Source organism: Rhinopithecus bieti, unplaced genomic scaffold, assembly GCF_001698545.2.
Source record: "Rhinopithecus bieti isolate Rb0 unplaced genomic scaffold, ASM169854v2 scaffold_42392, whole genome shotgun sequence".
NCBI classification, from domain to species: domain Eukaryota; kingdom Metazoa; phylum Chordata; class Mammalia; order Primates; family Cercopithecidae; genus Rhinopithecus; species Rhinopithecus bieti.
In genome coordinates this window covers 723-72,811 of record NW_016817147.1, presented here as the reverse complement: position 1 = coordinate 72,811, position 72,089 = coordinate 723, and the positions used below count along the sequence as shown (strand labels likewise).

Below are 72,089 nucleotides of genomic sequence, written 5' to 3'. Positions count from 1 at the left end.
AGCAGAAGTGAGAGTATAATTAAATAAAAAATTCAGGCTTCCCAGAAACTATTTCCTTTGGAACACAGCTTCTCAGATCACTTTAAAGACTTGCTTTCTTCTTGACTTTGGACCTCTCATCCATGTTGTCTGTTGTATTCACTCTCACCTACCTGGGGACTCATCCACCATCTCATGTCGCTTCATATTCCAGGGCTCTTTTCCTTGCTCCAGACAGGTGATCAGGTCTGGCTTAGAGACAGCAATACCTGTTTTATTAAAAATAACTAACATGAATCTTGCTTATATTCTTCAATTGCCAAATTAGTAATGTGCTCAGTAAACAGGATATAATAGAATATTCGAATAAATTTATCCCAATACACTAATTTGTAACAGAAATGTTTACATATTTAGAAAGCATTTTGATTTTGTAGGTTCTTAATTTTACTGCTTGGTACTACTGAATCAAAAACTGGTGATGACAATTAGATTTTAAGGTGTAACAGTATTTTATGCCACAAAACTTCTGAAATTACCACTAATCTAAAGTGAAGGACATAGATCAGCTCAGGAATGTGGAAAGTTCAGGTCAAGATGAAACTTCTTGAAGAAATTCTTTTCTAAACAAACAAATCCCCAGGATTTTCTTGAAAACAGAAATCTGAAAGCAAAAATTTCCAGAAAACATTCTACAAAAAAGAAATGAAGCCTGTAATCCCAACATTTTGGGAGGCTGAGGCGGGCGGATCACGAAGTCAGGAGATTGAGACTACCTGGCTAACACAGTGAAACTCCGTCTCTACTAAAAAAAATACAAAACCTAGCCGGGCGAGGTGGCGGGCGCCTGTAGTCCCAGCTACTCGGGAGGCTGAGGCAGGAGAATGGCGTAAACCCAGGAGGCGGAGGTTGCAGTGAGCTAAGATCCAGCCACTGCACTCCAGCCTGGGCGGCAGAGCGAGACTCCGTCTCAAAAAAAATAAAAAATAAAAATAATAAAATAATAAAATAAAATAAAAATAATAAAAAAAAGTTAGCCAGATGTGGTGGTGAGCATCTGTAGTCCCAGCTACTCGGGAGGCTGAGTCAGGAGAATGGTGTGAATCCGGGAGGCAGAGCTTGCAATGAGCTGAGATCGCACCACTGCATCCAGTCTGGGCCATCTCAAAAAAAAAAAAAAAAAAAAAACCACCACCACCATTAGTCTGTATTAGAAATTTAGTAATAAAATTTTCCTTACCCAGGAAGACCAGGTTTCTGTAGTTCTCTAACATCACATTCCTATATAAATTCTGCTGTGCAGCGTCCAGACGTTGCCACTCCTCCAGAGAGAATTCTATGGCCACATCCCTAAATGTCAACAGTCCCTGGAAAACACACACAAACATACATATTTACAAAATGGCTATGGGCAGAATTTTTCATTTGACTCAAGGTAAAATGAGAAAGTGACTAGATCTGGTTTTGACTTATAAGAGTGGCTGAAATTATCCAATAAAATAATTGTCAACACACAAACATTTTGTAACATATTGTCTAACTCTGAGAAAAGACAGTGGCATAATATCCACAACATCAGTGTATATATGATACTTGTCTAGATGATAAAGTGTAAAATTGAGGGCATAAACACTAACAAGTACATTTTCGAGTGCTGTATTTACATAATATAGAATGAGTTGTATATATTTTTCAGATGAAAAAGGCATAGTTGTTTATATATTTCCGACAAAATAGACATGTTGAGTTAGAAGGTACCTCTCAAATTTTAATGTGTACGATAAACTAGACATCTTGTTAATGCAGACTATTTTTTCAGGAGATCTGAAATAAAGTCTGAGTTACTGAATTTCTAAAAAGCTCACTAGTAATGCCAATGTTTTGACCCCAAAAGACTATTTTGTCAAACATTCAGTAAGTGGAAGAGCCTGTGTTTTCTTCAGTTTTTCTGTTCTGTAAACAAAGATGAGAGCTTTCATTTACCAAAACAAACAATGCAAAGAAAACCTAAAACAAAAGAGCAGTTGCCAGAATAAATGTGATAGTTCATACACCTCACCTGCATAAAGATACTTAATGATGAAGAGAAAAATAACTCTATAGTGAAAAAATCTGTAAGAGAGCTTATTAAGCAAGTGAGTTATTAATATCAGTTGCACTAGAACAAGTTTCTGTAGTGTGCTCATGCATCCAGGACACAGCATCACTACTGAGATATTGCCCCCACGAAAGTAAATTATAGTCTGAATTTATCCATAAGAAAACATCAGTTGTATGCAAAGTTCAAGATACAGATATCTTCCATGTTCTACAATTTTTAATAATGATTTTAAGTACTTTCTTTAACACCCAATAAGTAAGTATCTCCAGATAATTTTTTCTCAACTTTCTGGGTAATAAATGCCATCCCTCTTTATAGGAGCATTTTCTTAATCCTGTAATGCATAGAGATAATAAACAAAATAGAACCTCAACATTGTATGTTCTCCATCTTTACTAAGAATCTCAGGTTTTCTCCATAGAAAGAGATTATCCATACCTTTCCATGTTCAACAGTCATAAAAGAACATTTTAATATTGCAGATCACAAATTCATGGTGAGAATTCTGCGTGGCATATAAGAAGCCATGATGCAGAGAAGGCTGTGGTAGATAGAAAAGAAATATTTTTGAAGGACCCTTGACTATCATAAGCATTTTTTTTAACCGAGTTTTGTTCTTGTTGTTGCCCAGGCTGGAGTGCAAATGGCACAATCTTGGCTCAACAAAACACAACCTCTGCCTCCTGGGTTCAAGCGATTATCCTGCCTCAGCCTCCTGAGTAGCTGGGATTACAGGCATGCACCACCACACCCAGCTAATTTTATATTTTTAGTAGAGACAGGGTTTCTCCACGTTGGTCAGGCTGGTCTCGAACTCCCGACCTCAGGTGATCCACCTGCCTCGGATTCCCAAAGTGCTGGGATTACAGACGTGAGCCACCGCGCCTGGCCTAGCATAAGCATTTTTAAAAGTACTTAAGACAAACTCAATAGGGAGAAAAAACGCAGGTATAGAAGTAAAAATTTGCAAGTACTAAACCTGTGGCATTCCATGAGGCAGAGAGGACATAGCTCTTGATCTGAGACATGTTTAGCGGAAAAAAAGCCATTTTTTCTCTTTCTCCTCCTCCTCTCGAATTCTTTCTCAGATGAGATTTTCTGAATTACATCTGCATCTTGAGAATTTGCCTTTAATAATTTGAGCACCACATGTTTACCTGTTACCACCACACCCAAAGGCAGAAGGCCCAAGACACAAAACCTCTACCCATTTCTGTCCTGTATAACAGAAAAGATTCAGGAACAATGAGCTGCTCCACAGAGATAAAAATATAAGTTTCTCTTTTTTGTTGTTGTTTTTTCTGTCCTCAGGTGCCCTCCCCTGCTACAGACAATGGCAATTTCTGCTACAGTAATATAAATATTGGCCACATTGTCCTGTCCTTACAAATCTAAATAGAACAGTTTCCTGGACCACCCTTTAGTGTAAAGGTAGAACTTAATGCTCATGAATGTATCTTGAATTTCTCATACTTGATTCTGGCACCTTAGAGTCACATGAGGCACTTAATAAAATAGATGTTTTCTTCAGAACATTAAACAGAAACTGTAAAAAGGGCACAAGTAAAGAGATTCCTATAAATTGGTCATGTGACTCTAAGAAGAAGCCTGAGCTTATAACCGCTTACCTAAGCATTGTCACTCAAGCTTTAATTAGCTTATAAATCACTAGGTAAACTTGGCCCCACTCTATGTAATGTGATTCTGCAGCTTTGGAAATGGTCCATAAACGGGTGTTCTAAACAAGTCCTCTGTCAGTGCTGATGTCACTCTCCCTGGGCTTATTATTAGCATTTGTTACAAAAATGAGGCACAGCACAAAGTCCCTTACACTCAGCACTCTTGTCACAACACAAATACTTCTGATACAAACGAAGACAACCATTCCCTATCTTAAAGTATATTATTTGCTGGCTCTTTCAAGTTCACAGAGAAAACAGAAAGCAGCAATTTCTGAGTAAGTCTGCATTTGGAAAACAACATGTGCACATGTACTAATGCAATGTTTATTAAGCAGGTATTATGTAATCAATAGGATGTTACAGAGCACTGTGATAACTCATTATTTGATTTAATTCTAATAACAGCCTGTCAGTTGATACTAAGTGTTCAATAATTCTAAGGATTTAGAATAAGGACCCAGCATTTTATTTCTTTTGTTTTCTGTCACTAATTGTTTTTTAAATGCAGAGAATAAAATCTAAATATAGACAGATGAGAGGGACATAAATAGACTGTAAGGTAATTTAGATGAATTATTATATTTTTATTTACTATTTTGTGACTTGTGAATCAACTACTGCATCTGTAGGAACAGAAAACAGGTTGCTAAATGGAATGTCTCTGCAAACACTGGTTTCAACAAAAAATTTAAAAACTTAGACCCTATAATACATATTTTATATTTTCCATTTATCTGCTTTTGGTTTTCAGAAAATTGTGAGAACCAACTCTAAAAAGGCAACAGGATTCATCACCAAAAACTTTGATCTCTTCTAATTAGTTCTGTAGGCAAGACTCCAGAGTATGGCCATACCTAAATAAGCCTTCAGAAAGGGTGAACCTGATCAGGGTGGGCAAGTGTAGAATAACGTTTAAAATTTCTGTTCTTTATGTCCACTGGGGAGTATTTTTAGTTCCGTTTCGTTTTTTAAGCGTAGCTTAAAAAAACAAAATCCTTAAATCTCAGAGTTTATGTAATTGTAATCTTTTTTAGCCCCACTGCCCTTTCAATTTTTTATCACATATTAATAAGCAATTTAAACAAATCCCTTAAGGTTTTCTAGAATAATTTTTTAAACGATAATTACGTATTCTTAGCAGGGCATAAAAAATACAATAATAACTCTTGTTTATTAATATATGTTCAGGTATAGACATCAGAAGTCACAAAAATATAAAGAAAATGGCCCAAATAAAGCCCATATTTTTGCACACATCTATTTATTGTACCCACCATATGATGCATAATTAAACCACTTATCCAGTTGCTAGTCTAGACTAAAATTTCTTGCATGGTAGGGACCATGACTGCTTCATTTATTTTTCTAACGACTATATGAATTGGAAGCAATTAGTTTATTTGTTTGAGTCTCCAGACCTCCTCATCATTCTTCACTCAAGTACCAGGGAACTAGAGAAACTCTCATCTGGGTACCAACCAAAGACATCTCTTGTATGAGGGGGGGAGCAAACAGAGGATGACTCATTTCTTTTACACTAAGACAGAAGCAAAATTAACCACTGTAGTCAGTCTGACACAATTCTGTTCTGGAGAAATTTTCAAATGTCTCAAAAACACTTTGGTGATTGTGAGAGCATTTCCAGTGACCCTGGACTGATGGTCGAATAATAAACCAGCAAGAGAGACTCAGGCTGATTCTAAATAGAAAATGAAACTACCAAATAGGCAGAGACATAATTCTGTATGCATATTTAGTTGACAGCATGCATTTTACAGCATAACTGTGAGCTGACTGGAAGCCTGAGAGGGAAAGTCCCCTCTAGAGTAAAGCTTGGTTGGCACCTTATGTGTTTATATTATGTCTGGTAATTCTATACAGTGTTTGGGAAATATAATTTTTATTAATTCTCTTCAGCACCAGAGAAACTGCAGTAATAGAAGAGAAAGAAAACTGTTTCATTACACAATTAAATCTGAATGTCACATGTATTACAATCCATCTGCTTAAGGATTGAAAAGAAATAAAGACGGTTACCATAATTAGTTCACAAGTAGAAGAATGTACAGCGCCATGTCATAGGTAGTTCATCCTAAATTCACCTGGTCACTGGGGAGGCCATCCCTGTATGCTAATTGGTTATATTCAATGACAAAATAAGCTTTTCACATATTCATGGCAGAAGGTAGTTTTGCAACTTGAAGCCAGCTGCCTGCTGAAGGTAGACTTTCACTCTTCTACAAAAGTGGTTGAATAGGGTGCTATCTTTTTGGCTACTTCTATTTTAAAGCAGTGGCTCTCTACTCCCTGAGGACTGGGCTAGCACACTCCTGCTTCCATTCTTCTGGTGGCCAGTGTCCTCTTTTGTTTCCTACTATCTGCCACTGTGGTACAGCCCACAGCACAGTGCTCACAGCTGGCAGCTCAACTCAGGTGAATGACAATTGCCGCAGGAGCACTTCAGTGTCACATCAAAGAGTGAAGCCTGGCTGGGTGTGGTGACTCATGGCTGTAATCCCAACACTTTGGGAGGCCGAGGTGGGCAGATCACGAGGTCAGGAGTTCAAGAGCAGCTGGTCAACATGGTGAAAAAAAAAATACATATAGTAGGTAGTATCTACATATATATACTATTATAATATATACGCTGGGCATGGTGGGTGGGCACCTGTAATCCAAGCTACTCGGGAGGCTGAGGCAGAAGACTCCCTTGAACCTGGAAGGGGGAGGTTGCAGTGAGCCGAGATTGCACCATTGCACTCCAGTCTGGGCAATGGAGAAGAATCCATTTCAAAAATAAAGTGAAGCCTGACCTGCAGAAGGAGAGCCTGCAGGCCTCCTGGGTAGAATTGCACCTTCACAATAATGGGATTACAAGCATTATTTAAGCCACAGTTTCTATTTACAATGGTGACATGGAAAATATACTGCTGGATTTCCAGCATGCATCCAGATAGAGATAGCTCTAAGAGTTCTCACTGTGACAGCCCACATCTTTCACAGACATTATGGGATACTAATAGAGCTTCTAAAACAGATACACAAAGCATTCAAAACAAAAACAGCTCTCATTCCAAGAAAGATGATATTGAGAGAAAAAAAAAAGAAGTTAAAAGCATCTTAAGAAAAAACTGAGATTACATGTAAGATTGATCAAGTCAGCTAGAAAATATTCCTCTAAAAAGAATCTCTAAGTACCCGAAGTGCATAGCTACTCATAGCATGAGAAACATGAGTGTTATGAAGAAAGGGGGCATATTATCAGCAGAATTTTAAAAGACTTTTTTTCCATCTCTGCTGCTCTCTAATCTGCTGCCCATTAAATGTGGCATCTAAATAGAAATATATCTGACAACTACCACCAGCACTTTTTGATTAAAAAATTAAAATCTGACTGTGTTAATATAATGGAATATACATGAGCCTACAACATAGCTAATTAAAGAGTTATTACAGTTTTTGGGTGGCCAAATCACCTGCCTTTATTTGTCCTGTAATAGCAGCATTCCATTTCTGAAATTAAACATACTAAAATTATACTTACCTATAACTATCCCTATTGGTTAAATTAATAATCATATCAGACTAACATCTACTGTAACAATTTGGTAGTAAATTTTATTTGGATATTAGATATAAATATATAATTATGAATAATTTTAATATATGACTCAAAATGTATGTAGGATTTTAAAATTTTCTGTAACTATAATTCAGTTGAAAACTACATTTCAAAAGTATGAATCACAATATTAGAACAACTATTTAAGGAATTCATTCAAAGTAAATACTGTGGCTTTATACTCTTGTAGAAAATACAGTTGAATGTGTATGAATGCAGGTTGTCTACAAACATTACACATAACTATGCTAATTGCACTGAAGTAATAAACAGAAACAAAGGTATGAAAATGCACTCCACTTTTCAGTTTAAAACCTGAACTCTTTTTTTTTTTTTTTGAGAGGGAGTTTTGCTCGTGTTGCCCAGGTTGGAGTGCAATGGCATGATCTCGGCTCACCTCAAACTCCACCTCCCGGGTTCAAGTGATTCTCCTGCCTCAGTCTCTCGAGTAGCTGGGATTACAGGCATACGCCACCATACCCAGCTAATTTTGTATTTTTAGTAGAGACGGGATTACTCCATGTTGGTCAGAATGGTCTATAACTTCAGGTGATCCGCCCATCTCGGCCTCCCAAGGTGCTAGGATTACCAGCGTGAGCCACCGCGCCCGGCCATAAACTGAACTCTTTTTGCTTTTGTAGTATAAATACTTTAGCCTGCAAATAATTATCATAGATAATCAGGTTTCTGTCAACTTACTCAGTATCTTTCCTATATTGCAAAATTTAATCCTATTTTTACACTCAACTTTTGTGTGCTGTTGAAATGAGTGTTACTCTGAACAGATCTGTGTCAACTTTAAAAGACTAAAAATCATAAGAACAATCTTTTGCCAAAGCAAAAATGAAGCAATTAATCTCAGGTCCCAGATAAAGACAATCCTGAGGAAAAAAAAAAAAAGACAAAAGGTTTATTCAGCTGTTAATATGATTTACATATATTTCAAAAAAAGGGAGATAAAAATCTACACATAATCTAAATGTTATAAGAAAAGAGATTTTAGTAAGATATTTTCTCTTACTTGTAGTCTCTTATTTCTAATTTATATTTACTTTTACAAAAGCCACGTCTCTAAACATGTTCTTGAACTCTTGGACATCTAAATTTTGCACACTGGGCGAGCAGAAAAGAATGTTTATGGAAGACAAAACAGAAGAGAGAAAGGTGTTACATAAAACTCATAGGTCCAGATGAATAAAGCATGTTCTTAGAGACCTATGAAGAGATTTAGATTCTGACACAATAATAGTGGGAGACTACAACATCCCACAGGCACTAATAGACAGATAACTGAAGAAGAAAAGTAACAAAATATTATAACCTAAACTCAACACTTGACCAAATAGTCCTAATTGGTATCTACAGAACTCTTCATCTAAAAATAACATAACATACATTCTTCTTATCACCACTCTAAAACTGACCACATACTCAGAAATAAAAAAATCCTCAGGAAATTTAAAAATCTCAAAATTATACAAACTAAATACACAGAGATATTAGCACTGACCCCACAAAAATATCTTGAAGTCTACCATGAACACCTCTGTGCACACAAACGAGAAAATCTAGAAAAAATGAAAAATTATTAAGGAATACATCCTTCCAAGAATGAACAAAAAAGAAATCAAAGCCCTAAATAGATGAATAAGAAGCTCAAAAATTGAATTAGTAATAAATAGCCTACCAACCAAATAAAGCCAAGGACCAGACAGATTCATAGCTGGATTCTACCAGATGTACAAAAAAGTGCTGGTATTATTTCTACTAAAACTATTTTAAATAATTAAGAAAAAGTAACTTCTCACCAGCTCATTATATAAGAACAGCATTACTATGATACCAAAACCTGGCAGAGATAAAACAAACCAAAAAAATTCAGGCCAATATCTTTGAACAATGATACAAAAATCTTCAACAACATACTGACAAAATCCAGCAGCATATCCAAAAGCAAACCCACTATGAGCAAGTAGAATTTATTTTGGGAATGCAAGGTTGCTTCAACATACACAAATCAGTAAATGTGATTCATCACATAAACAGAACTACTAAAGACAGAAACCACAAGATTACCTCAACAGATGCAGAAAAAGCTTTTGGGTAAACTTTAACATCTTTCATGTTAAAAATCCTCAATAACCTAGGCATTGAAGGTATATGCTTCAAAATAAGTTATCTATGACAAACCCTCAGCCCCAACATACTGAATGAACAAAACCTGGAAGCAGATGGGTACAGTGGTTCATTCCTGTAATTTCAGCAATTTGGGAGGCCAAGGTAGGTGGATCGCCTAAGGTCAAGAGTTTGAGATCAACCTGACTGACACAGCAAAACCCCGTCTCTACTAAAAATGTAAAAATTAGCCAGGTGTGGCGGCGGGTGTCTGTAATCCCAGCTATTTAAGAGGCTGAGGAAGGAGAATCGCTTGAACCCAGAAGGTGGAGGCTGCAGTGGGCCGAGACTGTGCGTGAGAGACAAAGGGAGACTCTATATCAAAACGAAAAAAAAAAAGAGCTTGAAGCATTCCTCATTGAAAACTGGCACAAGGCAAAGATGCCTTCTCTTAACACTACTATTCAACATAAAATTGAAAGTCCTGGTCAGGGCAATCAGGCAAAAGATAAAAATAAAAGGCATTTGGCTAGATGCAGCGGCTCGCGCTTGTAATCCCAGCACTTTGGGAGGCCAAGACGAGTGAATCACGAGGTGAGGAATTCCAGACCAGCCGGACCAACATGGTGAAACCCCGTCCGTATTAAAAATACAAAAATTAGCCGGGCGTGGTGTCACGTGCCTGTAATTTCAGCTACTCAGGAGGCTGAGGCAGGAGAATCGCTTGAACCTGGGAGGCAGAGGTTGCAGTTAGCCAAGATCGTGCCACTGCCCTCCAGCCTGGGCGACAAAGCAAAACTACACCTCAATAAAAATAAAAGGCATTTAAACAGGAAAAGAGGAAGTCAAACTATCCCTGTTTGCAGGCAACAGGATTCTACATCAGGAAAACCGTAGAGTCTTGGCAGAAAAGCTCTTTAAACTTACAAAAAACTTCAGTATAATTTCAGGACACAGCCCTCCACATCCAACCAATCCCGGGCTGCAAGGCACCTGGGGAGCTGCGGCCTGGCCAGGGCAGTGCACTCAGGTGGCCTCTCTTCCCTGCGGGTAACCGCTCAACACGCCTAGAGCCACTTCTGAAGCCACTTGAGAAAAATGATGTGACAGTTCCTATCGAAAAGGATTCTTCAGAAACATAACATCTGTGAAAAAAGTGGCCCTTTTTTCCGACTGCAAAACAGACATTCTCAAATTCCAAAATGCCAGCCAAGGCCCCAATTTACCTGAAAGCAGCCAATAACAAGAAAGGAAAGAAATTTAAACTGAGAGACATTCTGTCTCCCGATATCATCAGTCCCCCTCTTGGAGACTTTTGCCACACCATCCAAATCGGCAAAGAGGGCCAAGCAGGACATCTTTGGGGATACTTCCTTTCTTCAAGGGAACTATGAGCTTTTACCTGGAAACTAGGAGAAAGCACATGTGGATCAGTTCCCTGGGTATAATAAGTTCTTCCGGTAAAACAGCACCTCAGACTCTGTGTTCACAGAAATACCCTCCTCAGTGGTCAAAAATGCCATCTCCCTCACGATCACTGGAGGGTCCCAAGCTCTCACAATGCTCTTATTGTCACGGGTGAAATTTAATTCCAAACAGAAGTCCTTTGGACCAATAAAGCTGCCAAGGCTTAGCTGCAAGCCCGTCATGGAGGAAAAAGCTCACGTGAAAAGCAGTCTGTTAGAGAAAGGAAAAGTCCACCAGGGGGACACCTCATGGGGCTCCAGCAGTTCTCCATCTCAGTCCAGACAGGGCAGGGACAGCCACTCCTCCAGCCTGTCCGAATAATACCCTGACTGGCCAGTCGAAGACATGTTTCACCATCCCGCACCATGCGAGCTCATCAAGGGAAAGACTACGTCAGAGGAGTCCCTCTCTGACCTTACAGGTTCCCTCCTCTCCCTGCAGCTTGATATGGTGTCCTCACTTTTGGATGAGGTGCTGAATGTCATGGAAAAAAGAAAGTAGCAGGATGCCAACTTATTTCCTTTGGAGTGGAAGGTACAAAAACAAACTAAACTAACCATAGTTGAACAGAAGGGCTTCCGAAGCTGTATTTGCAGTTTTGTGATGGGTTTTCTAAAATAATATTCTTATGAAGTATTTTTTTAACCTGTTATGCGTTATTTGCAAAAACAATTTAGAAAAAAAAAAAAATCTGTCTTGGCAAAATGAGGAAATCATCAGTCAGAACCCATTTTCAGCAGGCACTGGTGCTGTTTGGCTCACATATTGTTTGCAGACACACAAGAAATCTGGCTTGGCCAGGATTGGCACTAGCTACAAAGGGCTGGGCGAGTCACCTTAAGGAACTTTACAGAACTTTACAGCTCTCCAACATTTTCTGAGCAAGAGGAAGTAAAAATGTATTTAACACCTCAGCCTTTTTTCTAGACTCTTTTCTATATATTGCTTGGGCTCACCGTAGCGAATTCTCTAGTGTTAAAACTTTTCTGTTTTCACATTTGAACTTTAATGGGTTTTGGAGATTTTCCTGTAGTTCTTATATATCCCTATTTATTATATCTATACTGCAAAATTTTAACTGTCAGCTACATGTTGGTAAGATATGGGCAAAATATTACTATAATAAGTTATTTTTTAAAGTAAAAATATATTTTTACATGCCTTTGGCAAAAAAAAATTTTAGGATGCAAAATAAGTGGAAAAAAATTAGTTGCATCCCTGCGAATCAACAACATTCAAGCCAAATATGAATCATAAACATAATCCCATTCACAACTGCTGCAAAAAGAATAAAATATCTAAGAATACAGCTAACCAGGAAGGTGAAAGATCTCTATAAGAATTACAAAACAATGCTTAAAGAAGTCAGAAATGGCATAAATGGAAAACTTTTTGCTCATAAATAGAAAAAATCAATATCCTAAAAGTGATCAGACTGTCTCCAAAATTTACAGATTTAATGCTATTTATTATCAAATGACCAAAATATTTTTAACAGAACTAAAAAAAAAAACTACTGTAAAATTCATATAAAACCAAAAAAGAGTCTGAATAGCCAAACAACAAAGCTGAAGGCATTACATTACCTGTTTTCAAATTATACTACAGAGCTACTGCACACAAAGAAACATGGAACTGGTACAGAAACAAACTCATAGATGAATGTAACAGAACAGGGAGCCCAGAAATAATGCCACACACCTACAACCACCTGATCTTCAACAAAAGTAACAATAGAACTGTGGAAAGAATTTCCTATTTAATAAATGGTTGTGGAATAACCAGCTAGCACCATGGAGAAGACTAAAACTAGACCCTTTTATTACACCATATGCAAAAATCAACTCAAGATTAATTAAAGACTGAAACGCTAATTTTAAAATTATAAAAAACCCGGCAGATAACTGAAGAAATACCATTCTAGACATAGAAACTGGCAGCGATTTCAGGATGAAAATACCAAAAGAATTACAACAAAAGCAAAAATTGACAAATTGGACCTAAACTAAAAAGCTCCTTCACAGAAAAGGAAACTATCAACACAGTAAACAGACAACCTACAGAATAATAGAAAATATTTGCAAACTATGCTTCTGACAAAGGTCTAATATCCAGAATCCATTAGAAACTTAAACAGCTTACAAGAAAAAAATACCTAATTAAAAAGTAAACAAAAGACATGAAAAAGATGCTTTTCGAAAGAAGACAAACATTTGGCTAACAAGCATGTAATAAAATGCTCATCAATAATCATTAGAGAAATGCAAAGAAAAACCATGAGATACCATTCACACCAGTGAGAACGGCTATTAAAATGTCAAAAATTAGATGCTGTCAAGGTTTCAGAGAAAAGGGAATACTTTATACACTGTAAACAGTTTACATTAATTCAACCATTGTAAGAAGCACTGTGGCAATTTCTCACAGAACTAAAACCAGAATTACCATTTCACCAAGCAACCTCATAATTGGGTATATACCCAAAAAAATATAAATTATTCTGTCATAAAGACACATGCACAAGCGTGTTCACTGCAGCACTATTCACAATAGCAAAGACACGGAATCCACTTGAATGCCTATCAATGGTAGACTGAATAAAGAAAATATGGTATGATCAGGCACAATGGCCCATTGCCTGTATCCAGCACTTGAGAGGCCACAAGCAGGTGGATTGCCTGAAGCTCAGGAGTTTGAGACCAGCTGAGCAATATGGAAAATCCATCTACAAATGCATCTCTAAAAAATACAATAAGAAAAATTATGTTAGGCTATGGTAGCACATCCCATGGTCCCAGTCTACTTGAAGGCTGAGGAATGAGCAGTATTGCTTGCCCCCACGATGGCTATGCTGTATGATCCCAAACTTTGGGGGCCAAGTGGTGAGATCAGCCTGAGGTGGGAGTTTCAAGACCAGCCGCGGCCAACATGGTGAAACCCCATCTTTACTAAAAATACAAAAATAGCGGCTGCGGTAGAGTGGTAGGCATCTGTACTCCCAGCTACTCGGGAGTCTGAGACAGGATATTTGCTTAAACCTGGGAGGCGGAGGTTGCAGTGAGCTGAGATGGCACTATTGCACTTCAGTCTGGGCAACAAGAGTGAGACTGTCTCAAAAAAAAAAAAGGGCCGGGCACAATGGCTTACTCCTGTAACCCCAGCACCTTGGGAGGTGGAGGTGGGTAGATCACTTAAGGTCAGGAGTTCAAGACCAGCCTGACCAACATGGTGAAACCCCGTCTCTACTAAAACTACAAAAATCAGCCAGACGTGGTGGCAGGCACCTGTAATCCCAGCAACTCAGGAGGCCGTGGCAGGAGAATTGCTTGAACCCAAGAGGCGGAGGTTGCAGTGAGCCACGATCATGCCATTGCATTTCAGCCTGGGCAACAGTGAGACCCTGTCTCTAAAATTAAAATGAAATAATAAAAAAATACGATACATAAACATCATGGAATACTGTGTGGTCATAAAAAACAAACAAACAGAAAACAATAACCAAAAACAAGATTATGCCCTTTACAGCAACATGAAACTGGAGACCATTATTCTTGGAAAACGAATGCAGAGGCCAGACGTAATGGCTCACGCCTGTAATCCTAACACTTTAGGAGGCCGAGGCAGGCAAATCACCTGAGGTCAGGAGTTGGAGACCAGTCTGGCTATTATGGTGAAACCCCATCTCTACTAAAAAATATAAAAAATAGCCAGGCATGGTGGCAGGCACCTGTAATCCCAGCTACTTGGCAGGCTGAGGCTGGAGAATTGCTTGCTTGAATCCAGGAGGCAGAGGTTGCAGTAACCAAACATCATGCCATTGCACTCCAGCCTGGGTGACAAGAGTGAAACTGTCTAAAAAAAAAAAAAAAAAAAAAAACCAGAAAGAAAGAAAGAATACTAATGCGGAAATGGAAAACCAAATGCAGGTTATTTATAAGTAAGAGCTAAATAATAAAAACATGAACACAGAGACGAACAACAGACACTGAGGCCTAGTTGAGGGTGAAGGGTGGCAGGAGAAACAGGGTCAGAAAAAATACCTCTTTGGTGCTATACTTAGTACCTTAGTTACAAAATAATCTATACATAAAACCCCCATGACACAATTTTAGCTGTAGAGCAAACCTGCATGTGTACCCCTAAACCAAAAGTAGAAGTTAAAAAAAAACTCCCTGGGTGGGGAAGAGTACACTCCAGGTAGAAGGACCGGTTTGTGCTAGATAGTGGCCCAGGTGGGGCCGTACTCATTTATTTCTGGGTCCATGCAGGCAGATGAGTTTATGAACAGGTGGTCCGGACCCCTAGGTTGGTTGACAAAACAGATTGCTGCTGCAGATTCAGTGTCTGGAGGTGGGAATACACCAGGAGACTTGGAGACACTTCTGTATAAGTTTTTGGCAAAAAAACACTAAGATCAAAAATGCTGTAGTAAAATTCCTGAGTGTGGTTCCCTGTCCTGTGAGAGGTGTGGACACATTAATGTCTAGTGAGTATGTTAGTTAGAGGGTAAAAATCTTGTGGTGGCGGCTGTGGCAAAAGGGGATCTGCCATCACAGCTCCTTTCCTCTAAGTTTTCGGTTCTCTGTCACTATGGAAGGGGAGCTGGAATCACTGAACAAGGGACAGTGTGACAGCCTGTGTAGAGGAGAGCACAGCCTCTCATTCCTGGACATTCAAAGGTTTATTCTAATCCAGGAGTCTGTGATATCTTTCTTCTAGCACCCAATCTGTAGAGTTTGTGAACACCAAGCAATTCTCCAACACCAACTTATTGTCTAACACTTGAATTCTGACACCACCAAGACTCAGCACAGACCTTGATTCAGGGCTCACTGTCACAACACTGTCCTCACTGCAGATGCCAGTCACAAACTCTATAAGCTCATCTATGCTTCTGAGATACTGTTTAAAAACTGGGGACTCCCATAATGTTACTGAAACGTACTGATTTGATAGAGCTACTCACAGAACTCAGCAGAACACTGTAGTTATATTTACCATTTTCACATAAAAGATACAACCCAGGACAGGTGTGGCAGCTCACTTCTCTAATTCCACCACTTTGGGAGGCTGAGATAGGTGAATCACCTGAGGTCAGGAGTTCAAGACCAGCCTGACCAACACGGAGAAACCCTGTCTCTATTAAAAATACAAAATTAGCCGGGCGTGGTGGAACATGCCTGTAATCCCAGCTACTCGGGAGATGGAGGCAGGAGAATCGCTTGAACCTGGGAGACGGAGGTTGCGGTGAGCTGTGATTGTGCCATTACACTCCAGCCTGGGCAACAAGAGTAAAACTCCATCTCAAAAAAAAAAAAAAAAGGTACAACCCCAACAAAGTCAAGTGAAAAAAATATGAGACCAAGAATAAAGGTGGAAAAAGATGAAGTACATAGATGATAAAGAGCTATGATTAATAAAATTCTCTTTTATGTTCTCCAAAAACACTTTATGGGGAAAAAAACAAAACAAACAAACAAACAAACAAAAAATGCTTTTCATTATGATGCCCAACACCAACATGCCCGATTAATTTTTGTACTTTTAGTAGAGATGGGATTTCACCATGTTGGCCAGGCTGGTCTTGAACTCCCGACCTCAGGTGATCCACCCACCTTGGCCTCCCAAAGTTCTGGGATTACAGGCATAAGCCATCGTGGTGGGCCAAGCAATACTGTCATTCCTCAGCCTTCCAAGTAGCTGGGACCATGGGTATGTGCTACCATGCCTAACTAATTTTTCTTATTGTATTTTTTTTAGAGATGCATTTTTGTAGATGGGATTTTTCCATATTGCTCAGGCTGGTCTCAAACTCCTGAGCTCAGGCAATCCACCTGCTTTGGCCTCTCAAAGTGCTGGGATTACAGGCATGGGCCATTGTGCCTGATCATACCATATTTTCTTTATTCAGTCTACCATTGATAGCCATTCAAGTGGATTCCATGTCTTTGCTAGTGTGAATAGTGCTGCAGTGAACACGCTTGTGCATGTGTCTTTGTGACAGAATAATTTATATTTCTTTGAGTATATACCCAATTATGAGGTTGCTTGGTGAAATGGTAATTCTGGTTTTAGTTCTGTGAGAAATTGCCACATTGCTTTTTACAATGGTTGAATTAATGTAAACCGTTTACAGTGTATAAAGTATTCCCTTTCCTCTGAAACCTTGACAGTATCTATTTTTTGCTCTCTTTTCTTACCTATCACACAGCCAGAAAATGCTTTGTGCATTTTCTCCTTTTCTCATTAAAATCAGCTGACTTTGTCTTCAGTGGTAAACATAAAATACTTCTTAATCAAACTGAACGTAAGTATATTTTCTTCCCACAGGCTCCTGAACTTTGAGCTACCCTCAGTCTGAGCTACCATACAACACCATTTTATGTTTATCCTAAGAACATGCTGATCTCAGGGTAAAACGTTCTCTGATCTAAAATCTGATTTTATTACCCTCCATGTAAACATTCCCCTCCTACCTCATTACTAATCGTGTTTGCTTTTCCCTAGGGAAAAAAAAAGTCATTGTCTGCCTAATCTTTTCAATCTTTGAAAATCTTATAGTTGCTACTTCCTCCTGTTGCAATACTCCTTTGAAATTCAATTTTTTACATGTATCTAACTTTGATTTGAAAAAGTCTAGAAACTGCCTCAAAACAATAACAACTTCATCTTCAGCAAGACCCTCCTCATACCCTTTTACATTAACCTTAACTGCATCTGCGTGTGGGTTGCCAGCTTTCCAGGGCTCTGTAGATTCTCTCAGTAAAGAGCCTTCTTCCATAGCTGGGGTGAGCAGGCTGGGACATCTGCAGGGGAGGCCCCCCAAAAGGAACTAACTGGGCCTTTAAAAACCTCCTTTTGCAGACTCAATATTAGGCTTAGCTTGGAGTCACTGGGCTTAAGCTTTAATTTCTTTTTTTTTTTTTGAGACGGAGTCTTGCTCTGTTGCCCGGGCTAGAGTGCAGTGGCCGGATCTCAGCTCACTGCAAGATCCGCCTCCCGGGTTTACACCATTCTCCTGCCTCAGCCTCCGGAGTAGCTGGGACTACAGGCGCCCGCCACCTCGCCCAGCTAGTTTTTTTGTATTTTAGTAGAGACGGGGTTTCACCGTGTTAGCCAGGATGGTCTCGATCTCCTGACCTCGTGATGCGCCCGTCTCGGCCTCCCAAAGTGCTGGGATTACAGGCTTGAGCCACCGCGCCCGTCCAAGCTTTAATTTCTATGTCAGAGTTATTAACTTGGTTTTTGAAACTATAACTAGGTGGTAGAATAATTCAGCAAAATTACGCAGTGTTCATACAAGGGAAGAAAATTTTAAGGTGCTTACATCTTACACCTCAGTAAGAAAAGCAAATGTATTTATTCCTTTCAGACAATAAATGTATTATGTTATTATTTGTATCAAAAATCATGTAGTAAACAATTAGCCGGGCACAGTGGCTCATGCCTGTAATTCCAGCACATTGGGAGGCCAAGGTGGATGGATCACCTGAGGGCAGGAGTTCGAGACCAGACTGGCCAAAATGGTGAAACCCCATCTCTACTAAAAATACACAAATTAGCCGGGTGTGATGGCAAGCGCCTGCAATCCCAGCTACTCAGGAGGCTGAGGCAGGAGAATCACTTGAACCCAAAAGGCAGAGGTTGCAGTGAGTTGCCTGGGTGACAAGAGTGGAACTGTCTCAAAAAATAAATAAATAAATAAATAAAATAGTCACATGGGAACACTTTTAGGAGGTACTAAGTTTCATCACATAAAATTTAGCATTAAACTCAAAAATCAAAATACCAGGATACAGAACCAGGCACGGTGGCTCACATCTGTAATTCCAGTACTTCGGGAGGCCAAGGTGGAAGGATCATGAGGGCAGGAATTCAAGAGCATCCTGGGCCACATGGTGAAACCCCATCTCTACTAAAAATACAAAAATTAGCTGCGCATGGTGGTGCACCTCTGTAATCCCAGCTCCTGGGGAGGCTGAGACAGGAGAATTCCTTGCATGTTTGAACCCAGGAGGCAGAGGTTGCAATGAGCTGAGATCACACCACTGCACTCCAGCCTGGGCGATACAGCAAAACTTCGACTCAAAAATAAGTAAATAAATAAGACAGAAAAAAAAAAACCCTTAGGTCAAAAGAAGTGAACAAAGCTTTTCAAGGTACAGATATGTCTTCCTCATGTGTCAAGTCAGGCCATTCAGTTACTTGAGAGACTGTCCCACCCCATCATGCTCACTTAAGTGCTCAATAACCTCCTCTCAGGAGACTCTGAACTCTGCCCCCAGTGAGTGCCTCAGGAGCATTTTACTCTGCAAGTTCTTATACTATCTCACTGGGGTCAGTTTTTTGGGTTTTTTTTTTTTTTTTTTTTTTGTCTTTTGGAGTGGTGGGTATCTTTTTTCTAGAATTTTTTTTACTTTTTTTCTTGTACTATTTTTCTGCCTCCTAAAGGAATCCAGGAGGCAGAAATTATTTGTTTTCTCCTCAATACTAGTATCTGATTGGCTGACCAGCAATGTGTCTCCAAGAAATGAAAGCTGAATTGGGTGAAGGCAATATTAATGTCTCAAGGAATTAACTTTAAAAAAAGGTGCACCAGGAAATGCCTCTCAGCCTCAGGGCATCTACCTGCACACTTGAGAAGCTACACTCAATACCTCAGGTTGTCCTATGAGAGAATATGACCCAGTAGCTGATATTCACTAGACACTGTAGCAGACATAGCCATGGTGGGTATCTTGGTTTATCCCCATACAGTACTGAAACCCAGGTCCAAGCAAAAACTGAAGGGTGACTGAAGACACATCACCCTATAAAGTTTCCAAAAGGAAAACCTGACCCAAAAACATTCTGATAAGGTATCTGTGTCTAGGGAAAATAGAAGACAAAAATGCACAGAGATATTTTACAATACAGTGTCAGGAGATTATTATTTGCTTTCTTCTCATAGGAAATATTTACAAAAGAAAACAAATCTTTTAAATGTGCCATCAAATGCTTTGCCAAAAAAATAATTACTTGGCCAGATGCGGTGGCTCAGGTCTGTAATCCCAGCTCTCTGGGAGGCCGAGGCAGGGGGACCACTTGAGGCCAGGAGTTTGAGACCAGCCTGGCCAACATAGTGAAATGCTGTCTGTACTAAAAATACAAAAATTAGCCAGATGTGGTCGTGGGCACCTGTAATTCCAGCTGCTTGGGAGATTGAGACAGGAGGATCATTTGAGCCCAGTAGGCAGAAGTTGTAGTGAGCCTAGAGTGCCTCACCGCACTCCAGCCTGGGTGACAGAGCAAGGCTCTGTCTCAACATCTAAAAATAAAAATGATTAAAATAGGTAACAAAATGTACACTACAGGACAAATAGTTGATAAAATGAATTAGGGAGGAGAAACTGGCATTTGGGGATGTCAGACGAAACTGGAAATTTAGTATTTTACTGCAAGCCAGAGTTAGGCTGGAGGAATAGGGGATGAGGGGTAGACTTGAGGCCCTGCTTGGGACACATGTAAAAAATTCAGGGAAAAATCAGTCCCCTGTGGAGTGTGAAAATCATTAAGTGGCAGGTAATTAGATTGAGGTGTCTCTAGTCCCCGGATTTCTACTTCTGAAAATAAAAATCTAAACTCAAGAGCATTTTTTGGTAAATTACTACATTGGCAGAAACAAAATTTAGGCTTAACCAAGTATAAAATGCCAATTAAGCTCTGATTACATAACCAGGATATTTCCACCTTGATTGTAAAAATTAAGAAACGAGGCCGGGAGAGGTGGTTCACGCCTCTAATTCCAGCACTTTCAGAAGCAAAGGTAGGTGGATCACCTGTGGTCAGGAGTTCGAGACCAGTCTGGCCAACAAGGTGAAACCCCGTCTCTCCTAAAATAAAACAAAACTGACCTAGTGTGGTGGCAGGCGCCTGCAATCCCAGCTACTAGGGAGGCTGAGGCAGGAGAATTGCTTGAACCCAGAAGGCAGAGGTTGTGGTGAGCTGAGGTAATGCCATTGTACTCCAACCCGGGTGAGAGAGCAAAACTCCTCCTCAAAAAAAAATACAAAACCAAAAAAAAAAAAAAAAAAAAGGAAACCACATAACTGTACCTAACAAATTACTGAATTTAGTTCTCTTTATCATGAACCTTATAAAAATATTTCCTTCAAGTCCTTTCATAGACCACAAATTACAAACCATAGCTGGGTGCTCTAAAATTTTTTAATCACTCTTTGATTATTTAATATTTTCGAGGTGACGCCCATAAATTTTTAATAGGAAAAAACAGGCCCTGGGAAGCTCACGGACTAAAACTCTTCCTATTCATGAACCAGCACCCCGAGTCAGGATTCTCCCCTGACAACCCTCCCGTGGTCCCTGCACAATCTGGAAGAGACGCGGCGCTGCCGGTGCAGAGCTGCCCAGAGAGGGCTCCAGGCCAGGGCACAGTCACTGGGCAGGGAAGAGACAGGATGCCCGGAGCCCGGCTGTCAGCGCAGCCGCCATCTTATCGCTGAAGGGGACTGAGGCCGAACTGGGCAAAGAGAACTCGGGGCGCAGATCGTGGAGCTGAATACTGAGAGGCCTGAGTCCCGCCACAGCCGCTTCCCACCGGTTTCAACCAGCCCCGTTCCCTCTCTCGGGACGTCGCACCTAGCACTCTCACCATTTCTAGGCTTCCAGGGGTTCCTGGCGTCTTAGCTGTGGATCCCCAATACCTGCAGGTCACAGGGCCACATAGGCTGGGCTTCCTGGAACATACGATACAGAGCAGTGAAGAGGAGACCTAGAGCTCCAGCGGCAGCAAGAGACAAAGGCCCCGCCACATCCCGGAAGCCGCCCTGTCTGCTCCAGCTTTGTGCCTGATTGGACAGTTCCCAGTTCAGCATCCCTGATTAGATAACGTTTAAGACCCCGCCTTCTCAGGCACTGAGTGACAGATGATGTGATCAGACACTGGGTTGAAGAAAGAAAGAGCGCCAGCCTAGGCTGCAGCCTTTTCAGGCAGGGCTTCCTCCCTGAGCTCAGCCAGGCCCACCTCAGAGCATGGGAAAACCCTGTCTCTTCTTTGCTCTCTTTTTCAATGCACTCAAAATGTGAACAAAAATATTTTATGTATATTAATAATACATAAAATTTTTGTTCCAGAGAAAATCAACTTTTACTTTATTAACAGTGTATTATCAATAATAAAGCCAATTTGATAAAACGTTGTAAGTCCCTCAACCGGGCACCGTGGCTCACACCTGTAATCCCAACACTTTGGGAGGCTGAGGCAGGTGGATCTCCTGAGGTCAGGAGTCCAAGACCAGTCTGGCTAACATGGTGAAACCCCATCTCTACTAAAAATACAAAATTAGCTGAGCGTGGTGACATATGCCTGTAATCCCAACTACTCAGGAGGCTGCGGCAGGAGAATTGCTTGAACCGGGAAGCCGAGGTTGCAGTAACCCTAGATCGCACCAATACACTCAAGTCTGAACAGTAAGAATGAAATTTTGTCTCAAAAAAATGAAAAATAAAAAATAGCTGAGCATGGTGGCACACGTCTGTAATCTAAGCTACTCAGGAGGCTGAGGCAGGAGAATCGCTTAAACCTGGGAGGCAGAGGTTGCAGTGAGTTGAGATCATGCCACTGCACCCCAGAAAAAAAAATAGAAAATAAAAATAAAATAAAGTACATTGGTCTTTTGACCTCTCTAGATTTTATATATATTTTATGATTTCTTATAATTTTCTAATTTTTTTCTTTTTTTTTTTGACCGAGTCTTGCTCTGTGGCCCAGGCTGAAGTCCAGTGGCGTGATCTCAGCTCTCTGCAACCTCTGCCTTTCAGGTCCATGAGATTCTCCTCCTCGGCCTCTCGAGTAGCTGGGATTATAGGTGTGCACACCATATCCGACTAATTTTTTGTATTTTTAGTAGAGAGTAGAGATGCGGTTTCACCATGTTGGCCAGGCTGGTCTCAAACTCCTGGTCTCAGGTGATCCACCTGTCTTAGTCTCCCAAAGTACTGAGATTACATGGGCAAGCCACGATGCCGGTCCATTTTTTAACTTTTTATATTTTATTTTAACCTACATTATTTTTACTTTTTCAATTTGAAACAACCTTTAAGTAATTTCAAAACAGACAAATGTTTCTAACTTTTTTCATCAAGAGCATATTTTTCTTTTGTTTATACACTCTCTATTTTCTTTTAATTTCCGAGATAGAAGCTTGTTCTGTCACCTAGGCTGAAGTGCAGTGGCATGATTTTGGCTCACTGCAACCTCCACCTCCCAGGTTCAAGCGATTCTCCAACCTTAGCTTCTGGAGTAGCTGGGATTACAGGAGTGCACCATCTTGCCCGGTTTATTTCCTTATTTTAACCAGTGACTGGAATTTGCCATGTTGCTCCGGCTGGTCTTGAACTCCTAAGCTCAAAATGATCTGCCTATCTCGGCCTCCTAAAGTGTTGGGATTACAAGGCATGAGCCACGACACCTGGCCTTAAACACGCTCTTTGAATAATTAGTTTTTTTACATCTAGTAGTCTTAGTTTTATATATATATACAGTGAGTTCTAAATTTCTCTTCAAAGAATCAGTATGTCAGTATATTCAGCTCTCTTATTCTTTATTCTCCATTTTAAAGTTTAACTTCTTCATTGTTTATGTCTCCAGTTTTAGTAAACAACCTTCCCACCAGTACTAATCAGTAGTTTACACCTGCTCTGACCTGAGTCACCTTTGGTCACCTGTTCCATAAAAGTATTTCTCGCCCAAACTGCTCACCCCACCACTCTGGCTTGTACACCTCCTCTCTTTAAAGCAGCCAATGGGAATTAGTTTAAACTGTGCAGTCCAACCCTAGCCAACAGGGGAATGATACAGCAGTAGGGGCTACCTGTGTAAGGGCTAAGAACCCCTTTCCCTCCCTTCCTCAGGTGTGCTCTTGCCATTGCTCCATTCGTGAGATGCACCCTTCTATAAAAGTAAATATTGCCTTGCTGAGAAAATTTACATTCAAGTACTATTTCTTTTGCAGGACCAAAAATTTGCTTCTAACATTTAATAAAAGATGTTTTTACAAATTTTCTCTTAGCTAACAAATCTAAATATAGTTAGCTTTTTTATAACATATTAAAGATTCTGAGCTGGGTGCAGTGGCTCACGCCTGTAATCCCAGCACTTTGGGAGACTGAGGTGGGTGCATCACAAGGTTAGGAATTGGAGACCAGCCTGGCAAATATGGTGAAACCCCATCTCTACCAAAAAATACAAAAATTGGACAGGCGTGGTGGTGTGCACCTGTAGTCTCAGCTACTCAGGCAGCTGAGGCAGGAGAATAACCCAGAAGGCAGAGGTTATAGTGGGCCGAGATCGCACCACTGAACTCCAGTCTGGTAACACAGTGAGACTCTGTCTCAAAAACATAAAAAATAAAATTAAATTAAAAAATTCTGGTCAGAAAGGGCTAATATCCAGAATCTACAAAGAACTCAAACAAATATACGAGAAAAAAACAAACAACCCCATCAAAAAGTGGGGAAAGGATATGAACAGACATTTCTCAAAAGAAGATATTCATACAGCCAACAGTCACATGAAAAAATGCTCGTCATCACTTGCCATTTGAGAAATGCAAATCAAATCCACAATGAGATACCATCTCACACCAGTTAGAATGGCAATCATTAAGAAGTCAGGAAACAACAGGTGTTGGAGAGGATGTGGAGAAATAGGAACACTTTTACACTGTTGGTGGGATTGTAAACTAGTTCAACCATTATGGAAAACAGTATGGCAATTCCTCAAGGATCTAGAACTAGATGTACCATATGACCCAGCCATCCCACTACTGGGTATATACCCAAAGGATTATAAATTATTCTACTACAAAGACACATGCACACGTATGTTTATTGCGGCACTATTCACAATAGCAAAGACTTGGAATCAACCCAAATGTCCATCTGTGACAGACTGGATTAAGAAAATGTGGCACATATACACCATGGAATACTATGCAGCCATAAAAAAGGATGAGTTTGCGTCCTTTGTAGGGACATGGATGCAGCTGGAAACCATCATTCTTAGCAAACTATCACAAGAACAGAAAACCAAACACCGCATGTTCTCACTCATAGGTGGGAACTGAACAATGAGATCACTTGGACTCGGGAAGGGGAACATCACACACTGGGGCCTATCATGGGGAGGGGGGAGGAGGGAGGGATTGCATTGGGGAGTTATACATGATATAAATGATGAATTGATGGGTGCTGACGAGTTGATGGGTGCAGCACACCAACATGGCATAAGTATACATATGTAACAAACCTGCACGTTATGCACATGCACCCTAGAACTTAAAGTATAATAAAAAAAAAAAAAAGAAAAGAAATAAATACTAAAATAGAAAAAAAAAAAAAAAAAAAATTCTGGTCAGGCATGTTGGCTCATGCTTATAATCCCAGTAGTTTGGGAGACCCAGAAATGAAGACTGTTTAAGCCCAGGAATTTGAGACCAGCCTGCACAACTTGCCAAAAACACATGTCTAAAAAATTTTTTTTAATTAACTGAGCATGGTAGCCTGCACATTTATTACCAGTTATTCAGGAGGCTGAGGGAGGAAAATTGCATAAGCCCAGAAGTTGAGGCAGAGTTTGCATTTAGCAGAGATTGCACCACTGCACTCTAGCCTGGGCAACAGAGAAAGACACTGTCAAGAAAAAAAAAGCAAAAAGAAAAGAAATATATTGGCTTGGTTCAGAAAGGCGGGACAACTCAAAGCGGGTGACTTCCAGGTAAATTTAAATATTTTGTGGTTGACAATTGGTAGAATTTATCTGAAGACCTAGGATCAATGAAAAGGAAGGTTTAGGTTAAGGTAAAGGATTATGGAAACCAAGTTTTATTGTACAGAGGAATCTCTCAGATAGGTGACTTAAAAGAGAGAGCAGGTTGTAAAATGTTTATCAGACCTAAACAGGTGCATGGCTCTTAGTTGATTATCTCCTGCATCTGCAAAAGAAAAGGAATATAAAGGGGAAGGGGATTCTCTACAGAATGTTAATTTTTCCCAAAAGAGACTTTGTCAGGTAATTTCAAGGTATGGAAAGGAAATACATTTTGAGTTTAAATATTTTTTTCTTGTCTCATAATGCTATGCCAGAGTCAGACTGAAAAGTAAGTCCTGACACCTAAGGTCAACTAAACCCCATCTGATGAGAATTTGTGGTTTGTAGGGCATGAATCCCTAGACCCCTTACATAAGAATCTGGGCAAAATAAAAAAATTAGAGGGCAGGCACGGTGGCTCACACCTGTAATCCCAGCACTTTGGGAGACTGAGGCAGGAAGATCACAAGGTCAGAAGTTCGAGAGCAGCCTGACCAACATGGAGAAACTCCATCTCTACTAAAATTACAAAAATTAGCCAAGTGTGGTGGCACACACCTGTAATCCCAGCTACTTAAGAGGCTGAGGCAGGAGAATCATTTGAACCCAGAGGCTGAGGTTGCAGTGAGCCAAGATTGTGCCACTGCACTCCAGCATGGCGACAGAGTGAGACTCCATCTCAAAAAAAAAAAGAAAAAAAAAAAGAAAAAACAGAGCTTAGTCCTCAGTCCCTCTTCTTGGCCAAAAAGCATTCTACAGAATGCATATGCAGGCCAACAGCAGCAGGTCCCATGGCACTAGGAAGGGTTACTCCTAGAGTTGTCTGATCTGGTCATTAGGTGAGGTCCCACAATGCTAGGAAGGCTCAATCCTAGAGTAGTCTAGCTGGTGGTAATAGTTTTAAATATTAGCAATCTGGATAATGCAGGGAGCACATGGTATGACCTGATGTAACAGCCAATTGTTTAAGGGGTGAGATGGAGTCAGGTCAAGGGTATAATCAAAAACAAAAATAAAAGAAAAAAAATGCCAGATCAAATCTATTTTCTGAGCTATCATGATTCAGGTCTTTAATTCTGCCTTTCTGCTGTATCTGGCATGATATTTACAAGAAACATATAAAAAGATAGCAAGGATTAGGCAAACAAGATTATAGGTAGAGTCAGAGGGCAGTAAACAGCCTAACCAACCAAAAAACCACTGCATGCATCTTCATAGTTTTTGCTCAGACTCACAGTGCATTTACCCTTCTTATCAAGTTATTTGGATCTTGTGATAAATGTTGAGAATTGTAGGACCAACATTAAATTAGAATTGAATAAATTTAATCTCTTTTCCAGCCAATTTATCTCCATAGGTATAGCATCCTGAGGAGTGTATAAATTCAATGCAAGAAATGCCTGGTCCTTGGTGTCTAAATTGTTATAGACTTGTTAACAGTACACAAATATATTTTTCCCCCAACTTTTGTATTGCACAGTATACTGGTATTTGGGATAGAAAAGGTTTTGTCACAGGAGAAGTCATATAATTCTAGTGTCAGTTTTCCCTTGGCAAGATTCCCTATGGCTGAGGGCCTTAAGAGTCAAAAGACTTATAGCCAATTAAGTGTTCCAGGGCAGATAGGAATGGATGTAGACAGGCATTTTTTACTTCTTAAAGTTATTTTAAGTAAAATGTACAACGGCAAAACCAAAAGGAAAAGTTACAAGACTGACTTATATATTATTTTTCTTTTAGACAGAGCAGTGGCATGATCCCGGCTCACTGCAACCTCTGCCTCCCGGGTTCAAGCAATTCTTCTGCCTCAGCCTCCTGAGTAGCTGGGATTACAGGTGCCCGCCAACATGCAGGGCTAATTTTTATTTTTTTTAGTAGAGATGGGGTTTCACTATGTTGGTCAGGAGGTCTCGAACTCCTGACCTCATGATCCACCTGCCTCGGCCTCCCAAAGAGCTGGGATTACAGACGTGAGCCACCACGCCCAGCCACAACTTTTTGAATGTCTGATAGAATTGAGCTGTAAATGGATCTTGTCCTGAACTTTTCTTTTTGGCAATTTTTTTTTCTGAGTTTTGCTTTGTCACCCAGACTGGAGTGCAGTGGCACAATTTTGGCCTACTTCAACCTCCACTTCTTGGGTTTGATTTTCCTGCCTCAGCCTCATGAGTATCTGTTACTACAGACACAAACCACCGTGCATGGCTAATTTTTGTAGTTTTAGTAGAGACGGGGTTTTGCCATGCTGGCCAGGCTGGCCTGAAACTCTTGACCTCAGGTGATCCACCCAGCCTCGGCCTCCCAAAGTTCTGGAATTACAGGCATGAGCCACTGCACACAGCTGGCAATTTTTTTTTTTTTTTTTTTTTTTTTTTGAGATGAAGTCTCACTTTTGTCCTCCAGGCTGGAGTGCAATGACGTGGGATCACAGGTGTGAGCCACCGTGCTTGGCCTTATAGTTTTGTTTTGCTCTCCTAAACTATTTTGGGTTTCTTGTTTGTTTTGTTTTGAGACTGAGTCTCACTCTATCACCCAGGCTGGAGTACAGTGGCACAATCTTGGCTCACTGCAATGTACGCCTCCAGAGTTCAAGCGATTCTCCTGTCTCAGCCTCGCAAGTAACTGGGATTACAAGAACCCACCACCACACCTGGTTTTTTGGGTTTGTTTTGTGTATTTTAGCATAGACTGGGTTTCAACATGTTGGCCAGGCTGGACTGGAGCTCTTGACCTCAAGTGATCTGGCCTCCCAAAGTACTGGTAGAGTGTGTTTAAGTTGATGACAATCTTTGCTATTGACTGGGTGTGAATATAAGTTTCACAATCTTACCTGCGTGGTTGGCCCTATGAGGTCACTTTGAGGATGGTAAATGGTGTGCATGAGAGTTGCAACCTGCTCTGCGAACTTTGTGCTGCTCTGGACCCGTGATCTTATGTGGTCAACATCTCTCCAATTGGCTGAGTCCAGAGAGGAGAGTCTTCACGAACCTATGACCTGGGTTTAAAATGAGTCGCCATCACAACTGCGGCCCCATGTTCACATGTGATAGTCACAATTTCGACTGTGGACTGCATCTGTCCATGAGAATTATGGGTTTTTTCCATGTGTGAGGATGACAATTTTAAAATTGGCAGGGTGTGCTTACATGAAATACAATCTAACCTGTTTGCTGGGTCCTGTGATGATATGCTCTGTACCATCCAAGTGCTTTATACAATAAACGAGAGAACGAGAGAGTGGTAATTCTCTGTAACCTTCATACAGAGAGGAGACCCGGGATTCTACTTTTTTTTTGTTTTTTTTGAGACAGAGTTTTGCTCTTGTTGCTCAGGCTGGAGTGCAATGGCGCGATCTCAGCTCACTGCAACATCCGCCTCCTGGCTTCAAATGATTTTCCTTCCTCAGCCTCCCAAGTAGCTGGGATTACAGGCAAGCCCCAACATGCCCTGATAATTTTGTATTTTAGTAGAGAAAAGGTTTCTCCATGTTTGTCAGGCTAGTCTTGAACTCCCGACCTCAGGTGATTCACCCACTTTGGCCTCTCAAAGTGCTGGGATTACAGGCATGAGCCACCATGCCTGTCCCCTTTACTCCTTTTCTAAGCCTAGCTGTGAGAGACACTATCTCTTCTATTGGCTGGTACAATGTATTAGAGCCATCATCAAACCTATGAGCTGGGCCGAGATATATGTTACCAACGAACTTGTTGGCAGAAAGCACCCAGGAGAGTCACATCACCCGGATGCTGGGCCAATGATATGTAAATTTTTTCCCTGAGGGCTGTGGCAAGGCAGGGGAGTCACATCATCTGGGTTTACACCCAGTGGCATGTTACAATTTTTTCCTGAAAGTTATGCACATGCAGGAGAGACACATCACCTGGTGGCTGGTCCCTGCAGTGTGTCAAAATCTTTCCTGTGGGCAGAGTGCAGGCAGAAAAGTGTAGGGGTGGCCTGCCCCTCCACACTTGTGGGTCTTTCTCGTTAGGTGGAATGAGAGACTTGAGAAAAGAAATAAGACACAGAGACAAAGTATAGAGAAAGAAAAGCAGGGCCCAGTGCTCAGCTTACAGAGGACCCACACCAGCACCGGCCTCTGAGTTCCCTTAGTATTTATTGATAATTATCTTTACCATCAAAAAGATAAGGGAGTGGCTGGACAATAGGATCATTGTAGGGAGGAAATCAGCAGTAAGACATATGAACAAAAATCCTTGTAACATGAATAAGTNTTTTTTTTTTTTTTTTTTTTTTTTTTGAGATGAAGTCTCACTTTTGTCCTCCAGGCTGGAGTGCAATGACGTGGGATCACAGGTGTGAGCCACCGTGCTTGGCCTTATAGTTTTGTTTTTGCTCTCCTAAACTATTTTGGGTTTCTTGTTTGTTTTTGTTTTTGAGACTGAGTCTCACTCTATCACCCAGGCTGGAGTACAGTGGCACAATCTTGGCTCACTGCAATGTACGCCTCCAGAGTTCAAGCGATTCTCCTGTCTCAGCCTCGCAAGTAACTGGGATTACAAGAACCCACCACCACACCTGGTTTTTTGGGTTTGTTTTTGTGTATTTTTAGCATAGACTGGGTTTCAACATGTTGGCCAGGCTGGACTGGAGCTCTTGACCTCAAGTGATCTGGCCTCCCAAAGTACTGGTAGAGTGTGTTTAAGTTGATGACAATCTTTGCTATTGACTGGGTGTGAATATAAGTTTCACAATCTTACCTGCGTGGTTGGCCCTATGAGGTCACTTTGAGGATGGTAAATGGTGTGCATGAGAGTTGCAACCTGCTCTGCGAACTTTGTGCTGCTCTGGACCCGTGATCTTATGTGGTCAACATCTCTCCAATTGGCTGAGTCCAGAGAGGAGAGTCTTCACGAACCTATGACCTGGGTTTAAAAATGAGTCGCCATCACAACTGCGGCCCCATGTTCACATGTGATAGTCACAATTTCGACTGTGGACTGCATCTGTCCATGAGAATTATGGGTTTTTTCCATGTGTGAGGATGACAATTTTAAAAATTGGCAGGGTGTGCTTACATGAAATACAATCTAACCTGTTTGCTGGGTCCTGTGATGATATGCTCTGTACCATCCAAGTGCTTTATACAATAAACGAGAGAACGAGAGAGTGGTAATTCTCTGTAACCTTCATACAGAGAGGAGACCCGGGATTCTACTTTTTTTTTGTTTTTTTTGAGACAGAGTTTTGCTCTTGTTGCTCAGGCTGGAGTGCAATGGCGCGATCTCAGCTCACTGCAACATCCGCCTCCTGGCTTCAAATGATTTTCCTTCCTCAGCCTCCCAAGTAGCTGGGATTACAGGCAAGCCCCAACATGCCCTGATAATTTTGTATTTTTAGTAGAGAAAAGGTTTCTCCATGTTTGTCAGGCTAGTCTTGAACTCCCGACCTCAGGTGATTCACCCACTTTGGCCTCTCAAAGTGCTGGGATTACAGGCATGAGCCACCATGCCTGTCCCCTTTACTCCTTTTTCTAAGCCTAGCTGTGAGAGACACTATCTCTTCTATTGGCTGGTACAATGTATTAGAGCCATCATCAAACCTATGAGCTGGGCCGAGATATATGTTACCAACGAACTTGTTGGCAGAAAGCACCCAGGAGAGTCACATCACCCGGATGCTGGGCCAATGATATGTAAATTTTTTCCCTGAGGGCTGTGGCAAGGCAGGGGAGTCACATCATCTGGGTTTACACCCAGTGGCATGTTACAATTTTTTCCTGAAAGTTATGCACATGCAGGAGAGACACATCACCTGGTGGCTGGTCCCTGCAGTGTGTCAAAATCTTTCCTGTGGGCAGAGTGCAGGCAGAAAAGTGTAGGGGTGGCCTGCCCCTCCACACTTGTGGGTCTTTCTCGTTAGGTGGAATGAGAGACTTGAGAAAAGAAATAAGACACAGAGACAAAGTATAGAGAAAGAAAAGCAGGGCCCAGTGCTCAGCTTACAGAGGACCCACACCAGCACCGGCCTCTGAGTTCCCTTAGTATTTATTGATAATTATCTTTACCATCAAAAAGATAAGGGAGTGGCTGGACAATAGGATCATTGTAGGGAGGAAATCAGCAGTAAGACATATGAACAAAAATCCTTGTAACATGAATAAGTTTAAAGGAAAATGCTGTGCCTTGAGATGCATATGCGAACGTCTCCATAAACCTTTAGCAGCATTGCTCCAGCAAGTCCCACCTTATTCCTAAAGGCGGTTTTCTCCTTGCTCAGTAAACAAAGCACACAATGGGTTTTTACCCGGAGATGTTCTATTGCCCAGGGATGGGCAGGATTTTTAGCCAGCAAGCTGCCTTCAGGTACTTGTTTAACAAAGACACATCCTGCACAGCCCAATATCCATTAAACCTTGAGTCACCACAGCGCATGTTTCTTGCAAGGACAAGGTTGGGGGTAGGGTCACAGATTAACAGCATTTCAAATACAGAACTAAATGGAGTCTCTTATGTCTACTTCCTTCTATATAGACACAGTAACAGGCTGATCTCTCTTTCTTTTCCCCACAGAAAAGGCATCATATCCTTTATGTAATGGATGCAGATACATATCACAAGAACACCTGTAGGCAGGGCTGAGGCAGGAGCCTCCCAATTTTTAAGTGTTTTGCCCAGTGAAATGTCACAATATTCAGAATATGTGGTTGCTAGATAGAAGAGTCACATGACCTAAATTCTGGTTTCAGTGATATGTCACAATCTTTCTTTTTCACAGGGTTCAGGGAGGACAGAAGTCATATCACTGAGATGATGAACAAAAATAAATGTCCCAATAACCCCATGCTTGTGGTACATGTGAGAGAGCTGAATCACACGTGTTGAACCCAGTGACATGTCAAAATATACAACTTATGCAGGGCCCAGGCAGGAGAAGACAGTATCTTCACCTAAGTGTCAAGCCCAGTGATACATCACAATACCTTCTGTGACAGAGTCCAAGCAGTGGGGAAAAGTCACATTACCTAGATGCTGAGTCCAAAAATATGTCACAAAAATCACTGAGGGGAGGGCCCAGACAGGATAGTCAAATTACCTAAATGAGGGGCTCAGAGATATGTTGCAATGACCTCTGTGGGTAGGACTCAGGAGAAATAGGAGAGTCACATTATCTAGGTGCTGAGTAAAGCTGTATGCCACAATCACCCAATTTGATAGACCCAGGCAAGAGAAGAGAGTCATATCACATAAGTGCCAGGCCAAGTGATGTGTCACATTCCTCATTATGGACAGTTCCTAGAAAGAAAAGGAGAATCGCATCATCTAGGTGATGGGCCTAGAAAAGTCACAATAAGTTGTATGAGCTGGGATCATGCAGAAAATTTGAATCACTTGTGTGTTGAGCCTAGCGATAAGTCACTCTCTTTTCTGTGGGCATGGGCCAGGCAGGGGAGGAGAGTCATAATACCTAGGTGCTGGGCCCAGAGATAGATCACAATCTCTACTACTGGTAAAGCCCAGGCAAAAAAGGAGAGTCACATCAAATAGTTCATGGGCCAAGAGATATGTCACAATGCCCCCAGTAGGCAGGGTTTAGGCAGGAGGCAAATTACATTGGTGCTGATCACTACTATATGTCACAATGTCTTTTAAGGGCAGGACCAGGCAAAATAACTTGCTGATGGGCGTAGTGATATGTCTTTTTTTTCTGGGCAAAATCTAGGAAAAAGAGACAAGTCACATCAGCTCTGTGCTGAAACTAGCAATAGACATCATTATCCCACAGTGAACAAGGACCAGGCAGGTGAAAAGATTCACATCACCTAGGTGATTGGCACAAACATATGTCAAAATATCCCTGGAAGGCAGTGGCCAGGCAGGAGAGCTACAACACCTGGGTATTGAAATTAGCTATACTTTACCATAGCCTAACTAGACAGGGCACAGGTGGCAGAGTTCCATCAGGCAACTGTAGGTGCTGAGGCTGGGTGCTGAGCCCAAGGATATGTCACAATATTTCTGTGGGCAAGGCTCAGGCAGGAGAAAAAATTCTTCTTCCTCTTCTTCTTTTCTTAGATGTAGTCTTGCACTATCACCAGTCTGGAGTGCAAAGTCTCAATCTCAGCTCATTTGCATTTCCCAGGTTCAAATGATTCTCCTGCCTCAGCCTCCCGAGTAGCTGGGATTACAGCCACTTGCCACCACACCCAGCTACTTTTTGTGTTTTTAGTAGATACAAGGCTTCACCATGTTGACCATGCTGGTCTTGAACTCCTGACCTCATAATCCATCTGCTTTGGCCTCCCAAAGCGCTGGAATTACAGGCATGAGCCACCTTACCTGGCCTGAGAGGAGAGTCACCTCTTTCTAGGTGATGAGGCAGGAAACATGCCACAAAGTCTCCTGTGGGCAGTGCCCGGGCAGGAGCCTCTCATCCCCTAGGTGTTGGGCCAAGAGATACGTCACAATACCCTTAATATTCTATGCCCTGGCAATAAAGGTGAGTTACATCACCTAAGTACTAGATCGAGGGATATGTCACAATTCCTCTTTCATGAAGGCCCAGGCATAAGTGGAGAGTCACAGCACCTGAGTGATGAATGAAAAGATACATCATCTTACCCCTGCAGGCAAAGCCCATGCAGGAGTTACATCACCTAGGTTTTGGCCCCAGTGATGTGTCAACATAATAAAGTAAGCAGGGTTTAGGCAGGAGAAGAGTAGCATCACCTAGGATCCTGGCCAAGCAATACATCAAACTCTCTTTTTGGGTATATTTCAAGCAGTAGAGAGTCACATCACCTAGGTTCTCAGTCTAGCAATTATGTCACAGTGCCCCCTGTGAAAATGACTGAAGAATAAGAGAAGAGTAACATAACCTAGAAGCTAGGCCATGCTGTGTGTCACAATCACACCTGTGAGCAAGGCCTAGGCATGAGAGGAGTGTCACATCAAGTTAAGTACTGGGCCATGCGACATATCACAATCCCCATGTGGACAAGTTCCAGGAAGACATCACCTAGGTGCTGGGCCCACATGTGCTATGTCTCTTACAGGCAAATGCAACGGTGAGGGAAGAGGGGAGTGATAACATCCACATCTGATGGGGACCGAAGAGATGTGTTACAATGACTCCTGTGTGACGTCCCAGGCTGACGAGCCTATCCCGCTTGGGCGTTTGCGGTCCATGAATTACGTGACAGTGGCCTTCTGCGGTCAGGCCAAGGCAAAAGGTAACATTATGCTGCTGGGCCAGCAGTTTGTTACAATCGTCTGCCTGCCCCAATTGAACCGTAGAAAGAAGAGAGGTCAGCTGGGTGCAGTTGGCTCATGCCCTGTCAATCTCCAATACTTTGGCCAAGGGCAGACGGAGGGATCACCTGAGGTTAGAGTTTTCGAAACCGCATGGCCAACATGGTGCGAAACCCCGTTTCTACTTAATAAATTCGCCGGCGGTTGGTGGCACATGCCTGTATCCACTTACTTGGGCGGGGCTGAGGCAGAACAAGTTGCCTTCAACCCAGGAGGCAGAGGCTCAGTGGTGGAAATCACTCCCAGTGCACTGCCAGCCTGAGCCTAACAGTGTGAGACTCCAATCTCAAAAAGAAAGAAAGAAAGAAAAAATTAAAAGAAGAGTTACACCGCTAGGGTGGTGTAATATGATCACATATTAGCACTATGGGCCTAGCAATATGCTTCACAGATGTTTTTGTGAGAAGGAACTAGGCAGTAAAAGGGCAGTCACATCACCTTGTGGTGATGAACACAGCGATATGTTGACTCCTGCAGGCCAGAACCCAACAAGGATGTTCATACCTGGGTTTTAGATCCAGCGGTATGTTACAGTGACTCCATGTGGGCAACAGAGGCAGCGAGAGTTAACTAACATAGGGGGGATTGAGGGTTGGCCTGCCCCTCCACACCTGTGGGTGTCTTCTCGGTCTAGCGTGGAACGAGGAGACTTGAGAAGAAATTAAGACACTAGAGCAAGAGTATAGGGAAGAAAAAGCATGGGGGCCTAGGGGGACCGGTTGCGCTGTGTTACAGGGAGGACCCCCCGCACCGGGTCTCTGAGTTCCCTCAGTTATTTATTGCTCAAAAGATAAGGGGAGTAAATCAGCGAAGGATCATAAGATAACACGGAGATGGTTCCAATTTCCAGGGACGGGCACCGGAGCGATGCTTTTTCTTTTACTGGAGATTTAGGAGAATGGTGGATGGCCTTTAACCCAGCAGCGTTTTAGGGCTTTGTTTAACAAGCACATTCCTTACAGGCCCAAAAATCCTTTTAAACATAAATCACCACAGCGATGTCTCTTGCGGGAAATGGACAAGCGTTGGGGCGTAGGGTCACAGATTCAAAGGGCATCTCAAATACAAGCCAATGTAGTCTCTTAATTTACTTCTTTCTATATCAAACACAGTAACAGGCTGACCTCTCTTTTCCCCACAGGGGATGACAGCGGTATTTCACAATTCTCACTGTGGACAGCACCAAAGCAGGAGAGAAAACACCCATCACTTGGATGCAAGGTCCAGTGATATGTCACAATGTCCCATATGAAAACACAAAGGCAAGAAAATAGAGTCACATCACCTAGTTTCTGATCCAGCGATATGTCATGATTCCATCTTTGGTTTAAATCCAGACAGGAGAGTAAACTCACTCAGGTTCTACACAGAGGTATGTGTCACAGTCACACGTACAGGAAGGTCCAAGATGAAATTAACAATCCTGTACATATCCCGCTTCTGTATGCAGCAGCAAGGCAGGAGAGGAGACTCACAATACCTGGGTGCAAGGCTCTGAGATATGTTATAATGTCTTTTTTGGGTAGCACCCAAGGGAGAAGAATAGAGTTATATCACTTAGGTGCTGGGTTCAGCAGTATGGCACAATCCTATTTCTAGGCTGGGCCAATTCTGAAGAATCACATTACTCAGGTACTGGGCAGAAGTGTGTCAAAATCGCACCTGAAGGAAAGACCTGAGATGAGATTAACAATCCTATACACACCCTAATTCTTTGTATGAGAGTCAACACCTCCTGTATGTTGGATCTAAGTACACAAGTCACAATTTTTAGAACGAATTGAATCACTTAATGAGAAACTCAATCCCTCTTACTGGCTGTGTCACCTTAGTGGAATCAGACAACAGGTGTGTTCAATCTTGGTCTGAAAGTCACCAACTTACCTTTGGACTGGATTCATTTACGAGAGTAAATTTTCCAACTTGCGACTGTCTCTGCATATGAGATTCAGAACCTCCAGTGGACTGTTCTTGTGAAAAAATGATAATCTTTACTATCAGTTGGGTGTACATGAATGTCAAAACCTCAACTGTACACTGAGTCTAGTTAGAACACTCTCAGTACCAATCGAGGAATTTATAAGGTATGCATGAGAGTTGCAATCTTTTGTGACCGGGAGACATTTGTGCTGCTATGGACCCATGATCATACCTGTGGCTCTATGCCCAGATATGAGAGTTAACATCTCTGTAATGGCTGGGTCCAGATATGAGAGTTGTCACCTGCCTATAAGCTAGGCTTACTGAGTCACCACCTCATGTTACCTGATGTTCACATATGACAGTCACAATTTTAACTCTGTACTGCATCCACATGTAAGATTTAAGACCTCACCAGTGGCCTTTGTCCATGGATGAGGGTGACAATCTTAACAACTGGGAAACTGTGTGTATATAAAACAATCTCATCTGTTTTCTGGACCCTGTTACGACAGTCTCTGTACCACTTGAGGGCTTTATACAATATGTGAGAGAGTGTAATTTTCTTTGACCTTCCTGCAAAGGGGAGAGCCAGAATCTTACCCATTTTCCTAAGCCCAATATGAGAGATAGTATGTTTCCTGTTGACTGATTTCAAATATGAGAGTCAACATCGCACCTATGATCTGAACAAAGACATATGTCACAATCTCCCCTGTGGATAGGGAGAGAACAGGAGACTTATATCATCTGCATAATAGGCCAGGTATATGTCACAATCTTCTCTGAGAACAGGAACAAGGCAGAAGAGTTAAAAACAGGGTGCTTAGTCAGGCACATAGATTTTCTCCTGAAACCAGGGCATAGACAGTAGAGTCACATCACCTGGGTGCTGAGACCAGTGATATGTCACAATGTTCCCTGTAAACAAAGCTCAGGCAGGAGAAACACATCACTTTTCTGTGCCAGAAGATAAGGCACAATCTCTCATATGAGGAAAGTCTTGGTATAAAAGGAGAGTCACATCAAATAGTTGATGCTCTTAAAGAAATGTCACAATGCTCTGTTGTTACGGTCCATACAGAAGACTCATGTCACCTTGTTGCTGGGCCCAGCAATATGTCACAATGCCTTTTCAAGTCCAGGCCAAGGCAAAACAGTGATGTCACATTGGTGTAGAGCTCCACAATATGTCTCAGTCTCCCTTGCCAGCAGAACTTATGATGGAAGAAGAATCACATTGTTTGGTACGGAGCCACATGATATATCACAAACTCCCCTGGTGAGCAGGCATCAGGTAGAAGACAGTCATATCATGAAGGTGAGGTGTGAAAATACATGTCACAATGCTCCTTGTGGGCAGTAGAGTTGCATTACCAAGGTGTTGGACCCAGCAATATGTCACAATTGCTTATGTGGTCAGGGGACAGGCAGGAGAGTCACAAAACCTGGGTGTGGGGCCCAGAGATATGTGACAATGCATTCTGTGGGCAGTACTGAGGTAGGGGAGGAGACTCTCATCACCTAAGTGCAAGGCCCAGCGATATGTCACAATGCCCCCTGTGAGCAGCACCAATGTAGAGAAATAGAGTCATATCCCCTCAGTTCTGGGTTCAGCAATATGTCACTATTCCATCTGTGGGCTGGTTTTAGGCAAGAGAGATCACTCAAGTGCTGGGCAGAGAAATATGTTACAAGTAAACCTGTGAGAAGGTGCAGGGATGAAATTAACAATCCCACACATGTTCCAGTTTTAGGTATAGGAGGTTAACCCTTCCTATATGTTGTATCTAAGGACAGGAGTTACAATCTCAATGGTGAACAAAATTTGTGCCTGACAGCCTATACTCCTGCTGTGGACTTTGTCTAATTAGTGAAGTCACAGTGTCATAGGTATGCTGATTCTTGCTCTGAGTGTCACCAACTCACCTGTGGACTGGATCCAAATATGAGTCAATTTTTCCACCTTTGACTTCCTCTATGTGTGAGATTCAGAACTCACAATGATGATGTGTACTGTTTGATGGGTGTTCATATAACAGTAAAAGTCTCCCCTGTGTGCTGGGTCTTGTTAAGTACACTTTTTTTTTTTTTTTGAGACGTAGTCTCATACTGTTGTCTCTGCTGGAGTGCAGTGGTGCGACCTTGGCTCACTGCAACCTCTGCTTCCCGAGTTCAAGTGATTCTCCTGCCTCAGCCTTTTGAGCAGCTGAAATTACAGGCGCTTGTGAGGGATCAGTCAGAATAGTAAGAAAAACTATAAGGAAAGGACACAAACCTTCTGAAAGGTCAGAAGGTTCTGCAAAGCCCCAGGGGAGAATAGCTGAAGGCAGCTGTTCTATAACCGTGAGGCAGAGGGCCAGGAGTAGGTACAGCGGAGTGTAGGGGAATTTATCTTAAACAGGCTCGTTTACTTATATTGACCAGGAACTGACCTTTCATCATTCACGGGAGTGACATTCCCCGAAAGGGTAACAATAAATGTTAATTACCTACAGGTTGTGTTTGCTCCAGGTTTTTGGCATTGTGCCTGCACTGAATGAAACCAAGCAGCTCCAGCTTCTTGGGGCAGCTCTCTGGCCACTGGAGCCAGGCCATTATCTAGCTGCTGTTACACTGCATACCTGTGTCTGAGTACTAATTTTATCCATCGGCCAGGGCCTGCAGGACAGACCCAGCAGGCGGCCACCACCACGCCCAGCTAATTTTTTGTATTTTTAGTAGAGACAGGTTTTCACCATGTTGGCCAGGCTTATCTCAAACTCCTGACTCATGATCCACCTGCCTAAGCCTCCCAAAGTGCTGGAATAACAGGCGTGAGCCATGGCGCCCGGCTAGTACACTCTCTATACTATTCAAAGTCTTTATCCAGTATAAATAAGAGTCACAATTTACTCTAAAATCATGTTTGTAAGTACCTATGACCATACTTGTGGCTCTAAGCCCAGGTATCAGAGCCAACATCTCTCCAGTTGGTAGGGTTTATATAGTAGAGTCCTCATCTGCTATGTTCTGAGTTTAGAAGTGTGTCACCATCTCAACTGTGGCTGGAGGCTCACATATGACAGTCACAATTCCAACTCTGGACAGTGTTTGCATTTGAGATTCAAGACCTCAGCAATGGGCTATTTTCATGTGTGAGGGTGATAATCCTAATGGCTGCTGAGGTACGCATATAAGAAACAATCTCACCTTTGTGCTGTGTGACCTGGGATAACACTCTTTGTAACACTCGAGGGCATTATATGATATGTTGGAGTGTGGCAATTCTTTATGACCTTCATAAAAAGAGAAGACCAAGAATGTGACTCATTTTTCTAAGTCGAGCTATGAGAGACAGTATTTCTTCTAATAGCTGACTAGAGGTAATGAGAGTCATCATCACACTTATAAGCTGACTATAGTACATGTCTCCATTTAAACTGTAGGTAGGGAGTTAGCAGGAGAGTCACATCACCTGGGATTTCAGCCAAGGGTATCTCACGAGCTTCCCTGAGGGAAGCAACCAAGCAGGAGTGTCATATCACCTGAGTGTTCAGCCAGGGATATGTTACAATTCTCTCCTGAAAGCACAGCACAGGCAACAGTCACAACATCTAAGTGCTGAGCTCAGCATTATGTCACAATGCTCCCTGGGGGCAACACAGAGGCAGAAGAGCCACATCACCTGGTGTCTCATTCCAGGGATATGTCACAATCTTTCCTGTGCAGGGCAGGTTGTAGGCAAGAAGTGTCACATCTTTTAGGTCATGGATGCAGATATATGTCACAAGGTCCCTGTGGGCAGAGCCCAGGCAGGAGCATACAATCCCATAAGTAGTGGGCCTAGTAATATTTACAATACCTATAATATGTGAGACCAAGGAGAAACCGGAGAATTGCATTACCTAGTTACTGGGTCCAGTGATATGCCATAATCCTCCCTTGCCCTCTGTGAAATGAGAATAGACTCACATTACCTAAATGCTGGGTCCAGCAATAAAGCACAATCCCATCTGTACATTGGGCTCAGGCAGGAAAGTCAAACTATTCAGATGCTAAAAAATGTGTATGTCACAAACACACCTGAATTAAGGTCGAGGTATGAGATTAACAATTTCACACATTTTTTAGTTCTAGCTATGAGACATAACACCCTCTGTATGTTCGGTGTAAGTACATGAGTGACAATCTCAATGATTCTCTGAATTTGTGTATGACAACCTCAATCCCTCCTGCAAATTGTGTCATTTTACTGAAGTCAATGACTCACAGGAGTGTTGAATCTTGGTCTCAGAGACACTAACATCTCTATGGACTGAACTAACATATGAGATTAAATTTTCCAACTTTTGACTGCATCTGCATAAGAGCTTCAGAACCTCAATAATGAGCTGTGTTTATGTGGAAAGATGACAGTGTTTACTGTTGGCAGCTATGCATATGAGTGTCACAACCTCTCCTGTGTGCTGAGTTCTGTTAGGACATTCTCTGTACCTCTTGACAACTTTACACAGTATGTGAGAGAGTGTGAATTCTTTATGATCTTCATACAAAGAGGAGATCCAAGACATAACTCATTTTCCTGACCCTGGCTATGAGAGATAGTGTATCTGCTACTGGTTTTTTCGAAGTATGAGAATCATTATTGCACTTTTAAGTTTGGACAAGGTATGCATCACAATCCCACCAATGAAAAGGGACTGGCCAGTAGACTCACATCACCTGTGTTTTGGGGCAGTGATATGTCACAATCTTCTTTGAGGACAGGGACAGGGCAGAAGTGTCACACCACCTGGGTGCTTGATTGGGGATATATTACAATCTCCTCCTGAAAGCAGAATACAGTCAGCAGAGGCACATCACCTGGATGCTAGGCCCAGTGATATGTTACAATGATCTGTGGGCAAGGACCAGGCAGGAAAAACACATCACCTGATTGCTGAGAATAGTGATTCATCACAATCTTCCCAGTGGTCAGGGTGCAGGCACAAAAGGGGGGTTAAATCTCCAAGATAATGGATACAGAGATATGTCACAAGGCCACTTATGTGCTGGGCTCAGGCAGAAGCCTCCCATCTCATGTGTGTTGAACTCAGTGATACGTCACTATATCCAAAATATGTCAGAAACAAGAAAAATAAAAGGGTCACATCATCTAGGTGATGGAAAGGAGTTATGTCTTAATACATCTGTCGGCAGTTCCCATGCCATAAAGTTGTATCACCTAGGTGCTGAATCCAGGCATATGTCACAACACACAATGCATGCAGGGCTTAAGCAGAAGAGGATAGTCATAACACATAGGTGGTAAGTCCAGCAACACATCACAAATCCCTGCTTGGGCAAAGCCATAGAAAAGAATCGCATCACCTATGTACTGGGCTCAGTAATATGTCACTCTACCCGCTTATGGGGAGGGCCCATGCAAGAGAGTCACATCACCTATGTAATGGGTTCAGCAATATGGCACAGTATCCATTCTGGTGCAAGAGAGTCACATCTTCTAAATTATGGGCAACAGAGCCAGACTCCATCTCAAAAAAAGTAGTCACATCACCTAATAAGGGGTCTCAGAGATAAGACACTATGGCCCTCATGGGTAGGGCTAAGGAAGAAGTGTGCAGTCACATAACCTTTGAGCTGGGCCCAGCTATGTGTCAAAATTACTCCAGTGGGCAGGGCCCAGACCTAAGAAAAGAGTCCTATCATGTAGGTACTTGGCCAAGCAATATGTCACAATCCCCACTGTGGACAGGTTCCAGGAGAAGCGTCACACAATCTCAGCAATTGGCCCAGATATATCTTACAGTGACTTTTGGGAGCCAGCAGAAGAATATATCATCTGTATGCTAACCTCAGCAATAAGTTACTCTCTCTTCTGTGGGCGAGGCCCAGGCAGGAGAGGAGAGTCAAATCACCTTGGTGCTAGGCCCAAAGATATGTCACAATCTCTTTTTGGGCAATGTCCAGGTAAGAGAGAAGAGCCACATAAAATAGTCAAAAAGGGCCAAGTGAAATGGCTTACCCTGTAATCCCAGCACATTGGGAGGTTGAGTTGGGCAGATTGGCTGAGGTCAGGGGTTTGAGACCAGCCTGGCCAACATGGTGGTACCTTGTCTCTACTAAAACTTCAAAAATTAGCCAGGCATGGTGGTGCACACCTGTAGCCTCAGCTACTCAGGAGGCTGAGGCAGGAAAATCACTTGAACCCAGGAGGCAAAGGTTGAAGTGAGCTGAGATCACACCACTGCACTCCAGCCTGGGTGACAGAGTGAGACTCTGTCTCAAAAATAAAATTAAAATAAATAACATAAAATAAGTAAAATAGTCAAAGGCCCCAGATATGTTACAATATACCTTGTAAGCAGGATCCAGACAGGAGACTCATATCACATTTGTTCTGGGCCCAGCAATACATCACCATGCCTTCTTCTGATGGCAGTGCCATGACAAGAGTAATGCCACCTTACTATTAGGCCTAGTGACATTTCACAATATCCCCTGCAGACAAAACACAGGAAGAGGAGAAAAGTCACGTTAGTTAGGTGCTGAGCCCAGTGATACGTCACAATCCCTTCTCTGAGCAGGGGCCAGGCAGGAGAAGAGAGTCACATTACCTGTGTGATGGGTGCAGGGTTATATCACAATGTCCTCTGTAGGCAGGACCCAGGCAGTAGAGTTACATCACCTGGGTGTTGGACCCAGCAATATGTCACAATGGCCTACATGGACAGGGCACAGGCAGGAGACTCACATAACCTATGTGTGGGGCCCAGCGATATGACACAATGCCCCTGTGGAAGAGCCAAGGCTGGAGAGAAGACTCACACCACCTGGGTACAAGACCCAGCGATATGTCACAATCCNCATCACCATGCCTTCTTCTGATGGCAGTGCCATGACAAGAGTAATGCCACCTTACTATTAGGCCTAGTGACATTTCACAATATCCCCTGCAGACAAAACACAGGAAGAGGAGAAAAGTCACGTTAGTTAGGTGCTGAGCCCAGTGATACGTCACAATCCCTTCTCTGAGCAGGGGCCAGGCAGGAGAAGAGAGTCACATTACCTGTGTGATGGGTGCAGGGTTATATCACAATGTCCTCTGTAGGCAGGACCCAGGCAGTAGAGTTACATCACCTGGGTGTTGGACCCAGCAATATGTCACAATGGCCTACATGGACAGGGCACAGGCAGGAGACTCACATAACCTATGTGTGGGGCCCAGCGATATGACACAATGCCCCCTGTGGAAGAGCCAAGGCTGGAGAGAAGACTCACACCACCTGGGTACAAGACCCAGCGATATGTCACAATCCACTGCCTTGGCAAGGCAGTGGAATAGTTACATCACTTTGGTGCTGGGTCCAGTGATATGTCACAATCCCTTCTGTAAGCTGGGCAGGAGCATCAGCTCACTCTGATGCTGGGTAAAGTCATATGTCATAACTACATTGTCAAAAATGTTCAAGGATGAGATTATACATCTGGACTGGGAAGAATCAACTCATCAAAAATATGACCAGACCACGCAGGGTGGCTCCTGTCTGTAATCCCAGCACTTTGGGAGGCCAAGGCAGGAGGATATCTGGAGCCCAGGAGTTTGAGACAATCCTTGGGGGCACATGGTGAGACAACACCTATATTAAAAAATAATAAAGTTAAATATATATATATATAAATATATATAAAGTTAAATATATATATAAATATATATATATATCCAGAGCCTGAAAAACAGCAAGAACACGTCTCTGTCAAAAAAAAAAAAAAAAAAAAAAAAAAAAGAAAAAAGAAAAAAAGATAGATGATTAATTGATAGAAAGACAGATAGATATAGATAGAACCAGTCATGGTGGCTCACACCTGTAAGCTCAGTAATTTGAGAGGTCGTGACCAGCAGATTGCTTGACTGCAGGAGTTTGAGATCAGCCTGGAAAACATGATGGAACCCTATCTCTACAAAAATAAAAAGTAAAATATACAAAATAAAGCGCCGGTGTGGTGGCGCACGCCTTTAGCCGCAGCTACTGGGAAGTGTGGTGTCTGAGACAGGAGGATCACCTGAGCCCAGAGAGGTCGAGGCTGCAGTGAGCTGTGATCATGCACCCACACTTTAGCCTGGGTGAAAGAAATTGAAAACAACAGCAACTTCAGTGTACAGGAAGGAGCACAAGAGAGAGCAAGAAGAAAAAAGAAAAAACCAACAGAACTCAATGTACTGTGAAAACAAATTCAAAGTGAGGCTAAAAAAAAAAAAAGAAAAGAAAGAAAAGAAAAAGAAACAGAAAGCTCCTGAGAGTCCCAGCTATTTGGGAGGCCAAAATAAGAGGATCACGTGGATGAGCCTAGGAAGGTGAAGAGCGCAGTGAGCCATCACTGAACTCCTCTGCTGGACCTAAGCTGTACGGCCCCGGTGAGGGCCATCTGGTCCACCTTAAACATTTCCAGCTGGCGACCAAGTCCTACGCTCGTGGCCGACATCCTGTAGACCTGGCAGCCAGAAAGACAAGCCAGCCGGTGGTGGAGGCAGAAGCAGAAGCCCACCAGATCTACCCTACAGGCCATGTGTGGCGCTCGCGGCCTGAAGCTGTCCCCATTGGAACCTTATTACCGCCAAGGCGGCCCCCCTCGACAGTCAGCCTCTAAGTCCGCCGACCTTTCTTCCTAAGTTTTGAATCCCTGGTCCACCCAAACGAGAGGCCAGTAGCCACGACTACTGGCCACAGCTAGCCACCCACATCTGGTCACCTGGCGGCCTGACCGAGAAGCCACCGGATCCACCCTGCAGGCCATGTGTGGCGCTCGCCCCTGAAAATGTGCCTCTGGCATCTAAGTGTGCGAGCTTCCCATCACTCCCTGGGCGACAGAGCGAGACTCCATCTCGGGGAAAAAAAAAAAAAAAAGAAGATAGAGAAGGAAGGGACGGAGGGAGGGAGGGAGGGAGGGAGGAAAAGGAAGAATGAAAAGGAAAAAGAAGAAAATAAAAGAAGACAGAGTATGGTGGCTCCAACCTGTAATCCCAACACTTTGGGAAGCTGAAATGGGAGAATTGCTTGAGTATAGAAGTTTGACACCAGCCCCTGGAACACAGCAGAAGGAAAGGAGGGAGCAGAGAAGAAAGAAAGATAGGAAGGAAGGAAAAATAAAACCAAAAAAGTTCAGGGAACATCATTTGCACGGATGATCAAAGGTCAGTTCCTGGTAAATAAAAGTAAACAAGCCAGTTTAAGATAAATTCCCCTACACTCTGTTGTACCTACTCCTTGCCTTCTGCCTCAGGCTTATAGAACAGATGCCTTCAGCTAGTCTCCCTGGGGGCTTTGCAAAACCTTCCGACTGAAAATACAAAAATTAGGCGGGCCTCGAGGTGCCTGCTTGTAGTCCCAGCTACTAGGGAGGCTGTGGCAGGAGAATTGCTTGAATCTGGGAGACAGAGGTTGCAGTGAGCCGAGATCATGCCACTGTACTACAACCTGAGTAACAGAATGAGACCCTGGCTCATAAATAAATAAATAAACAAATAACTTCTTACCTAAATCTAGATTCATCATATTTTACAAAATCTAGAAACAACCTCAGAACAATAACAACTCAATTTCCAGAAAGAGCCTCCCAACCCCACCTTTGTGCCAATCCCAACTGCATCTGCCTGTGGATTTCAAGGTTTTCAGGGCTTTGTGGCTTCTCTAAGTATAAAGTATAAAGGCTCTATCCATGGCTATTTTGAGCAGGCCAGGACATCTGCAGGGGAGGCTCCTCAGGCAGGACGGCTGCTTTTTCAATGATCTCCACTTGCAGGCAAAACTATCCTTAGCTTCTAGTTCAGGCTTCTACTCCCCAGTCAGGATTATTCACTTAGTTTGAAATAAGAAAATGACCAATGTATGGCCAGACGCAAAGGCACATGTCTGTAATCCCAGCACTTTGGAAGGCTGATGCAGGCGGATCACTTGAGGTCAGGAGTTCGAGACCAGCCTGGCCAATATGGTGAAACCCCATCTCTACTAAAAATACAAAAATTAGCCAGGCATGGTGGCATGCGCCATAATCCCAGCTTTTCGGAAGGCTGAGGCATGAGATTCCCTTAAACCTAGGAGGCACAGGTTTCAGTGAGCCAAGATTGTGCCAATGCACTCCAGCCTGGGCAATAGAGTGAGACTCAGTCTCAAAAATAAATAAATAAACTAAAAAAAAAAATGACCAATGTTTTAAAAGTACAAAATCACTCCAACACACTGTTTATAGAACAGTGTAAGGAAATTATAAGACTTAAATTTTCTACTACAATATAAAAAGCTTAATTAAGGCTGGGCATGGTGGCTCGCACCTGTAATCCCAGCACTTTGGAAGGCCAAGGCAGGAGGATTGCCTGAGGTCAGGAGTTTGAAACCAGCCTGGCCAACACGGTGAAACCCATCTCCACTAAAAATACAAAACTTAGATGGGCATGGCAGTAGGCAACTGTAATACCAGCTACTAGGGAGGCTGAAGCAGGAGAATCACTTGAATTCAGGAGGCAGAGGTTGTACTGAGCCGAGACTGCCACTGCACTCCAGCCTGGGCAACAGAGCAAGACTCTATCTCCAAAAAAAAAAAAGTATCTGTTCTTTTCAGATGATAAACATCTCATTTAAATATTTCCATGATAATTTAATAAACAATCATATGTGAACATTTCTAGAAGATGTCAAGTTCCATCTCATAAAATTTAGCATTAAACTTGGACAGCTAGACAACAGAATACAGAACAGAGATATCCACCATTACAAATTCTAGACTACGCAAAAAAGAGGAGCTGATGGTTTGAGAAATATTTGCAATGCACCAAATAATCTATCACATTTGCTTGTGGAAATGATGTATTCGTTTTGTATAGCCATAATTAAAAAAAGATTTTTCCTATTTCTCTTCTCTGGTAGCATTCCCAAAGCAAAGCCCTGGGGTTCTATTTAAAATCATGCAACCAGGAAAAGCAGACATGAGAAATTTGCTACACTCACTCTGGAGAAGATAAAGGTAAATAAGAATCTTTAAGAAATAAAATATATAATATACCTTTCGTAGTCTGACTTTTTAAACATCTTTTAAACTCTTCTGATAGAATGTAATTTACAGTTATTAAAAAACTGAAATAGAAACAAGTGAAAAAATCTTTCCAAGGTGACAAACTCAGGAAGAAGCACATGTCACAATGCCTAATTTTTTGTATTTTTAGTAGAGACGGGGTTTCACCATGTTAGCCAGGCTGGAAATAATTTTTTACTCTGGGGATGGGCATGGTGGCTCACGCCTGTAATCCCAACTACTTGGGAGGCTGAGGTGAGAGAATTGCTTGAACCAGGGAGGTGGAGGTTGCAGTGAGCCGAGACTGCATCACTGCACTCTAGCCTGGGAAACAGAGCAAGACTCTTGACTCAAAAATATATATATACTCTGCACCAGCAGCATTAACACAAAAAGTTCTATTAAACCCTGACACCCATTCAAATGTCACCTCCTCTATAAAGCCCTCCTTGATTTTCCCACTGCTATGTCACTGGCAGAATTGATCACTATTACCATTCAGCTCAATACTTTATCTTTTTATGTACAAGTATTGTTCTCCAGAATAAATTCATCATTTACACAGCTATCCATGCTAATGAACTATAAACTCCTATAGGGCAGGTATGTTGAACCCTGTTCATCTGTGTAATCCAAATGTCTGATACTTAATAGGTGTCATATACACATAAAATCAAAATGCTGTCAGGGAATTATTGGAAAAGCTACCAAATTATTTTAAGTTCAAGGGTATATGTGCAAGCTTTTTACACAGGTAAATGTGTGTCATGGGGGTTTGTTGTGCAGATTATTTCATCACCCAAGTATTAAGGCCTAGTACCCATTAAATACTTTTCCCGATATTCTTCCTCCTCCAGTAGGCCTCAGTATGTGTTCTTCCCCTCTGTGGGCCCATGTGTTCCCATTATTTGACTCTCACTTATAAGAGAGAACATGTAGTAGTTTGTTTTGAGATGGAGATTCGCTCTTGTCATCCAGGCTGGAGTGCAGTGGCACTGTCTCAGCTCACTGCAACCTCCGCCTCCTGGGTTCAGGAGATTCTCCTGCCTCAGTCTCCTGAGTAGCTGGGATTACAGGCACCTGCCACCATACCCGGCAATTTTTCTGTATTTTTAGTAGAGATGAGGTTTCACCATGTTGCTCAGGCTGGTATCATACTCCTGACCTCAGATGATCCACCTGCCTCGGCCTCCCAAAGTGCTGGAATTACAGCTGTGAGCCACCGCATCCAGCCAGTATTTAGTTTTCTATTCCTCTGTTAGTTTGCTAAGAATAATGTCTTATGGCTCTATCAATGTTCCTGCAGAGGACATGATCTCATTTTTTTTTCATGGGTGCACAGTACTCCATGGTGTACATGTACTACACTTTCTTTATCCAGTCTATCATTAGTAGGCATTTAGGTTGATTCCATGTCTCTGCTATTTTGAATTGTGCTGCAATGCACATAAACATGCATGTGTCTTTATAATAGAATGATTCATACTGCTTTGGGTAAATACCCAATAATGGATTGCTGGTTCAAATGGTATTTTGTCTCTAGGTCTTCGAGGAGTTGCCACACTGTCTTCCATAACGGTTGAACTAATTTACACTCCTACCAACAGTGTATATGCGTTCCTTTGTGAAAAAATAATTTTAATTTTCTAAGAGGTTAGCTTTTTAAGACAAATGGTAAACAAGGAAACTGTCCACAGGCCTAGGCCATCCAGCTACTCTTCTGAGAGGCTACACTCTTACTCCTCAGGCTGTCCTGTAAGAGATGATCCAGGGGATAATATTCATTAGATATTCCAAGAGATATGGCCACTGTGGGCATCTTGGGTTATCTCAGATAGTTCTGAAAATCATGGACAAGAAAAGACTGGAGGTCTGCTGCAAAGGGCCCTGTAATTTCTCCAAGCAAAACTTCAACCAAAAGACATACTAGTAAGGTGTGTGTGCCAGGGAACATAAAAGGAGGAGAGTCACAGAGATTTTTTTTCAACAGTGGAGTTCCAGAGGATTATTTTCTATTTTTTTCTCAGGTAAAATGTTTACAGACTTCGGAGGCTGAGGCGAGTGGATCACCTGAGGTCAGGAGTTCAAGACCACACTGGCCAACATGACGAAACCCTGTCTCTCCTAAAAATACAAAAGTTAGCCCAGCATGGTGGTGGGGAGCTTGTAATCCCAGCTACCTGGGAGGCTGAGGCGGGAGAATCGCTTGAACCTGGGAGGCGGGCATTGCAGTGAGGTGAGATCACGCCACTGCACTCCAGCCTGGGCAAAAAGAGTGAAACTCCATCTCCAAAAAAAAAAATTTTTTATACAGACAGAAAAACAATTCTTTTAAAATCTGCCATCCACTGCTGTGTAAAAACATGATTAACAAGTAAAACACTGTGTTTGAAATGTAAAACAAAGGACAAATAGTTGATAGTGTTGTAAATTGGAGAGAGGAAGTTGTCCTCATTTCCACATTGGAGAATGTAGGAACAAAGGTGGAAATGTATAATTTTACTGCAAGCCTGAGTTAAGCTAGGATAAAAGGGTAGTGGATTAGAAGTCCTGCTTGCCATACATTAGTAAGTCACGGAGAAAAACGAGTCCTCCTGTGGAGTGTTAATTAAAAAGCAGGAAATTAGACTGAAGGTGCTCTAGTGCCCTGTGTTCATAAGTAAAAAATGTAAAACCTGTCTCGAATTCATTTCTTTTAAATTATTTTAGGCAGAAACAAAATTCAGGTTTTAGCGACCATAAACCTGCAATCAACCTCTGATTACATAACCAGGAAATTTCCACCTGAATCATACAAATAAGGTGACTACATAACTGTAACCAATTCTTGAATTTGGTTTGCCTTCTCACACGCCCTTATAAAACCCTTCCCTTTTTGCCTTTCAGGTGACCCAAATATTATGGCTGGGTGCTTTCCATTTCACTAATCACTGCTCAAATGAACTCGTTAACGTTTTAACATTGAATCCCTTTACTTTTACAAGAGAAGAGGCTGGGCGCAGTGGCTCCTGCTTGGTAATTTTAGCACTTTGAGAAGTCGTCAAGGGCAGATCAATTGAGGCCGGGAGTTCCAGATCAGCTTCCACCAAGGCGAAATCACTTCTCTACTAGAAATACAACAATCAGCCAGGCGTGGTGGTGCAGGTCGGTAATCCCAGCTTCTCGGGGAGCTTAGGCACAAGAATCGCTTGAACCTGGGAGGCGGAGGTTGCAGTGATCACGCCATTGCACTCCAGCCTGGGCGACAGAGCAAGATTTTGTCTCAAACAAAATGTTTAACAAAAGAGACTGTGAGCCCCACTGGCCACTGCTCTTCCTACGCACACGCGAGTCGGGATTCTGCCCTGATGACCCACCTGGCACCCCTGAACAATCTGGGAAATACTCGGGGCTGCGTGCAGAGTTGCCCACAGAGCTCCAGACAGGGCGCGGCAGGGACTGGACGGGACGCGGGGATCCTGGCGGCGGGCCCAGCCACCATCTGGCGGCCAAAGGGACCTGGGGCGGAGCTGCGCCAACAGGGACTCAGGTCGGCAACCTAGGAGCTGTGAGGAGGCCAGTCCCGTCGGTTTCTCAGTCAGCTCTCCCCTCTCGGGATGCCCAACCCCGCACACTCACCCTTTCCCACCTTCCAGGATGTCCTTGGCATCTTAGCTGTGCATGTCCCAGGACCTGCAGATCACAGGGCAACAGAGGCTGTGACAGTCACGGGGTGGCGGGGGTGGCGGGGCCAGAGCAGGGGTGCAGTACTTTAAACAGCAGAAAGGGATCCCAAGCTTTGGCTGCACCAAGAGACAAAGGCCCGGCCAATGCCGGATGCCACGCCCACTTCTCCAACTGCACCACTGATTGGATAAAGCACCAGCACTCTCCCCGTACCACTCCCCCCACCCCCAGGAAATCAGGCTAAAGTAGGGAGGGTCAACCATAGGAAATTACAGCTAATTAAGAAGTAAACTGATACTTGAAGTGAACTAGATCTTTCCCTTACCTGGGTCTGCTTGTATAATGCATCTTATTTGCTACTTAAGGGTAAGAAAAAACATTTGGACTATTTTTGTTTGTTTTGAGACTGAGTTTTGCTCTTATTGCCCAGGCTTGAGCGCAATGGTGTGATCTTGGCTCACTGCAACCTCTGCCTCCGGGGTTCAAGTGATTCTCCTGCCTCAGCCTCCCCAGTAGCTGGGATTACAGGCGCATGCCACCACGCCCGGCTACTTTTTGTATTTTTAGTACAGATGGGGTTTCGCCATAATGGCCAGACTGATCTCGAACTCCTGACCTCAGGTGATGCACCCGCCTCAGCCTCCCAAAGTGCTGGGATTGCAGGCGTGAGCCACCATGTCTGGCCCGTTTGAACATATTTTAACAACTTTTTAATCATTTTGATAATGCAGGAAAGATCCTCCCATCCCTGAGCCTGTCTCTCACCATGCTGTACCACACTGCTGACCACATCGTAGGATGGTCATTAGGAATGGGGCAGGGGTGGGGGAAAGCGGTGGCTGAGAATGGTTAAGCAAAAATTATGTTACCCAAATTTGTTCATCTTAGAAATGTTCCTCAGTCATTCTGTATGAAGTGTGTATTCCAGGGTAATTGTGTCCTGACTGCACTGCATCTCAGTCTGACTTCTCTTTCGTAAAATCCCTGGATTACACTCACTAATGGGGTATTTTATTTTCTATTTTATTTCTATCTGAAAATGGCCAACTATCCTTTGTGAGTGTCCTGATTTGATTTGATGGTTTAGACCCTGGAGATGAGGGTGAGGAAATACGGGGCCACATCAGAATAACTATTCTCAAGTAGAGAATATATAGCAATTTTTTTTTTTTTAAGACGGAGTTTTGCTTTTGTCATCCAGAAGGGAGTGAAATGATGTGATTTTGGCTCACTGCAACCTTCTTCTCCTGAGTTCAAGCGATTCTCCTGCCTCAACCTCCCGAGTAGCTGGGATTACAGGCTCCCACCACCATGCCCTGGGTCTGTTAGGGTTTCATCATATTGGCCAGGCTGGTCTTGAACTCCTGACCTCAGGTGATCCACCTGCCTCAGCCTCCCAAAGTGCTGGGAATAGTCATGAGCCACCACGCCCAGCCAGGAATTTCTTAGTAACATATAACAGTTTTCTCAATACTCATTATATATATATACACACACACACACACACATATATATACACACACACATATATATATTTGCCCAGGCTGGAGTGCAATGGTGTGATCTCAGCTCACCTCAACCTCCACTTCCTGGGTTCAAGCGATTCTCCTGCCTCAGCCTCCCAGCCTTCTGAGTAGCTGGGATTATAGGCATGTGCCACCACACCCGGCTAATTTTGTATTTTTAGTAGAGATGGGGTTTCTCCATGTTGGTCAGGCTGGTCTTGAACTCCTGACCTCAGGTGATCTGCCCACCTTGGCCTCCCAAAGTTTTGGGATTACAGGCATGAGCCACCGCACCCAGCCAATACCATTATATCTAACAGTGATAGCTTACAGGGCAGGAAGGGGACACATAGGACACAACCTTAGAATTTTAATTTGGTCATAAGTTTTGTTTTGTTTTGTTTTGTTTTGTTTTGTTTTTGGAGACAAGGTCTCACTCTGGTGCCTAGGCTGGAGTGCAATGGCACAACCATAGCTCATAACTTGGTTGTAACAGTTCCTTAAAGAATATTTTTGGCTGAGTTTGATGGCTAACACCTGTAATCCAAACACTTTGGAAGACCATGGTGGAATGATTGCTTAAGCCCAGGAGTTCAAGACCAATCTGAGCAATGTAGTGAGATTCAGTCTCAACAAAAATTTTAAAAATTGGCCTCGTATGGTATTGCATGCCTGTAGTCCCAGCTACTTGAAAGGCTGAGATGGAAGCATTACTGGAGGTTGAGGCTGCAGTGACCCATCATTCAGCCACTACACTCCAGCCTGGGTGACAGTGAGACCTCTATGTGTACACACACACACACACACATGCACAGAGACACATCCATATATATACACACACACATATATATGTATCCTATATATATAATCAATATGTATGTTGAAAGAAATGCAAGCACACAAGAAAAGTGAAAGACCCTGGTGGGGAATGTGGTAAAAGATGAGTATGGCTCTTACAGCTCAGTGAGATTTGTTTTTCCATCTTGAGGAACCGCCCTCCCACACTGAAACCACAACCCAGAACATGCCAGTTCTCACACTGTTTATACTTTGCTCAAAGGCAGCAGAAATAGGCCAACATCATGGTTTCCAACACGGAAGTCTATTCCCCACTGAGACCTTTTAAAAATGTTGTTGTCTCAAGCCCTCTTCCTTCTAAAAAAGTCTATACAAATACACACATAGAAGCCTGAAACTACTCTAAATAAAATATCAGATTTTTAAAATCCCATAAAGAAACAAGCAAACACAAAATCAACCACTTTGATTGAGGAGATAATGAGATGGAGGGGGTTAGAAGGCTGCCCGCATCACCTCCCGGCCCCATGTGGAGGAGGGAATGGAGTCTAGGGAAACCCTGGGGAGTCACTTGTTCTGACTGGGCTTTCTCCTAGCTTGACACTTTGCTAACCATTTCCTGGCAAGAGCTTAGGAAACTCCTGCCCTCTAGTGAGGAAGGGCCTCCCCTCACAGGGTACTGGCAAGGAGGCATTCTGAGACTGTGACTGAGAAGCTAGCACAGTGCTTGACAAGTACCTGTGGGAACTGTCCTCCTCTGTAACCATCATGTGGCCTTGGAGTGTTCAGATGGCCTGGCCTGTACTGGGACTTGGCGGAGTTGTTTGAGGGTCAGCTGCTTTAGGTTCCCACTTTCTCCTCAATCAAAGTGGCTGTTTTTGTGTCTCTTTGTTTATTTATGGTTTTAAAAACCTGATATATAAATAGGAAGTGCAGCCAGAGGTGCCGAGGCTCAGTGTCTAGAACGTTGCTGCTTGGGCTTGCTTGCTGGCCTGTGGCCAGGTGAACTCTGGGTGTGAGGTGGTTCCCACCCTGGATCTACAATCCCCACCACCTCTCCCAGACCCTGAGTAACCAACACAAAGAAGTACTAAAGAGCGGGTGAGTGACAGGCATGAAGTCCATCAAGGAAGATTTGAATGCTATCTGGACTGGGGCTGTCAGGGGTAGGAACTATGGTGGCCTTGTCTTCTCATGGCCCCACCCACAGATGTGACTGCCCTGTGCTGCTTCTCCAGCAGCCAGGTGTCCATGGCCCTGAGCCTGTCGTACCATGCTTGCTTCCTCATGCTGTTCATGTTTGGAAAAAAAAAAAAAATTCTGAGATGGCGCTTTTGCATGTGAGTGCTGGAAATGGGGAGGTACCTTTGTCCTAGGGAATTAGGAGCTGACCAGATACCTCCTGAGTACCCCCCAGAACAAGTAGGGGGTGGTGCTGCACTAAGTGATGCCTGCCCCCCATCCAAAATGTATTTGCATTGGCTGAATGAATATACAATACAGTGACTTAAATGAAGACACATGAATGGTGTATGTGGACATCAACTTGCAGCTGGGAAACAGGTGCCTCTCATTCTCCCTTGCAAGTGTGGAATGTGTCCATGCCCATGAGTGCATAGGTCTGTCCTCCTTAACTTGTTCACAACTCCAGATCAGTTCTAAGTGAATGATGTGCTGATGAGATTTCTTAGGTCATTTGTATGTTTGACATTGTGGCTGCTGCTTTTGCTTCCACTACCCCCAGGCCTAACCTGGCTTGAAGTCTAGGCTTTAGGTAAAAAAGATGAGGGGCTTCCTGTGCTCTGGGATGGGAAGTTGGAGATCTGTGGTAAGACTGGGGGTTGGGTTACACTTAAGTTTTGTGCACGATGACAGCTGCAGTGGTTTTATTAGTTGTGATTGACCTGGCCTGGTTTTAGCTCTGGGTGGAGGAAGGAATCAGCAGTGGTAGTTCCCCAGACATCCATGTGCTCAGCCCTGGCTTTCCTGCCCTCAGGCCCAGCAGTAAGCACCACCACACAGTCTGACTTGCCTCCCTACTCCCTAAACCCCCGATGGGAATACCTTGGAGGCTACAATCTGCTTGTGTTATTCTTTCTGCTTTAACCAGACCTGCCTAACACACAATGAGGGAGTGAAGGTAGGGTGCGTGGGGGGCCTGGGGAGAACCAGAGTGGAATCATAAATCCTTTGAAAAAGTTAAAGATACAGAAGTGATGGTAACTTCTCCATGAAGCCCAGCTCCCTACCCCATTCTTGCCACACAGCCGCTTCTACAGTCACCAGCTCTGGGAGTGGTTGGGGATCCCTATAGGCCCGGGCTGCCCTCTGTACCCACCTGCCTGTGCTCCCTCTCTCTCTCTCTCTTTTTTTTTTTTTTTTTTTTTTTTTTTTTTTTTTTTTTTTTTGAGATAGTTTCACTTTTGCTGTCCAGGCTGGAGTGCAATGGCACGATCTCGGCTCACTGCAACCTCCATCTTCTGGGTTCAAAGGATTCTCCTGTCTCAGCCTCAAGTAGCTAAGATTATAGGCTCATGCCACCATGCCCAGCTAATTTTTGTATTTTTAGCAGACAAGGGGGTTTTGCCATGTTAACCAGGCTGTTCTCAAACTCCTGACCTCAGGTGATCCGCCCACTTCGGCCTCTCAAAGTGCTGGGATTACAAGCATATGCCATCATGCCCAGCCCCTGTGCTCCTTCTCTTTGCCTGCTGTCAGGGCCCTAACATGGAGAAGGAGGCAGGCCCTCAGCCTCAGGTATGGCTGAATGCCGTTTGGAGTGTTTGAAGTATGCTTTATGTCTTTGAAATTCTAAAAAAGTAAGATGAATTCCAATTCTAATGTCCGTTAGCTTTCCTGAGCCAACTGGAAGAAAAGTTTTTTTCACCTGAAATTTTTAAGTGACACCCAAGGATAGCCACCAGTGTCTTGGCCAGGGAAGGCTCCGACGTGCTTCTTGCATCCAGTTTGATCTGCAACCTCATGATTGTGTTGTCCTGAACATACTTTCTTTGGTGAACATGGTTCACATGGTTAACATCACTTCATGAGAGGGGAGCATCATGTAGAGCTGAGAATGGATTGTCTTTAGTTACCATTGTGCCTCTTTGTCACCTGAGAGGCCCATTTTTCCTGGCCGATTCTTTAAGTGTGTTACTATGGTCAGACATCACTGGACAATTCAAATCACAAGGGGCTGTTGTTATATAAAGCAAGCAAAGGCTTTAGATGTGAAATACTTCTTTTCTTTTTCCCTTCTTTTAGGGGAAATACTTCAATTTAGTTTTTAAGAGTAAAGAGTGGTATCTCAGCAGATTTAGTGTGAGAATTTGCAGGTGCTAGGTGGTGGTTTCAGTGTGGATGGGCACTTTCCCAAGATGGAGAACCAGGTCTTACTGAATTGCAGGAGCCACACTTCCTCTTTTTCACACCCCCCACCATGTGCACGTGTGTGTGTGTGTGTACACATGTAGGTCTCACTCTATCAACCAAGCTGGAGTGCAGTGCTGAATAATGGGTCACTGCAGCTTCAAACTTTTAGTCTTAAGCGATTCTCCAACCTCAGCCACCCCAGTATCTGGAACCATAGGCCTGCACCACCATGTCTGGCTTTTTTTTTTTTTTTTTTTTTTTTTTTTTTTTTTGGTATTTTGTTAAAGTAGAGACAGAGTATTGCCACATTGCGTAGGCTGGTCTTGAACTCCTGAGCTCAAGTGATCCACATGCATTGGTCTCCCATCATGCTGCAATTACAGACATGAGCCACTGCACCCGGCCTAGTTTTATTATCTGATTACACAAGTGTATTTCTTCATAACAATTCACTGGACTTTACATGAATGAATAATTTGTGAATATATTTCTCTATGCTTGTTACATATCAATAAAAAGTTACATAGTATATATTTGCCCAAAACGTGAGCTCAGTATCTCAAAATAACAGCAGCATTTTTATTTGTTTGTTTCATGGTGAAACACACTCAGAACATGATCATACATCTTTGCTATCATGACACCCTAACTTAGTTCACAGTTTTCTTACGGTTCTACAAAGAACAGAAATTAAAAAAAAAAAAAAAAAAAAAAAAGCAGTCTTGGGCCGAGCGTGGTGACTCACACCTGTAACCCTAGAATTTTGGGAGGACGAGTCAGGAGGATCATGAGGTCAGGAGTTCAAGACCAGCCTGACCAACATGGTGAAACCCCCATCTCTACTAAAAATACAAAATTAGCCAGGTGTGGTGGTGTGCACCTGTAATTCTAGCTAGTTGGGAGGCTGAGGCAGGAGAACCATTTGAGTCCAGAGGGAGTGGTGGTTGCAGTAAGCTGAGGTCAAAGCACTGCACTCCAGCCTGTGCAACAGAGCAAGACTCCGTCTCAAAAAAAAACAAAGAAAAGAAATTTATTCCCCACAATAGGGATCTACAGAAGATATACTGTAAAGGCTATGGTTACACAATAGATTTTAAATGTACTTACTAAAGTGGTGTTAAATAATATTTCTTTTAATTACTTACTAGATGAACAGAGAAGTACTGTGAAGCTGTAGTTGCACATGGAGAAATACATGGGTAGATTCCCTGAGCCTACTCTGCATCCACAGAGATGCAATTGTGGAGGATTAATGAACAGTGTGTTTGGTTGAAATGAGTAGAGCACTTATCTAGCTAAATATTTGACCTATTTAATTTTAGTTGGTTGTTCATGGGGACCCTGGCTAAAAAGCATGCTTCAAACCCTTGGTATTATCTTCCTGATAGTCAAAATGGTAGTCTCCCTACTGCATTGTATTCTCTCAAAAGTTATAAATTTTTGCATGTGGTCATCTCTAGAATGTCAGGTGGCCTCTTTTTAACTGGAATGACAGAAACTCAAAGATGTATGTGACTATGAAGACACTGTAATCTATAAATGACATGACAAGGACAAAATTCCAAAATAGGCCAGGTGTGGTGACTGAGGCCTGTAATCCCAGAACTTTGGGAGACCGAGGTAGGTGGATCAAGAGATCAGGAGTTCAAGACAATCCTGGTCAACATAGTGAAACCCTGTTTCTACTGAAAATCCCAAAATTGGCCAGGCACAGTGGCTCATGCCTATTATCCCAGCACTTTGAGAGGCTGAGGCAGACTGATCACGAGGTCAGGAGATCAAGACCATCCTAGCTAACACGGTGAAACCCCGTCTCTACTAATAATACAAAAAATTAACCAGCTGTGGTGGCATGCACCTGTAGGCCAGCTACTCAGGAGGCTGAGGCAGGAGAAGCGCTTGAACCTGGGAGGCGGAAATTGCAGTGAGCCCAGATTGAGCCACTGCACTCCAGCCTGGGTGACAGAGCGAGACTCAATTTAAAACAAGCAAACAAACAAAAATACCAAAATTAGTCATTAGCCAGGCGTGGCGGCATGCACCTGTAGTTCCAGCTAATCAGGAGGCTGAGGCAGGAGAATCATTTGAACCCAGGAGGCGAAGGTTGCAGTGAGCTGAGATAGTGCCACTTCACTCCAGCCTGGGCGAGCGAGCACGATTCAGACTAAAAGAAAAAATATATATATGGAAACAGAGTGGCACTAAGGCCCTGAGTTTTAATCACACTGTGACCTATGTGAGAACTTAAACAAATGGGGTAATTTTTTTTTTAATTTAAAAGTAAACTTTAATGTCGAAAATGCAAACTTGGGGAGGGCAGAAAGATCACACACAAGGCTGTCACTTCACACTTGGAGGGTTGCACAGTGGCGGGGCAAAGGTGCTCCTCACTTCCCAGATGGTGGGGTGACCGGGCAGAGGTGCTCCTCACTTCCCAGATGGTGGGGTGACCGGGCAAAGGTGCTCCTCACTTCCCAGGTGGTGGGGTGACCGGGCAGAGGTGCTCCTCACTTCCCAGACAATGGGATGGAAGAGCAGAGGCGCTCCTCACTTCCCAAATTGGGTAAATTTTTAAGCAAAATTATTTATGGCCGTCACTCTGGACTGAGCATGTGCACTCATCCCAGACAGAACAAAGCAAAACAAAATGAGTCACTCATGCTAAATGTGAGATAATCAAACCTAAAATTTAAGAAAATACGTAGATCTTAAAACAGACCAGTTTTTCTTTGGGACGCCAAGGCAGGAGGATCACCTGAAGCCGGGAGTTTGAGACCAGCCTGACCAACATAGAGAAACACTGTCTCTTTGAAAAATACAAAATTAGCAGGCCATGGTGGTGCATGCCTGTAATCCCAGCTACTCAGGAGGCGAAGGCAGAAGGATCACTTGAACCCGGGAGACGGAGGTTGCAGTAAGCCGAGATCACGCCATTGCACTCCAGCCTGGGCAACAAGAGCAAAACTCCGACTAAAATAAACAAACAAACAAATAAATAAATAAAACAGACCAGTTTTTGTTTTCTTCTGTAAAGAACAGATTTCAAAACAGGGAGATCCCCTGTACTCTAACCCTTTAAAAATATTAATAGTAGCCGGGCATGGTGGCTCATGCCTGTAATTCTAGCACTTTGGAAGGCCGAAGTGAGTGGATCAGGAGGTCAGGAGATGAGACCATCCTGGCTAACATGGTGAAACTCCGTCTCCACTAAAAATACAAAAAATTAGCCAGGCATGGAGGCACACCCCTGTAGTCCCAGCTACTCTGGAGGCTGAGGCAGGAGAATCGCTTGAAACTGGGAGGCAGAGGAGGTTGCAGCGAGTCGGGATCGCACCACTGCACTCCAGCCTGAATGACAGAGTGAGACTCTGTCTCAAAATAATAATAATTATAGTAATAAAATAACAACCCGAAGTTCTTGTTTCCATTTAACAAACCCCACAGTTCTGCTATGTCACAGTGAGATTTGAGACTACGTAAGTACATTTCGGATGGCGACAGAGTGATATCAATGTCTAAAGTTTTGGTCTATTTCTGCCAGGGGCAGTGGCTCATGCCTGTAATCCCAGCACTTTGGAAGGCTGAGGCGAGTGAATCACCTGAGGTCAGGAGTTCGAGACCAGCCTGGGCAACACGGTGAAACCCCGTCTCTACTAAAAATACAAAAATTATCCGGGCATGGTGTTGCACACCTATAGTCTCAGCTACTCAGGTGGCTGAGGCAGGAGAATTGCTTGAACCTGGGGGATGGAAGTTGCAGTGAGCCGAGATCCTGCCACTGCACTTCAGCCTGGGTGACGGAGCAAAACTCTGTCTCAAAAAAAAAAAAAAAAAAACAAAAAAAAAAAAAAAAAACAAAAAGGTTTGGTCTATCTCTCAAAATTGAGAAGACGACCAATAGGGAGAAATTGTTAAATTAATTATACCCTAAAGCTGCCCCCTTTCCTGTTTAATTTTAGTCAACGGTTTTTGCTTTTTTGTTTACACAGTAAACTGAAACCTAACTGGATATGTAAATGGACTGTACCCATTCTTGTACCAATCGCTGTGGTTTGGCCAATAATAGGATGTCAACTCTTCAAACCATGTTCAAATAAGGCGAACCCCAAGCTGTGATCAATCTGGCTGTTTCTGTACTTCATTTCCATTTTCTGTATGTCACTTTGCTTTTTCTGTCCATATGTCTTTTTCCACCACGTGGCTATGCTGAAGTCTCCCTGAGCCTACTCTAGATTCACAGGCTACTCAATTTGGAAATCACTCTTTGCTCAATTAAACTTTGTTGTATTTAATTTCTCTAATTATTTTTATTTTTTAAAATTTCCTCAAATTTTTTCTATCATTAAAAATGAATAATATGTCCTTGAGGTTTGATTTTCTAAACTCATCCCTCAGCTATTTTTCCAAATTATTTTGTCCTTTCAAAACGCTTCTGCAATTTTTTTTTTTTTTTTTTTTTTTTTTTTTTTTTTTTTTTGAGACAGAGTCTCTCTGTTTCTGTTGCCCAGGCTGGAGTGCAGTGGTGTGATCCCAGCTCACTGCAACCTCCGCCTCCCAGATTCAAGCGATTCTCCTGCCTCAGCCTCCCAAGTGGCTGGGACTACAGGTGCATGCCACCATGCCTAGCTAATTGTTTGTATTTTTAAAGACAGGGTTTCACCATGTTAGCCAGGATGGTTTCGATCTCCTGATCTCGTGACCAACCTGCCTCAACCTCCCAAAGTGCTGGAATTACAGGCATGAGCCATTGCACCAGGCCTGCAATTTTTTATTTTATGACACAGAGTCTTTCTCTGTCACCCAGGCTGGAGTGCAGTGGGATGATCTTGGCTCACTGCGACCTCTGTCTCTCAGGTTCAAGAGATTCTCCTTCTTCAGCTTCTCAAGTAGCTGGGACTACAGGCATGCACAACCATGCCTGGCTAATTTTTGTATTTTTAGTAGCGATGGGGGTTTCACCATGTTAGCCAGGCTGGTCTTGAATTCCTAGCCTCAAGTCATCTGCCTGCCTCAGACTCCCAAAGTGCTGGAATTACGGTAAATTTTTTTTCTTAAGACAATGTCTCACTCTATTACTGTGGCTGGAGTGTAGTGATGTAACAAATCATGATTCCCTGCAGCCTTAACCTTCCAGGCTCAAGCAATCCTCCTGCCCCAGCCACCTGAATAGATGCCACTAGAGGCATGAAACATCATGCCTGGCATATTTTTTCATTTTTATATTTCATAATGAAAGGATTTTACTATATTGCCCAGGCTGCACTTAAACTCCAAGCTCAAGTAGTTCTTTCTTTTTTTTTTTTTTTTTTTTTTTTTGAGATGGAGTCTGGCTCTGTTGCCCAGGCTGGAGTGCAGTGGCCGGATCTCAGCTCACTGCAAGCTCCACCTCCCGGGTTTACACCATTCTCCCGCCTCAGCCTCCGGAGTAGCTGGGACTACAGGCGCCCGCCACCTCGCCCGGCTAGTTTTTTGTATTTTTTAGTAGAGACGGGGTTTCACCATATTAGCCAGGATGGTCTCGATCTCCTGACCTCGTGATCCGCCCGTCTCGGCCTCCCAAAGTGCTGGGATTACAGGCTTGAGCCGCCGCGCCCGGCCTCAAGTAGTTCTTTCATCTCAGCCTCTCAAAGTGCTAGAATTATGGGTGTGAGCCACTGTGTGCTTCTGCAGTTTTTCAAGAGAATTATTCCCAATAATAAACTGTACTATGTGTGGGCACAAATCTAAAAGAAATCTGGCTTCTACTGTAGAATTGTCACTCTCCAGGATTTCAAGGATCTGTGGTGTCTACTTTAGTATTATAGTTTGATATATGGAGGTGCATGGGAGTTGGGGTCAGAGAGAGTTGATCCTGAGTCTCAGCCTCACCATTTAGCAGTTGTGGGTCTTTAAAACAGTTTTGTTTTTGTTTTTTTGAGAGGGAGTCTCACTCTGTTGCCCAGGCTGGAGTACAGTGGCGTGAACTCGGCTCATTGCAACCTTCGCCTCTCAGGTTCAAGCAATTCTGCCTCAGCCTCCTGAGTAGCTGGGATTACAGGCATGCGCCACCACGCCCAGCTAATGTTTTGTGTGTTTTGAGTAGAGACGGGGTTTCACCATATTGGCCAGGCTGGTCGCGAACTCCTGATCTTGTGATCCACCCTCCTCAGCCTCCCAAAATGCTTGAATTACAGGTGTGAGCCACTGTTCCTAGTTGAACAAGTTTCTTGATGTGAAATAGTTGTATAAACCGCATATGCAAAATGCCAGAATGATAGTGATTTCAAAAATCGTAGCAATTGTTGTTATTGTTGAGACAGAGTTTTACTCTTGTTGCCCAGGCTGGGGTACAGTGGAGCGATCTTAGCTCACTGCAACCTCTGCCTCCCAGGTTCAAGTGATTCTCCTGCCTCAGCCTCCTGAATAGCTGGGATTACAGACTCCCACCACCATGCCCAGCCAATTTTTTGTATTTTTAGTAGAGACGGGGTTTCACCATGTTGGCCAGGCTGGTCTCAAAATCCTAATCTCAAGTCATCCACCCACCTCAGAGTCCCAAAATGCTGTGATTACAGGCATGAGCCACTCTGCCTGGCCTCATTTTTTTAAACCTCTTTTATATTGATTTCCAGATGCTTTCACAGCTCTTCTCATTGAAATACAGAATCTGGTTTCCAAACCCTATATCTGGCTGGCCTTATTTGCTCAGGGCAATGGAAATGTGAACATGAAAGTGGGCTAGTTTGGGGTCTAGGTTCAAAAGGTTTTGAATGCTTCTGTTTTTCTTTCAGAATGCTGCCATCTCATTGTGTAAAGCCCATGTTAGCCAGATGGAGGATAAGATAACATGGGGAGGAGAAGCAAGGTGACAGTCCCAGAAGACTCTCACCTTCAGAAGCACAGCTACCTAGTCAACAAACAGCTGATGATACATGTCTGAAGGAGCTCAGCTGAGGCCAAAAGAATGGTCCTACTGAGCCTAGCATAAATGGCTGACAATCTCAGTTATGAGCTAAAAAGTTTTTGGCTGGGCGCGGTGGCTCAACCCTGTAATCCCAGCACTTTGGGAGGCTGAGACGGGCGGATCACGAGGTCAGGAGATCGAGACCATTCTGGCTAACCCGGAGAAACCCCGTCTCTACTAAAAAATACAAAAAAAACTAGCTGGGCGAGGTGGCGGGCGCCTGTAGTCCCAGCTACTGGGGAGGCTGAGGCAGGAGAATGGCGTAAACCTGGGAGGCGGAGCTTGCAGTGAGCCAAGATCCGGTCACTGCACTCCAGCCTGGGCGACAGAGTGAGACTCCATCTCAAAAAAAAAAAAAAAAAAAGTTTTGGATGGTTTGTTGTGTTGCAGTTCCTAACTAATACATGCACCCAGTGCAGACAGGATGACAGGATTCAATGACAGGTTGATTATTAACTTCTAACAATGGGCACCCTAAAAGTATGGATTTTTTTCCTCTAAAGTTGGATGACTTGTGAAATAACATTGAGTAATGAAAATATATATGCAGATGTGTATGCATGTAATTGGTCCTTATACTCACATAGTCACTCACTCCACAGGAGAAAACAGATAACCACAGTCTGACAATTAGGGCCAAGGCCAAATAGCAAAATAAGTTTGCCTTAACCTATTTTCTTCATATCTGAACATTGGAAATCAAGACTGTGGACAGATCTGAAAACAAAGAGTTTTCTCTTTTTTGGCCCCAGCATTTATTTTTATTTTTATCTATTTATTTATTTTTTTGTTCACTAGAAGAAAGGTGGGCAACAAGTGACCAGCAGTGGTGCACCTGTGGTTATTTTATTCTTGCTACCTTCTGCTCTTTCTATGGCCACTATCTGTTTCACCTTGGTAACTGAAGAAGTTGGTAGGGAGAGGCTTCACCTGTGGCAGAAAAGGGACGTTCAGGCTCTTCACCTCCACTGACATTGGAGCTGTACTTCATTGTGGCAGCTATTGGCCATTTGTGGCTACTGGGTGCCTGGAATGTTCCTGCTTTGAACTGCAATATGCTAAAAAGGTAAAATACAGAGTTGGTTTTGAAGATTTAGTTCCAAATATATACACTTCATTGCTCATATATTAAAATAACAATATTTTGGGGGCCAGGCGTGGTGGTTCACACCTGTAATTCTAGCACTTTGGGAGGCAGAGGTGGGTGGATCATCTGAAGTCAGGAGTTCAAGACCAGCTTGGCCAACATGGTGAAACACTGTCCCTGCTAAAAATACAAAAAAATTAGCCAGGCATGGAGGCGGGCACCTGTAATCCCAGCTATTCAGGAGGCTGAGGCAGGAGAATTGCTTGAACCCAGAAGTGGAGGTTCCAGCAAGCCTAGATTACGCCATCACCCTCCAGCCTGGGCAACAAAAGCGAAACTCCGTCTCCTAAATAAATAAAATTTTGGATATATTGGGTTAAATTGTTACAATCAATTTCACCTGTTTCTTGATTCGTTTAAAAGTTTGGCTACTAGAAAATTTAAAACTGTGGCTCACACTTTACTTCAGAGGCCTGCCTCCTTTTTTAAAATCTCGGGATCTGGATCACTATCAAAATCACTATCAAAAAGCTCGAAGGTCCAGAAACCAGGACGGTCATAAATGCTAAAATTTTTAAATAATTGTTATAATATATATTTTTATTTTGGAATACCCATAAAGTATATTATTTAAAATGCATATGATCTCACAAACAAGGTTAAATGCAAATACCCTCTTGGGTGGGCCTGGTTAAGCTCAGGGAGGTAGTCCTGTCTGAAAAAGCTGCAGCTTAGATCTTTAGTCTTCTTTCAGCTCAGTTATCTATCACATCTTCTGTCACTCAGGTCCTGAGGGGGCGGGGCTTTAATCATTATCCACTCAGGGACCCTGTGCTGCAAACTGACCAATCAGGCTTCCGAGTTTGGCGGGACCTTTGTCTCTGGCTGCAGCCGCAGCTCCAGGTCTTCTCATTGCTGTGTCCTCTGCTCCTAGAGGCCCAGTCTCTGTGGCCCTGTGACCTGTAGGTGTTGGAAGATCCATAGCTAAGACGCCAGGACCCCCGAAAGCCTAGAAATGGTGAAAGTGCTGGGTCCAACATTTCGAGAGAAGGAAGGGGCTGGTTGGAAGGGGTGAGAAGTAGCTGTGGCGGGATTCAGGCCTCCCTGCAGTCAGCTCCACAGTCTGCGCCCCGAGTTCTCCTTGCCCAACTCGGCCTCATTACCCTTCATCCATACGTTGGCGGCTGCACCGACACCTGGGTCCCTGGGCGTTCTGTCTCCTCCCTGTGCAGTGACCGGGCTTGGAGCCCTATCTGCGCAGCTCTGCACCTGCAGCGCCGCATCTCTCCCAGATTGTTCAGGGACCACTGGAGGGTCTTCAGGGGAGAATCCTTACGGGTGCTGGGTTCATGAATGGGAAGACCTTTGTTTCGTGGCGCTCCCAGATTTTCTTCCCTTTTATTAAAAATTTATGGGAGTCAAGGCCGGGCGTGGTGGCTCACTCCTGTAATTCCAGCACTTTGAGAGGCCGAGACGGTCGGATCACGAGGTCAGGAGTTCGAGACCAGCCTGGCCAACATAGTGAAACCCCGTCTCTACTAAAAATACAAAAATTAGCCAGGCGTGGTGGTGGGTGCCTGTAATCCCAGCTACTCCAGAGGTTGAGTCGGGAGAATCGCTTGAAACCGGGAGATGGCGGTTGCAGTGAGCCGAGTTCACTCCAGGATACTCCAGCCTGGACAATAGAGTGAGACTCCGTCTCAAAAAAAAAAAAAAAGGGAGTCACTCATAAGTGCATGCTTGTAATTTCAGCTACTCAGAGGCTGAGGCCGGAGAATTGCTTGAACCCAGGAGGTGGATGTTGCAGTGAGCTGAAATCACACCATTGCATTCCAGCCTGGGTGACAAGAGTGAAAACACTGGAGCAAAATCCTGGCATTCTAAAGGGATAGACGTCCAGCAGAACCCAGGGAGTCTAACAGTAGAGACACCTGGGCGACCCAGGCATCATAATGGGAGAGACACCTGGCCAACCCCAGGCAGTCTAATAATAAAGACACCTGGAAGATCCCAGGTATTCTAATGGCAGAGACTCCGGGCCACCACCAGACATTCTAAAGGAAGACACTCCTGATAGACCACAGGCAGTGTAAAGATAGAGACATCTGGGCCACTGCTGGAAATCTAACGGAAGAACCTTCAGGCCGACCTCAGGCAGTCTGATGATAGAGATACCTGGGCGACCCCAGGAATTCTAATGGGAAAGACTTCTGGTGGACCACAGCCAGACTAATTACAAAGACACATGGACGACCCCAGGGATTCTGATGGGACAGACTTTCCGCTGACCTTTGGAATTCTACTAAAAGAGACTTCACACTGACCGCAGAGAATCTAATGTTAGAGACAACTAGGGGACCCCTGCATTCTAATGGGAGAGGCTCCCAGTCAATCCCCAGTTGAATGATAGAGACACCTGGGCGATCCCAGGCATTCTAATGAGAGAGATGCCCGGCCAACCCCAGGCATTCAAATGAGGGAATCACCTGGGCGACCACAGGCGTTTTAAAGGGATAGCCTCCCAGGCGACCCCAGGCAGTCTAATGATAAAGACACCTGAGCGCCCCCAGGGATTTTAATGGGAGACACTCCCACCTGACCCCAGGCATGCTAACGATAGAGACAACCTTGACAACCACAGGCATTCCAGTGATAGAGACACCTGTACTACTCCAGGCATTCTAATGGGAGAGACTCCTTGCAGACCCAGGGCAGTCTAATGATAAAGACACCTGGGTGACCCCAGGCATTCTGATGGGAAAGTTTCTCGGCCGACTCCAGGCAGTCTAATGATAGAGACACCTGGGCAACCCCTGACATTCTAGTCAGAGAGAATCCCAGCCAACCCCAGTCATTCTAATGGGAGAGACTCCTGGTCCACCCTAGATAGTCAAACACCAGGGTGACACCAGGCATTTTAATGGGAGAGACTCTTGGCTGACCATAAACAGTCTAATTATAAAGACATGTGGGTGACCCCAGGCATTATAATGGGAAAGACTCCTGGCCAACCTCAGGCAGTCTAAATGTAGAGACATCTGGGTGACCCAAGGGATTTGGGAGGAACCCCTGCCATTCCCAGGCAGCCTAATGATAGAGACACCTGGGCGTCCCCAGGCATTTTAATGGTAGAGATTCCTCTCCGACCCCAGTTTAAATATAGAAACACCTGGAAGACTGCAGGCGTTCTAATGGTAAATGTCCCCAGCCCCCCAACCACACGCAGTGTAAGGATAGAGATTCCAGGGCAACCCCAGGCATTCTAATTGGATAAACTTTTGGCCGACCCCAGGCAGTCTAATTATAAAGACACCTGTGCAACGACAGGCATTCTAATGGGAGAGACAACCAGCTGACCCTTGGCATTCTAATGATAGAGACACCTGGGCAACTCTAGGCATTCTAATGGGAGGGACTCGTGGCCCACCACAGGCATTGTAATGGGAGTGACACCTGGCTGACCCCAGGCGGTCTAATGACAAACACCTGGGAGACCCCAGGCATTCTAATGGGAGAGACTCCCACGGAACCCAGGCAGTCTCATGATAGCAGGCATTCTAATGGAAGAGAATCCCGGCTGACTTAAGGCAGTCTAATGATAGATACACCTTGGTGACCCCAGGCATTCTAATGGGAGAGACTCCCGGCCGACCCTAGACAGTCTAATGAGAGAGACACTTAGGTGACCCCAAATATTATAATGGTACTCCTGGCCAACAAAAGGCAGCCTAATAATAGAGACACCTGGGCAACCCCAGGCATTCTAATGGGAGAGAATCCCAAGCGACCTCAGGAAGTCTAATGATAGAGAAACCTGGTCGACCCCAGGCATTTTAATGGGAGAAACTCCCAGCTGACCACAGGCAATCTAATAATAGAGACACCTGGGTGTGCAAAGGCATTCTAATTGGAGAGACTCACAGCCAACCCCAGCCAGTCTAATGATAGAGACACCTGGGCGACAACAGGCATTCTAACGTGAGAGACTCCCGACCAACCCCAGGCAGTCTTATTGTAAAGACCCCTGGGCGACCCCAGGCATTTTAATGGGAGAGACTCCTGGGCGACCCCACGAAGTCTAATGATAGACTTGGTAACCTTAGGCATTCTAATGGGAGTGACTCCAAGCCAACCGCAGGCAATCTAATGATAGAGACATCTGACAAATCCCAGACATTCTAATTACAGAGACACTTGAGCCACCCCTGGCACTCTAATGGGAGAGAATTTCAACTGACCACAAGTAGTTTAATGATAGAGACACCGGGCCTACGCCAGGCGTTCTAATAACAGAGATTCATGGCTGGCCCAAGGCAGTCTAATGATAGAGACACCCGGGTGACACCAGGCATTCTAATGGGAGAGACCTTGGCGGACCCTAGGCATTCTAACAGAAGAGAATCCTGGCCTACACTAGGCAGGCTAATGATAGAGGCACCTGGGAAACCCCAAGCCACACATTGGGAGAAATGCCTGGCCAACTCCAGTCTACTGATCGAGACACATGGGCCATCCCAGGTATTCTAATGAAAGAGACTACTGGCAGGCCAGAGTTTTTAGTTTGTTTGTTTTGTGAAAAATATTTATTCTGAGAATCTAAAATCTGGACAAAGAATATTGAACTTTAGAAAAGCCTACACAAAATTATCTTATTTCTTCCCTAATACATTAATAATCTAATAATGAGGTGAAAAAAAAGTCCTTTAAAAATAACATTGCTCCAGTTTGCAAGTTTGTGATTTAAAATGTCCCTGTGCCATTGAGGTATAGGCTGCAAACTTTGGTAAAATTAGAAAAAAACAAAAACAAAAACAACCAAATGCTAACATCTTTCTTGATACACATACAGTAACTACAAAAACTTAATTTAGAAAACTTGTTTATTAAAAATCCCTCTTGTAAGTTCTCAATTGCAGAGTTAAAAAATTGAATTTAAATTATCTATAAGACTCAAACTGTTCCCAAGCACCGACCCAGTTTCAGGAAGAACTGAACACAGTTTCTAGAATCTGGTTGGCATTTTTAATAATTCAGTGCTAACAACAAAGACTGTCATCTTTACAAAGAAGGAAGGCCAGGTGCGGTGGCTCACGCCTGTAATCCCAGCAATTTGGGAGGCCGAGGCGGGTGGATCATGAGGTCAGGAGATCAAGACCATCTTGGTTAAGACAGTGAAACCCCATCTCTACTAAAAATACAAAAAAATTAGCTGGGCATGGTGGCAGGTGCCTGTAGTCCCAGATACTTGGGAGGCTGAGGCAGGAGAATGGCATGAACCCAGGATGCAGAGCTTTCAGTGAGCCGAGATCATGCCACTACACTCCAGCCTGGGCGACAGAGCGAGACACCATCTCAAAACAACAAAAAAAAAAAAAAAAAAAAGGAAAAGAAGCAAAGGCATTTGAGCATGGCTTCATGTGCTGGTGTTCATCCGTGGCCACCTTCATCAGACAGCATCAGCCACGTACCTGGCCCCAAGTGAAGCAGAGTGCAGAGTCCCCTTGACGCCATTTCTGCCTCTAATAATAGAGACACCTGGGGACCCTAGGCATTTTAATGGGAGAGAATCCCAAGAGACTCCAGGAAGTCTAATGGTAGAGAAACCTGGTCGACCCCAGGCATTTTAATGGGAGAAACTCCCAGCTGACCCCAGGCAATCTAATGATACAGACACCTGAGAGCACCAAGGCATTCCAATGGAAGAAACTCCTGCCAAACCCAAGCAGTCTAATAGAAACATTCTGGCAAAAGTTTGGCATTCAAATGAAAGAGATTCCCAGCTACCCCAGGCAGTCTAATAATAGAGATACTTGGATGAACCAGGCATCATAATGGAAGAGAAACCTGGCCCAACAGAGGCAGTCTAATGATGGAGACAGCTGGGTGACCCCAGGCATTCTACTGGGTGAGACTCCTGGCCTACCCTGGGCAGCCTAATGATAGAGACAGATGGGGCATCCCAAATATTCTATTGGAAGAAACTTCTGGCCACCCCAGGCCATCTAATGATAGAGACAGCTGGGAGACCCCAGATATTCTAATGGGAAAGACTCCTGGCCACCCTAGACAGACTAATTATAAAGACATGGGAAACACCAGGCATTCTAATGGGAGAGACTTTTAGCTGATGCTAGGAATTCTGATACAAGAAACTCCTGGCTGACCCCAGGAAGTCTAAAGATACAGACACCTGGGCCAACCCAGGCATCTTAATGGGAGAGACTACTGGCCAACAGCAGGCAGTCTAATAACAGAGACACCTGGGCTACCCCTGGCATTTTAATGGGAGAGACTCCCGGCTGACTCCAGGCAGTCTAATGATTCACTCAGGCAATCCCAGGCATTCTAATAAGAGAGACTCCAGGCTGACCCCAGGGATTTAAAAAATAAAAACACTTGGGCAACCACAGGCATTCTAAAGAAAGAGACTGCTGGGCGACCCTAGGCAGTCTAATAATAAAGACACATGGGCCACCTTAGGCATTCTAATGGGAAAGACTCCCAGCTGACCCCTGGCATTGTAATGACAGGGACACCTGGGTGACCTCAGGCGTTCTAATGGTAGAGACACCTGGGTGACCTCAGGCATTTCAATGGGAGAAATTTCTGGCTGACTCTAGGCAGTGATGATAGAGACACTTGGGC

The 72,089-nt window shown here is 43.3% G+C and overlaps 2 long non-coding RNA genes and 2 pseudogenes across 3 annotated transcripts in view; 2 read left to right on the top strand and 2 right to left on the bottom strand.

Annotated features, from left to right (window-relative positions):
• The window catches only part of LOC108517787 (zinc finger protein 91-like), a 44,074-nt pseudogene extending 15,342 nt beyond the window's left edge, over window positions 1-28,732 (bottom strand). Inside the window, exons 1-3 of the transcript XR_001882207.1 lie at window positions 28,666-28,732; window positions 1,220-1,346; window positions 153-248 (exon numbers count right to left, since the gene is read on the bottom strand). The product of XR_001882207.1 is annotated as a zinc finger protein 91-like (transcript). The remainder of the gene's footprint in view (window positions 1-152; window positions 249-1,219; window positions 1,347-28,665) is intronic.
• On the top strand, window positions 10,702-11,467 carry LOC108517785 (cdc42 effector protein 3-like; annotated as a pseudogene).
• A 7,463-nt stretch (window positions 28,733-36,195) lies between the features above and the next one.
• On the bottom strand, window positions 36,196-43,731 carry LOC108517788 (uncharacterized). The gene is made up of 3 exons (XR_001882208.1): window positions 43,624-43,731; window positions 43,364-43,507; window positions 36,196-36,766 (listed from the first exon to the last, which is right to left on the bottom strand). It is a non-coding gene; the product is annotated as an uncharacterized LOC108517788 (long non-coding RNA).
• Window positions 36,800-64,416, top strand: LOC108517789 (uncharacterized). Its single transcript, XR_001882209.1, has 3 exons — window positions 36,800-38,345; window positions 47,929-48,025; window positions 64,185-64,416. It is a non-coding gene; the product is annotated as an uncharacterized LOC108517789 (long non-coding RNA).
• Window positions 64,417-72,089: the final 7,673 nt, after the last annotated feature.